Raw genomic sequence first — 72,089 nt, forward strand, 5'->3', positions numbered from 1 at the left:
TTCACTCAGTTTTAAGAACGGTTTCTGATGATTGACTTGATCAAAAGCCTTGGAGGCATCAATAAAACCAATTAACACAGAAGATTTCTGCCTTCTATACAGTTCAACAGTTTCTTTCAGGGCGTATATACACAGATCAGTACTAAGCTTAGCCTTGAAGCCAAACTGATTGTCTGTAGTAGAGATAAAAGGCTCAACCGATCAAGTAAAATTATTTCCAGTACTTTGGAAAGCACACTGGCTAGTGCAATGGGCCTATAGTTATCAAGGCTCCCAACCTCACCTGCTTTGTCCTTGATAACAGGCACAAGAGTAACAGACAACAGGGAATCTGGCAATCAGCCATGAGACCTAAGGCCCGTGAAACAAATGGCAAGCAGAGCTGCAACCTTAGGGCTAGCTAGTTTAAGGTGCTCCGCAGTGATTTGATCTACGCTACTGGCTTTGTTCTCAGCTAGCTGTGTAATAGCTTGGTAGACCTCCTTTGCTGTACAGGACACCGCATCACCATTAGCAATGTTGCCCACATTGTAAGAATCACATTTCACACAATTAAAGAGAGTAGAATAGTGTTGTTTCTATGTTCTCTGTACCAGAGACTCCCTCTATGGTGCATGGCAACAATGTATTGCCCCTGTTCATTGCCCGCACCTCCTCCCAGAAGCCATTGACATTGTTACCAAGCAATTTCTCAGCCAGAGTCAGCTCTCATCGCTTGTTCTTGTTTACATACAAAACGGACAGCATATTTAAATCTAGCATTAGTGAGCTTTTTGTGATCCAAAACAGGCCCCTGTCTAGGCCTACCGTCCAGGACCCAGGCCCTGTACGCCTCCTTAGCTTCTATATGGTGGGCAGCTACATACTTATTCCACCCTGGCTTGATGTTATGTGCCTTAGAGTGAGTGAGGTAAGGTCTACTGGCCTCATACACAGCTCCCACAATACAGTTATACACATCACATAGGTCATTATGATGAGAATTGTCATTACAGTTAACATCTTCACACATAATAGCCCCTATTGGTAAGTATACAGCACTCAAAAGAACATCGGTTTTCCCATAATAGGTCAAAGCATCATCCTGAGAAAGTTTAGCCCAATCAATTTTAGCCTACATGCACTATTCATTTCTTGAGCAATCTCAGGAAGGCTGTCAATATCCAGGGACATAATAAATGGGACATGATCACACATAGATGCCTCATACACAATTTCTAATGACTGCAAAGTGGCATGGGCATCAGCAGTGCAGATGCAGTGATCCAACCATGATGTAGTGTGCCAGGCTTCACTTATATATATATATATAGCTATCAGTAGGTAAGAGCAATTTACTCGATAATTTGAGGTTGTTATCCTCACATAACTGGATCATGTGTGTGGCAAACAGCGACCTGTTATCAGAGAGGTCAGCATTCATGTCACCAACAACATAGACACTAGTTGACAGGTTATCAGAAATAAAATAACTAATAAAAACAAGTCGATTCAAATACTCATCCTCATTCTGCTGACATTCAAAAGGTGTACATTGAGGATGGTGAATATCCTGTTGTTAATTTTTAGCTGCACAGCTAAAAATACACCAGTCTGTTTCATTTATCACTGAGTCAAACTTTTTGTGCCATAAAATAGCAACGCCTCCTGGTATCCTGCCTCTCACAATACCCGTAGTGAGAGCGGTCGTGGACTCCCCAGCCCCGTGAAAGTTAGCATTAAACAAGTTCAGCTTACGTGCGTTCATAGTAGCGCCTGACCACAGAGCCTTCAGGCCACAGATCAGGCTTGTACATCTCAGAGACATCATTGCACTCTGCACTTACTTTAAAGGAGCTGTATCGGTTGCCCACAGTCTCAATACGTTCACAGTTAGCAACGCGGCCAAGTTTGTCCCCAATATACTTAGCCAGCAGCTCTGCTTCAAGGTCAGGGGAGAACCTTGTGGCAAAGACCCGCCTCGTCTTGACCACTCCACTGTCTCCCTGATGCCTCTCCCGATAGCCCACAAGCAGAACCAGCTGAGCGAGGCGGCATGCAGCGTGTCGGTGGACCGGCTGGAGCTAAGCTCTCCCAGCCCCCACGCCTTTTAAACCTAACCTCCCAAAAGCTGGTGTCGGCGCACCATAACCGATGACAACTGTAACATTCGGTGACGGCGCACCTGTTGACAGCACACCAGTCCAGACACAGATTAAAACATAATCAACAGCAGCACATAGACAACGTTATGTGATCAGACGGTCGCTCGTCCTCCTCCACCTCTCCCGTCTGTGTCACTGGGTGGAGGTGCTGCTAGCCGCGGCCAACACTGGCTCTTGCTAACGTTAGCATGCATGCTAACTTGCTAGTTTAATTGGCTAGCAGTAGCTAACAGTCGGCGTTAACCAACTATCTTATCGTCATATCGGCCTATTTGCCTTCGTTAACGTTGTATTCACTCTAGCTAGCTGTAGTTAGCATTAACGCTAGTTAGCCTACTTCTTGTGTCACGTAGCCAAGGTTCGTCGGCCCTACATTTTGACATGTTTGCATTGTATAAACGTATCATTAAGCTTGATTTCCGTCGAGTTAACACAATGTACTGATAAATAGCTTACCTGCACTGCGTTTTCTCATGCTGCGACATCTCTCCTGCGTTTCTCGACTCTCTGTGGTGCTTCTTCTGCTTCTTCTCTCGACTCTGCTGCTGCACTCTCTCTCAGGGTCAACACTCAATGCGCTGCAGCACTCTGTCTCAGGCCAGGTCAACACTCAATGCAAATGAGCCGTTGCAGCATCATCCAATCACTGCGCTCCGTGGAATTGTTTGTTTTTGAAATATTGTTAGCATAAACCTCAGTACCGTAACTCCTAGACTGTTTGTGCTATCGGGGGAATCTCGACAGTTCTAGAAAGAGAAGAAGCTGCGCTTTCTCCCCATATACATGACATTACGGTAATCCATTGGGAACCAAGGTCAGCAGGGCGAAAAACAAACAGGGAAGTGAATCATAATCAGAAAGACTTTAATGATCCCCGGGGGGAAATTGGGACAAGTTGCAGTTGCTCGCACTCAGGCATGAAATATCCACATAACACAACATAGCATAACACAGTATCACACAGTATCTCCCTAAACGTAAAAAACAGTAAAAAAAATATAAAAAAAATAGGAGTCAGTCACAGTGAAGAAGACGCCACGCCATTGTACTACTGTGAAAAGTTACTTTTCAGTAGCCTAAATATACAGTGGATATTGACTTCACTCAAACAAAAACTTTCAACTTTACTCAAATAATACTTCTCAATATCATGAACTAGCAGGACTAATAACTATGTATATGTAGCCTATAATACAGAGGTGGATATAGGCTATCCAAGGTGTGCATTTACGCATGCACTTTCCCTCTGCAGCTCTGAATTTACTTGGGGTAACCCCCACTATATTCTTGTGTGCAACATTACCTTTCTTTTCAATATGATATGCAGTAATTATTTTCATTTCATCTAAAAGTTGTGAACGTTTTTTTATGACATCACTGATCAGTGGGACAAAAATAGCTGGTGTATTTGACTAGGGATGATTGATTTATGATGATGTCACAGTGGGATTTAGGACATCACAGATGAAGTCAGTGGGATTTATGACTTCACAGTGGGACAGAGAAACAGAGCCCCAGCTCCCATCACTGATCAGTGGGACAAAAATAGCTGGTGTGGGTAGGTGGATGTCATGCAGTCAATTACATTTATATTTTATCTTATGTCTATATTTTTAGGGTGCCTTGACTGCCTTCTGCTGACCAGGAGCCAGCCGATGAAGAACCAGGCCCTTCCTACTACTCTCAACATCATTCAGTTCACTGGCCTTCCATGCCTTTAGTCCTGTCTCAAAATTTGATGCATGTTTTTTCTTCTGACATTTTTGACATGTTGAATTTTAGTTGGTTATATTTGTTCACCATATAGAGAGGCAAAGTGACCGCCTACTTCCTGCTTCAGCACTGTACCAGAGATTTTCATCCGCCATTTATTTTACCATACACATTTCGTAAAATGCGTATAAAAATAGTTTTACTGGTTCAAACCAAACGGTACAGATATATTTAGAAACAGGAGATCAGATAACATTTCACTGGGACCAAAACGTTTAAAAAAAATGTGGGTTTAAAGAAAATATATTTTCTGTTTTTTTTTTTTTTAGTTTTGGTCCGAGTGAAATGTTCTATGGTCTCTCCCGATTACAGCCTTAGCTGAACCATTTGGTTTGACGAAGTAAAACTATTTTATAAGCATTTTACGAAATGTCTATGGGAAAATAAATGGCGGATGAAAATCTCTGGTACAGTGCTGAAGCAGGAAGTGACGTTCCACTTTGCCTCTCTATAGGCTACTGTCTTCTGACTGTACTGTATATGCTATTATACTGACTTCTGACTGTGAGCAAAGTACACAGTGAAGAAATATATAACCAATTAAAAAGCAAAATGTATCCTGTAATGCTAAGGATGGGTGTTTGAGCTCTTCTTTTATCATAGGTCATACCTCCACTGAACCATACTCTCTTCAGTCTCCACTGGGGGGGCGTAATCACAGGATGGAAGAGGGGAAGGGAGGAAGAAGAAAGATGGAAAAAACCTTAACATCAATTCAGAATGATCATTAGAGAGCAGGGGCGGACTGCATAATCGGGCACGTCGGGCAAATGCCCGGTGGCCTGGCCTGCAATTTTTTTTTTTTTTTTTGCAGGCCAGGCCAGGCCACTCACTGAACAGCAGGCCAGGCGCCGCCTACTGGTTTACTAGTGGTTTTATTACTTTATTCAGGGTTAAAGTGGGTGCATCTCATTGTAAAATTGGACTTGGCCCAAATTGGGCTTCAAACGGCCCAAATCAGGCTTCAAACGGCCCAAATCTGGCTTTAAACGACCCAAATTGGGCGTCAAACGGCCCAAATCTGGCTTCAAACGGCCCAAATTGGGCTTCAAATGGCCCAAATCAGGCTTGAAATGGCCCAAATCTGGCTTTAAACGACCCAAATTGGGCGTCAAACGGCCCAAATCTGGCTTCAAACGGCCCAAATTGGGCTTCAAACGGCCCAAATTGAGCTTCAAACGGCCCAAATTTTTCCCCGGCGCCCGTCGGCCCATATCAGCCTGGCCTGGTCCGCCCCTGTTAGAGAGTACTGCAGGAATGAGTCCGCAAGACCCAGATGCTAGCACTTGCACATGTACGTGTAAGTGAATGGAATTTTTGTATGGGGATTTTGGTTAAATGCATAAAATAAGGTCTGTGGTTAACAAACTTTGATGAAACAGTGAAGTTTGTTTTCAGCAAGATAATCTTCACAAATGAGGACAATTTCTATGACTGTTGAAACATTTTCTGAAAATTGCATAAAACAAATGCACACACACACACACACAAACAAACACACACACAATCTCCTCCAGGCTTGCCACCTGGCAGAGATAATAAAGATGTGTGTGGATGGACAGGTCACAAAGTGTGGGTGTCAGCGCCTCCTCGTCTTCGTCGTCTGCGTGGGAGAAACCAATGTAGCCTCCTTCCTTTTTACAGTACTGGATCAACCTGGAGAAGAGGAGGGAGAGCGGGTGATGCAGAAAAAGAGGTAAAGGGATAAATAACGACACAAAGTTGGGTAGGAAACATATTGTTCTCTTCAGAGCATGACCCATTTACCCCCCCCCCCCCAAAAAAAAGTGTTTTAACACCACAACACCTTTTTAAAAACATTATTTTGGTGAAAATAAAGTGACAGCATCAATGAGATGTGGCACCCACCGGGCCCAGACAGGATCTGCATTCAGCTCTACGGGGTTTCCCACCACAATCAGCAGGGCTTTGGATCGAGTCACGGCCATATTGAACCTCTGGGCAAGGAAAGAGTAGAGAGAGTAAAGTCACCATTACTGCATTCCATGAAGGTGTGTTCATTCTAACTGAACTATGTCTACAAAACAAAACAATGTATACCCCGGGTAATCTTTGCCTCAAAATGTTGTGCATGTTTCTTGGCTTTATTTAAAATAAATCGCCTACATTACTTATTCTAATCTCATGTATTTCCACACCTTGTAAAGACAAATGTTTTACCAATTTAAAAAAAAAACACATTTTGATATGTTAACATTGTGTTTATTAAAAACTTTTCCACAGAAATTGTTCAGTGTAGTCAATCAGCTGATATACCAAGTCGCATCTGTAGCCATTTTAGCAGTTAGCATTTGGATTCATTTGAATTCAGTTGGGAACACATAATGACCTGAGTGAAAGCCAGTCCGTGAATCTTTGCTAACGAGGCATCTCGCGCCCTCGATTCCTACGCTCGCCCGCACCCTGCAGCTCGCCGAGCTGGCCCTGCAGCTCGCATACGCAGCTCGGCCATAACAACAAGCTCGACCACTGTGCAAGGTCACTTGTTCCCTCACCCGCCCCTGCAGCTCGCCCGCTGTGTGGGCTCACTTGATCTTATGACATCACTGATGATGTCACAATGATGTGTGACATCACTGATCATGTCACTGATGACATCAGTGATGTCACAATGCCTATGTATGACATCACTGATGACATCATCAGTGATGTCAATATAACATCATCAGTTGCCTCCTATGACATTGCCCACATCACATGATGGTATGACATCATTGATGACATCTGTTATATCTTTATCTATTCACAAGTTTCCTGGTGAGACCCCCACCCTCCCTCCCTGTTTCCAGCTGCCGGTTGCCTGTTTCCGCCCAGGACCGTTCATAGCTAAAGAGACTGAATATAATCATAATAATTGTTGTGACTTTGTACCTACCTATGTCTTGTAATGGAGCCCCCCAGCACAATAATTTCACACCTGCATAATTGTACAACGGAGTGACAATATCTTGAATCTCGAAAGAGAGAGACCGCTAAAGCTCCGTTCAATGACCAAATAATAAGAATTCCGGTTTAGACTTCAAAACAAAAGCTGCCGCTATGCAACCACATACTATTTGTTAGCAATTTCGGCTAAAATAAGCCGATACACTACGAGTGAATTGACATTCACCTCGTTTTTGTAAAATATCGCCACTTTGCAACCACACAACGTTACTATTTTTAGCCATTACGGACAAAATAAGCCAAATGTTCCCACTCTTTGACATGTCCTTGCTAGTGAAAAAAAGGTAAACAGGAAGTCGACAACCGGCAACCGCTGAGAATCATGGGAAACGTAGGGCCAGGAATAAGGTGAATAATACAGATCTGTTATATCTCTATAATACAGATAGCCCGGTAACCACGGTAACTGGTAATCGTTTCATCCCTCCACAACAACACCTGACCTCAGCAGGACACAGGGGAGTGGGTGGGAGTGGTGGGACATTCAAAGAGACACTGTTCATGTTGAATGTCCTGTATTTGTTTTGATATGCCACCTGTAATGTAGTTCTAACGTAAGTTCAAGCCAGGAAGACTATAATATGCATTTTACACTTCCTTAATTCACTTTTTATATCTCCACTCTTCAATCTACTCACAAGCTCATAATAAGCTGGCAATTAACGGGTTTCAATTGAATAATCACCACCCACCTGAAACAACTCACCTCCCCTATGCTGGACACTCATCAATTTGCATACCGCCACAATAGATCAGTTGAAGATGCTGTCAACCTGGCCCTGCACAGCTCACTACAACACCTGGACTCACCCAACACATACATCCACAGCTCACTACAACACCTGGACTCACCCAACACATACATCCACAGTTCACTACAACACCTGGACTCACCCAACACATACATCCACAGTTCACTACAACACCTGGACTCACCCAACACATACATCCACAGCTCACTACAACACCTGGACTCACCCAACACATACATCCACAGTTCACTACAACACCTGGACTCACCCAACACATACATCCACAGTTCACTACAACACCTGGACTCACCCAACACATACATCCACAGTTCACTACAACACCTGGACTCACCCAACACATACATCCACAGCTCACTACAACACCTGGACTCACCCAACACATACATCCACAGCTCACTACAACACCTGGACTCACCCAACACATACATCCACAGCTCACTACAACACCTGGACTCACCCAACACATACATCCACAGCTCACTACAACACCTGGACTCACCCAACACATACATCCACAGTTCACTACAACACCTGGACTCACCCAACACATACATCCACAGTTCACTACAACACCTGGACTCACCCAACACATACATCCACAGTTCACTACAACACCTGGACTCACCCAACACATACATCCACAGCTCACTACAACACCTGGACTCACCCAACACATACATCCACAGCTCACTACAACACCTGGACTCACCCAACACATACATCCACAGCTCACTACAACACCTGGACTCACCCAACACATACATCCACAGCTCACTACAACACCTGGACTCACCCAACACATACATCCACAGTTCACTACAACACCTGGACTCACCCAACACATACATCCACAGTTCACTACAACACCTGGACTCACCCAACACATACATCCACAGTTCACTACAACACCTGGACTCACCCAACACATACATCCACAGCTCACTACAACACCTGGACTCACCCAACACATAATACATCCACAGCTCACTACAACACCTGGACTCACCCAACACATACATCCACAGCTCACTACAACACCTGGACTCACCCAACACATACATCCACAGCTCACTACAACACCTGGACTCACCCAACACATACATCCACAGCTCACTACAACACCTGGACTCACCCAACACATACATCCACAGCTCACTACAACACCTGGACTCACCCAACACATACATCCACAGTTCACTACAACACCTGGACTCACCCAACACATACATCCACAGCTCACTACAACACCTGGACTCACCCAACACATACATCCACAGCTCACTACAACACCTGGACTCACCCAACACATACATCCACAGTTCACTACAACACCTGGACTCACCCAACACATACATCCACAGCTCACTACAACACCTGGACTCACCCAACACATACATCCACAGTTCACTACAACACCTGGACTCACCCAACACATACATCCACAGCTCACTACAACACCTGGACTCACCCAACACATACATCCACAGCTCACTACAACACCTGGACTCACCCAACACATACATCCACAGTTCACTACAACACCTGGACTCACCCAACACATACATCCACAGCTCACTACAACACCTGGACTCACCCAACACATACATCCACAGCTCACTACAACACCTGGACTCACCCAACACATACATCCACAGCTCACTACAACACCTGGACTCACCCAACACATACATCCACAGTTCACTACAACACCTGGACTCACCCAACACATACATCCACAGCTCACTACAACACCTGGACTCACCCAACACATACTCTACATCGGCACCCTTTTCATAGATTTCAGCTCTCCCTTTAACACAATAGACCCGGTCAAACTCTTCCTTAAAATGACGGACATGAACATTCCTCTCTCTCTCTGTCATCTGATCAGAAGCTTTCTGTGGCGGAGGCGTCAGGTGGTCAGGATAGGCAGCCTCCTGTCCAGCGTCCTGACCGTCAGTACTGGTGCCCCCCAGGGCTGCGTCTTCTCCCCCCTGGCTCTTCTCCATCCACACCAACCTCCTAACATCCCACCGCAGTTCAGTTTCCTTTTTCAAATATGCAGACGACACCACATAACCGGACTCATCACCAACAATAACCAGGATCATTACCGTAATCAAGTGGCCCAAGCGGTCACTTGGTGCCAGGACAATAACCTACATCTCAACACCTCCAAAACCAAAGAAATCATCACAGACTTCCGACGGAACCCACCCCCCAAGACACCCCTCCACATCTCCGGACAACCCATAACTACCACAGACACATACAAATTCCTGGGCACCCACATCAGCAACACACTCAAATGGGACAATAACACCGGTCACATAATCAAAAAGGCCAATCAAAGACTATTCCACCTCCGGCAGCTCAAAAAATTCAAAGTCAAACGCAATCTGCTCCTCCAGTTCTACACAGCCATCCTCAAAAGCATCCTCACCTCTTCCATAACAGTCTGGTACGGCAGTCTGGACAGTCATTCACGAAACAAACTACAACGCATAATCAAACTAGAACGACCGCAACGCAGACTTCTGCCTCCGCCATCAGTTCATTCTTGAGTCCAAATCGCCATTTGAGGCAAATTGGAAGAAATTCCGTCAAGGCGCTCCTGAGATGTTGCGTTACAGAGCTTGGAAAATGGGTGTGTGAGGTCACAGTGACCTTGAACTTTGACCACCAAAATGTAATCAGTTCATCCTTGAGGCCAAGTGGACGCTTGAGGCAAATTCGAAGAAATTCCGTCAATACATTCCTGAGATATGGCGTTAACAAGCTTGAAAATGGCGTTCGTGAGGTCACAGTGACCTTGACCTTTGATCACCAAAATGTAATCCATTCATCCTTGCGCCCAAGTCGACGTTTGAGCCAAATTGTCAGAAATTCCATCAAGCCGTTCTTGAGATATCGCTTTAACGAACTTGGGAATGGCATTCGTGAGGTCACAGTGACCTTGACCTTTGACCACGAAAATGTCATCCGTCAAGGCATTTCGGAGATGTTGCGCTAACAAGCTTGAAAATGGCGTTTGAGAGGTCACAGTGACCTTGGCCTTTGACCTTTGACCACGAAAATCTCATCAGTTCATCTTTGAGTCCAAGTCGATGTTTGAGGCAAATTTGATGAAACTCCGTCAAGGCATTCGTGAGATATCGCGTTAACAAGCTGGAAAATGGCGTTTGAGAGGTCACAGTGACCTTGACCTTTGACCACCAAAATCTAATCAGTTCATCCTTGAGTCCAAGTCGATGTTTGAGACAAGTTTGATTAAATTCCGTCAAGGCATTCCTGAGATATCGCATTAACATGCTTGAAAATGGCGTTCGAGAGGTCACAGTGACCTTGACCTTTGACCACCAAAATCTAATCAGATCATCCTTGAGTTTAAGTCGATGTTTGAGGCAAATTTGATGAAATTCCGTCAAGGCATTCTTGAGATATCGCGTTAACAAGCTTGAAAATGGCGTTCGAGAGGTCACAGTGACCTTGACCTTTGACCACCGAAATCTAATCAGATCATCCTTGAGTCTAAGTCGATTCCGTCAAGGCGTTTCTCAGATATTCTCAGTGACATCACTGGTCCACACTAACTCAAATTAATAACTCATTAACTCAAATCAACTCTCAATAACTGTCAAACTAGATGAATGATGAATAGTTTGACAGTTATTGAGAGTTGATTTGAGTTAATGAGTTATTCATTTGAGTTAGTGTGGACCAGTGATCTCACTGGTCCACACTTTAACACTCAATAACTGTCAAATTAAATGACAGACTTCAAAATTTACTTCCTGGTAATATACAAAAACAGTTCAGTGATAGAGAAGGTGGTTATGAGCTGAGAGGGAGATTGAATTTCAAACAACCAATTGTTCATAGCACTCTGAAAAGCATGTGCGTATCTGTCTGTGGTGTGAAACTGTGGAATAAATTACCTGACGAGATCAAAGAAAGTAAAAATCTTGTGCAATTCAAAAAAAAGTATAGAAACATTATTCTGGAGAAGTATAGACGTGATGGTACATAATCAGGACTTATGGGTCACTTGTATTTCCTGTAGTATGTTTGGTATTAGCTATGTATGTGTAATTATATGTGGTAGGTAGCCTATGTGTGTATAGGCATCTATGAATAATTAGGAGCATGTGCTATTTGTGTGTGTAAATCAATGCATGTATGTATCCATGTGTATGCATATGTACTGCATATGTTTACATATAACGTAAAGGAATAAGGGTAAGGGCATTTAATAAGCTAGCTAGCTTCAGCCCTAAAACCCTTTCGGTCAGCCTTATGTATCTTTTGTTTTCTTCTGTTTTTTTTCCTATTCTGTGAATATTCTTTGCTTTCTGATCGAAATAAACTAACTAACTAACTAACTAACTAACAAAACAGTTTACAGTTTTCTGATATACTACTGATGTTCTAATGATACAAAGCTGGTGGAAAATGGGCGGAGTGCTCCTTTAAGGTCCTTACACATCAAGAGCGATGCGAATATACGGCACGAAATTGCGATGCGAGTTTTGACCCACCTGTCAATCACAGCGACAGATGTGTACACGTCAGAAGTGAATTTCTGAAAAATCGACCACAGTTCGAAAAAATAAACACCGCAATAATGCTCAGCGAAACTTTACCGTTGGTATGCACGATTGCATTGACTGATATAGGTTCGGAAAATATTATTGACGTGCGAATTAATCGCACGAAAAAAACGCTCCCGATGTGTAAGGACCTTCACTCACACCATGTGTGAACGGGGGCTAAAGCTTGTCCAGGGCAAACCAAGCTTGTTCACCAACTTTGAGGGTGATTTACTCTGAATGTTGCTTTTAGGAGTGTATGACACATCATGTGAAAGCTTTCATAATCTAACTTTTTACTTTTACTCCCTACATTTTAACAGAAATATATGTACTTTCTACTCCTTACATTTTTAAAACAGGCTAGTTTAATGCACAACAGACAAAAATGATGTCTGTCTGTCTCTCTCTTGTCGCACATCCAAAACAAGACACAAGTCTAAATAAGGCATGGCCGATGATGTCGCACATAAATCACGGATGATGTCACAGAGCCAATCGTGATGTCATCAGTGAGTGATGTCATCAGTCATCATTATTATAACATCATCATGTAATACTGTTATGATGTCATGTTATGATGTCATAATGTCCAACCCACATTCAGTCCCGTCATAACGCCCAGCATTGCCAGGTGTACCACTGATCAATAATGCAAAAATTCCCATAATGTACGATAATTTGATCATTTTGTGACACTTAGTTGCAATCAATATACTAATATGGATCCTATGTCTGTTTATACATGTCTTCTCACGTCTTTGCAGCCAATCATGCATTCATGTCCCCTAGGATTAAGTAATTTTTGCTCCGTGGTACATAGAGTACACGGAACACCCGGGAGAAATACTTTTTACTTTTATACTTGATTACATTTCAGAGCCTGCGGTACATAAATTTGCCTAAGTGCTATTTTGCGGGCTGTGTCTGTTTGTGACATCATTAGTGATGTCATGAATCAGGGATTGTGATGTCATCAGTGATGTCACTCGAGCAATTGTGATGTCATAAATCCTTCCTGGCTGAGGCTATATAAGTGGTGGAAGATGCACCAGAAAGCCATAAGAGGAAGAAGCCACCTGGCAACACTGATAATGCCTTCGGTTTGGGTGTGTGTGGTACAGTGACAGATGTGAAGAATGGCTCAAACAGCAGGATATGACCACATAGATGATGCCCACTGTGGAGGAGACAGGCGGCTCTATGATGCCATCTGTGCAGGAGACCTGTACAAACTGAGGAGCCTGCTGCAGGAAGACCGCTTCAGAAGTCGGATCAACGAGTCATGTTATTATGAGTCTTGGAGGACCCCTCTGAAATGTGCAGTCCTGTGGGGTCATGCTCCCTGTGTGGACTACTTGATCACCCAGGGAGCACAGGTAGACCTAGCTCATGTCGAGGATGACTGTACGGCTCTCTCCTATGCCGTATACCACGGTCACCTGGACTGTGTCCGGATCCTCCTGAAAGCCGGGGCCGACCCTAACAGAAGCATACGCAACTCATGGACCCCTCTCTACCTCAGTGTTGAAGACGACCGCCTGGACTGCTTCCGCCTGCTGCTCCAGGCCGCTGGCGTTCTGACCCGTGACGTGGCTTCTCTCCTGCTGGACGAGGTGCTGCTTAACAGGTGCCCCACGGCCTTTATCCAGCTGCTGCTGGACCACGGCGTAGACCCGGCCCTGGTGACCACAGAGCTGGAGGAATGGATGGATTCTGACTAGGCGCTCTCAGGGTTTTTCTGGAGGCCAAGAGATGTCCTCGCAGTCTGGCTCCATGTGTGTCGGATCCGGATCCGCCAAGTGCTGCTGGGCACACATCGCCTGATCCAAGTCCACTCCCTACCACTACCACAAGTCATTAAGGACTTGCCAATTATTGTTTTGATGTATTATGTTGTAAATAGGCCTACTGTACTTTACTTTTAATGCTTCTGTTTCAGGTCTATGGTCTTATAACATCTTGCCAAAGGGCTGCAGCTGCGAATTAGCCAGCTGGTTAAGACTGGCACATTTACAGTAATGTTGATTAATGTGTACTGTCCTTTTACAAATAAACTAAAGTGAACATTGTGCTCCACCAAAACTGATTTGAAACTTGAAGGGAGTCAGTTTATTTATTTTCATTTCCTAGATTTAGTTCTTCAGTGGACTGTGTTTCAAACAAATCCAGGACCAGAGATTATATACCATCAGCATACACCACCTGTAGCCAATCCTTTTACTATAATTGGAGAGCGATAATTGGAGTGTGTCCGTGTGTGCTCGGTTCAGCGTCTCCAGCGTGTCTCCAGAGTTCCCACCCCAGAAATTCTGTTGATCTTAATATGACGTGAGGTTCAGTTAGCTTTGCACAGAAACTGCCAGGAGAAATACTTTTTGCTTTTATACTTGATTGCATTTCAGAGCCTGTCATTTTTTGCTTTTACTTGATTAAACAAGTTGAATCAGTACTTCTACTTTTACCAGTCTTTCTTTAGACACATAACTGTACTTTACTTAACACCTTAAGTGCCATAGCCGAAATAATTCGTCTTACATAATCCAACGCTTAAGTGCCAGAGCCGAGTTTACTCGTCTTACATAAACATTTTTTTTTTTTTGACGGTGGAACATCAATCAACAACTTTTACATCTTCGAGATCACTATTGGAGCAAGATAATGTGTATAATCTATTTTACCGACCCACTAAGTGTTGACAGTGCTCCCCCAGACGACCGAAATCAAAGAAAAAACTGCCGCGGGACCAAGCCGTTCAAGGAAATGCCGTGGCGATTTTACAGTAATCCACTCAAGACTTGTCTTGCCTGAGAGCGGCCGCGCACCGGCAGCAGCACACAGAGAGCGGAGAGCGATTTGCAAAATAGATCATAGGTGAAACACACTTTGAAACACCTCAGAAAGGCCATAATCAACATCTGCCCATCGCCCACGCATTCCCCGGCCCATCTTGACTCGCACAAGGAGCGTCCGCACGCACGCAAGCAGGCAGGCAGGCACACAGGCAGGCAGCAGCAAAAGCGCTTCTGACACGCCCGCTGTACAGCCAGGAGGAGAAGACACACGGAGGGAGGAGTTTGAATGAGAGGGGTGTTTCCTGTTGTTATGGAGGAAATTACTGTTCAAAACTATTGTTTAGAATGTCTGACGGTCTTACTGATGCCAAAAATGAATGGTTAAAGTGACTGTTTCACAAAAAGCCATTTATCTCTGAATAAATTTCCAGACGCTGAAACCATGCTGTACTCAACGGCTAATATCTACATAACTACTAACTCTGCAAACTAACTCTTTTAGACAGAGAAAGCACACATTCTATTAGTTATTTTTAGATGATTGGTGTTCATGAATTCTTAACAGAAAAGAATCCTCAGCTGTTGCTAAAATGAGCCAGAATCGTCAAAAACACCCCTGGCACAACTTACCTACAGGAATGAAAACATGGCTGGCATTCAATGTGTTAAGTAAAGAATGTGTGTACTTTAACCATCGCCCTTAAATGTAGGAACATATCTCCACTTAGAGATGCTGTATGTTTGTGTGCTGTCTTGTTTTATATGTGAAAAAGATTAAGGAATGCGCACACTGTCAATGTCAAAACAAATTCCTATGTGTTTTACACAATGGCAAATAAAGATATCTGAATCTGAATCTGAATCTGAATCTGTATCTTCAACCCATTCTGTGCTGCACTGTTATTTCCATGATGCTTTTCTCATGCTCTAAAAGAGTGCTGTGTGTGAATGAATGAATGAATGAATGAATGAATGAATGAATGAATGAATGAAAATTTTATTTACGTGTCAGGACAATTTACATGACCCATCCCACATGGGATTATCAGACACATCAACATACAGTTATTTCCATATCTATTACGGTGCTTGAACAATACAAAACCGTACAAACACACACACAGCAGCACGCGGCATCAGCAGCAAAACACAGATTTAACTACAATGTGTATTAAGTAAAATATATGAATTATCTATCATATGTCATCTTTTTCCTCCTATCCCACGCATGAGAGATATATTCGGAAAAAGCAAAGATGTTATCAAAAAGAAATTCAAGTATGGCACCTTCTTCAAAGTCTAACAGGTTTAACTCAGGGGAGTGAACTTTTTTAAATAGTATATCTCGTAAGTCATGATACAAGGGGCAGTACAAAATAAAATGAAATTCATTCTCCACTTCCATCAACTCACAATATTCACAAATCCTATCCTCCTCCGCCGTCCCTCTGTATCTGCCTGTTTCAATATGTAAAGGCAGAATACCACATCGTAACTGAGCACATAAGGACCTCTTACTTTTAGGTAAATTAAACATCACATATTTTTCACATTTAAATTCATTTTTAAATAAACAGTAAGTTCTTAATTTTGGCTTCTGCCATAGTTCTTCAGTCCAAGATTGTAACCAGTTAGCGCGGATCTGAGATTTAAACGACTCTACATTTATACACATTCTTTGAGAGTAATATTCTCCAAAACCACACTCCTGAAACAAGTCATACATATCTGAGACCCACTCCCCTTCAACAGACAAGTCCCAGAGGAAAATCTGACTAGCAACCCTATTGGATGGTAGGTCCAGCAATCTGTTCCAGAGGTTCACCATACTGATTTTCCATCTGATCACACAAGGGTCCCACCCCATTTCTCCACTAACTGCTGGAAGAGGAGCATATTTATGAAGCATTTATGAGCATATTTATGAAGTGTGTGTGTGTGTCAACCAGGCCGGGGCTAGAGGGTCATTTCTCATTCAACACTGCCACTAGTGGACCAAGTGTGTAAATTCAGGTACATAGACACCTGCAGTAACAGGCCCACAGCACACGCTGCAGTGAAGAAATATTCATTACCTATATCTCCTGAATGCTGGCGGTGGCCATATTGAGCGTAATGCGCTAAATCAATTAGAAGTCCTCGTCCCCTGAGGGTTTTCACATTAACTTGAGTATAGGTTGTCACTTAGAGTGGATCAGTGATCTCTGCAGTGCTTTCCCCCTCCAGACATCTTTCACTAGAACATATTGGAGGCGGGGCCCATGCCAATGTGTTGCATTTAGAGTATATCAAAAATATCTCAGTCAACGTCAGTATTCCGTCATTGTCAAATAAAAACATCTAATTCCTTCTTCTTCCTCGAGCCGCCCTCGCTGCAGTCTTAGAGGAATCTATTCAAAAACATCACATAATCTCATCCATACAAATCTGCTCATTATCTCCAGCACAATATTCTACTCATTGTTTTGTCCGTTAAGTCTCTGTGCCTGCTGGCCCCGCCCCCCCCCCTCCCTGTCTGTGGTCTGCTTTAGTCAGGACACTCCTCCTGTTCGCTGCCAAGCAGACTTTGTCCACAGTTAACTTGCTCCATTTTCACTGCGGTGAAGCCAGCCTACTCTCGCTGTTGCCTCGTCAAGCCAGCCGCTCCTACATTTCAAGGGCGCCCTTATTGCAGACCTTACGGTAAATACACCGCGCGTTGACCAACTTCAGGGTTTCAAAATAAAATGTCAGGTTTTTGAAAGGCAATAACAGAGATGTGTCGAATTGTCGATGATTTTACCAGCCAGCCAGTGTATTCTACACTGATTTTGAGTCATTAGGTCACATGACCTGGAAGGTATTCAGCCGTAAATGCTTATTTTTCGATAAAGAAAATAATATGAAATATATGGAGTATTAAACTCCAATAAAAATAGGTGTGTCCTAACCAGGCTGTGCAGTAATGCCATTCTACATTGATTTCGAGTCATTAGGTCATATGACCTGGGAGTTATTGAGCCAAAAATGCTAATTTTTCCATAAAAAAATCCATATAAAATGTAGGAAGTATTAAACTCCAATAAAAATAGCTGTGTCCGAACCAGGCAGTGTAGTTATGTCATTCTACATTGACTTTGAGTCATTAGGTCATATGACCTGGGAGTTATTGAGCCGAAAAGCCACATTTTTCCATAAAAAAACGAATTATGAAATTTGGGGAGTATTAAACTCCAATAAGAAAAGGTGTGTCCTAACCAGGCAGTCTAGTAATATGATTCTACATTGATTTAGAGTCATTCGGTCACATGACCTGGGAGTTATTGAGCCGAAAAGGCGAATTCTTCAGAAAATGCATGTTTCCATAAAGAAATTAATCATGAAATATGGGGAGTATTAAACTCCAATAAAAAAAGGTGTGTCCTAACCAGGCAGTGTAGTAATGTCATTCTACATTGACTTTGAGTCATTAGGTCATATGACCTGGGAGTTATTGAGCCGAAAAGCCACATTTTTTCATAAAAAAATGAATTATGAAATTTGGGGAGTATTAAACTCCAATAAAAGAAGGTGTGTCCTAACCAGGCAGTGTAGTAATGTCATTCTACATTGACTTTGAGTCATTAGCTCATATGACCTGGGAGTTATTGAGCCGAAAAGGCAAATGTTTCCATAAAAAATGAATTATGAAATTTGGGGAGTATTAAACTCCAATAAAAGAAGGTGTGTCCTAACCAGGCAGTGTAGTAATGTCATTCTACATTGACTTTGAGTCATTAGGTCATATGACTTGGGAGTTATTGAGCCGAAAAGCCACATTTTCCCATAAAAAAATGAATTATGAAATTTGGGGAGTATTAAACTCCAATAAAAAAAGGTGTGTCCTAACCAGGCAGTGTAGTAATGTCATTCTACATTGACTTTGAGTCATTAGGTCATATGACCTGGGAGTTATTGAGCCGAAAAGCCACATTTTTCCATAAAAAAATGAATTATGAAATTTGGGGAGTATTAAACTCCAATAAAAGAAGGTGTGTCCTAACCAGGCAGTGTAGTAATGTCATTCTACATTGACTTTGAGTCATTAGGTCATATGACCTGGGAGTTATTGAGCCGAAAAGCCACATTTTTTCATAAAAAAATGAATTATGAAATTTGGGGAGTATTAAACTCCAATAAAAGAAGGTGTGTCCTAACCAGGCAGTGTAGTAATGTCATTCTACATTGACTTTGAGTCATTAGCTCATATGACCTGGGAGTTATTGAGCCGAAAAGGCAAATTTTTCCATAAAAAAATGAATTATGAAATTTGGGGAGTATTAAACTCCAATAAAAGAAGGTGTGTCCTAACCAGGCAGTGTAGTAATGTCATTCTACATTGACTTTGAGTCATTAGGTCATATGACTTGGGAGTTATTGAGCCGAAAAGCCACATTTTTCCATAAAAAAATGAATTATGAAATTTGGGGAGTATTAAACTCCAATAAAAAAAGGTGTGTCCTAACCAGGCAGTGTAGTAATGTCATTCTACATTGACTTTGAGTCATTAGGTCATATGACCTGGGAGTTATTGAGCCGAAAAGCCACATTTTTCCATAGAAAAATGAATTATGAAATTTGGGGAGTATTAAACTCCAATAAAAGAAGGTGTGTCCTAACCAGGCAGTGTAGTAATGTCATTCTACATTGACTTTGAGTCATTAGCTCATATGACCTGGGAGTTATTGAGCCGAAAAGCCACATATTTCCATAAAGAAATGAATTATGAAATTTGGGGAGTATTAACACATTGAGTGCCAAGGACGTCTGTGGACGTCCTAAAAAAAAGTAACGAGGAGTGCCAAGGACGTCTGTGGACGTCCTAAAATCATAATTCATATTATTCCATAATTCTGCTGTTTAAGGTCGTACCTAGCCAGTGAGCATGAATCCCTTCAAGGGATCACACGGCGCCACCTTAAACATCGTCACAGGAGCTGCTCCACCCACCTCAGATCCTTTACTTTGTACAGGAGACAGCGGAGAAAGCCGTGATGAAAGTGGAAACCGATGCATGCTTTCTGCCAGAGCCGTATATATTGCTCTGTCTACAGCGAGAGTGGGCTCGGCTGCATCCGCGCTCACAACTGAGCTCTTATGCTTCTATCTATCTCCACACGATTTCCTAGAAAGCCAGCATCCGAAGCCGAACGGGCCAAGCCTTTTCGTTCAGTCGCGTTTGCCAGCGCGCATCATTTCCTTGATGGGCGCTGGGATCTGTCCGGGGCAAAAACGGAGTCGAGAAAGCAAACTCTGTGCGTGTGGGAGGAGCCCGCAGCTCAGAGGTGGAGAGGGGGGGGGGGGGGGGGGGGGGAGAGGGGTGTGTGGCTGCACAGAAACCACACCACACGCCACCACATCAGAAAACACCAGCCAGAGTCAGTCAATGTGCTCGAAATTAGAGTGCAAAAGGTATTCATAAAAGGGACTATATCTTGGAAAGTAAAAAAAAACGACAGAAAACCCTTGAAAGTGCACTTTTTTGAGAGGCTGTAATTTCATAATGGAACTGTCTAGAAACAAAATTTCTTCTTTGGAAGAAGCAGGAGTGTTCAATGTTTCATTAAAGTCCAGCCCCGTTAATATAGCCATAATAGAAAAAATTCTATAGCTGTTTTCAACTGAATGGAAGTGAATCTGGCACAGGCTCCAGACAATTTTACTGAAGCGCTGTGGCACTCAATGTGTTAAACTCCAATAAAAAAAGGTGTGTCCTAACCAGGCAGTGTAGTAATGTCATTCTACATTGACTTTGAGTCATTAGGTCATATGACCTGGGAGTTATTGAGCCGAAAAGCCACATTTTTCCATAAAAAAATGAATTATGAAATTTGGGGAGTATTAAACTCCAATAAAAGAAGGTGTGTCCTAACCAGGCAGTGTAGTAATGTCATTCTACATTGACTTTGAGTCATTAGGTCATATGACCTGGGAGTTATTGAGCCGAAAAGCCACATTTTTCCATAAAAAAATGAATTATGAAATTTGGGGAGTATTAAACTCCAATAAAAGAAGGTGTGTCCTAACCAGGCAGTGTAGTAATGTCATTCTACATTGACTTTGAGTCATTAGCTCATATGACCTGGGAGTTATTGAGCCGAAAAGGCGAATTTTTCAGAAAATGCATGTTTCCATAAAGAAATTAATCATGAAATATGGGGAGTATTACACTCCAATAAAAAAAGGTGTGTCCTAACCAGGCAGTCTAGTAATATGATTCTACATTGATTTTGAGTCATTCGGTCACATGACCTGGGAGTTATTGAGCCGAAAAGGCGAATTTTTCAGAAAATGCATGTTTCCATAAAGAAATTAATCATGAAATATGGGGAGTATTAAACTCCAATAAAAAAAGGTGTGTCCTAACCAGGCAGTCTAGTAATATGATTCTACATTGATTTTGAGTCATTCGGTCATATGACCTGGGAGTTATTGAGCCGAAAAGCCACATTTTTCCATAAAAAAATGAATTATGAAATTTGGGGAGTATTAAACTCCAATAAAAGAAGGTGTGTCCTAACCAGGCATTGTAGTAATGTCATTCTACATTGACTTTGAGTCATTCGGTCATATGACCTGGGAGTTATTGAGCCGAAAAGCCACATTTTTCCATAAAAAAATGAATTATGAAATTTGGGGAGTATTAAACTCCAATAAAAGAAGGTGTGTCCTAACCAGGCAGTCTAGTAATGTCATTCTACATTGACTTTCAGTCATTAGGTCATATGACCTGGGAGTTATTGAGCCGAAAAGCCACATTTTTCCATAAAAAAATGAATTATGAAATTTGGGGAGTATTAAACTCCAATAAAAAAAGGTGTGTCCTAACCAGGCAGTGTAGTAATGTCATTCTACATTGACTTTGAGTCATTAGCTCATATGACCTGGGAGTTATTGAGCCGAAAAGGCGAATTTTTCAGAAAATGCATGTTTCCATAAAGAAATTAATCATGAAATATGGGGAGTATTACACTCCAATAAAAAAAGGTGTGTCCTAACCAGGCAGTCTAGTAATATGATTCTACATTGATTTTGAGTCATTCGGTCATATGACCTGGGAGTTATTGAGCCGAAAAGCCACATTTCTCCATAAAAAAATGAATTATGAAATTTGGGGAGTATTAAACTCCAATAAAAAAAGGTGTGTCCTAACCAGGCAGTGTAGTAATGTCATTCTACATTGACTTTGAGTCATTAGGTCATATGACCTGGGAGTTATTGAGCCGAAAAGCCACATTTTTCCATAAAAAAATGAATTATGAAATTTGGGGAGTATTAAACTCCAATAAAATAAGGTGTGTCCTAACCAGGCAGTGTAGTAATGTCATTCTACATTGACATTCATAATTCATTTTTTTATGGAAAAATGTGGCTTTTCGGCTCAATAACTACCAGGTCATATGACCTAATGACTCAAAGTCAATGTAGAATGACATTACTACACTGCCTGGTTAGGACACACCTTCTTTTATTAGAGTTTAATACTCCCCATATTTCATGATTAATTTCTTTATGGAAACATGCATTTTCTGAAGAATTCGCCTTTTCGGCTCAATAACTCCCAGGTCATGTGACCGAATGACTCAAAATCAATGTAGAATCATATTACTAGACTGCCTGGTTAGGACACACCTTTTTTTATTGGAGTGTAATACTCCCCATATTTCATGATTAATTTCTTTATGGAAACATGCATTTTCTGAAAAATTCGCCTTTTCGGCTCAATAACTCCCAGGTCATATGAGCTAATGACTCAAAGTCAATGTAGAATGACATTACTACACTGCCTGGTTAGGACACACCTTTTTTTATTGGAGTTTAATACTCCCCAAATTTCATAATTCATTTTTTTATGGAAAAATGTGGCTTTTCGGCTCAATAACTCCCAGGTCATATGACCTAATGACTCAAAGTCAATGTAGAATGACATTAATACACTGCCTGGTTAGGACACACCTTCTTTTATTGGAGTTTAATACTCCCCAAATTTCATAATTCATTTTTTTATGGAAAAATGTGGCTTTTCGGCTCAATAACTCCCAGGTCATATGACCGAATGACTCAAAATCAATGTAGAATCATATTACTAGACTGCCTGGTTAGGACACACCTTTTTTTATTGGAGTTTAATACTCCCCATATTTCATGATTAATTTCTTTATGGAAACATGCATTTTCTGAAAAATTCGCCTTTTCGGCTCAATAACTCCCAGGTCATGTGACCGAATGACTCAAAATCAATGTAGAATCATATTACTAGACTGCCTGGTTAGGACACACCTTTTTTTATTGGAGTGTAATACTCCCCATATTTCATGATTAATTTCTTTATGGAAACATGCATTTTCTGAAAAATTCGCCTTTTCGGCTCAATAACTCCCAGGTCATATGAGGAAATGACTCAAAGTCAATGTAGAATGACATTACTACACTGCCTGGTTAGGACACACCTTTTTTTATTGGAGTTTAATACTCCCCAAATTTCATAATTCATTTTTTTATGGAAAAATGTGGCTTTTCGGCTCAATAACTCCCAGGTCATATGACCTAATGACTCAAAGTCAATGTAGAATGACATTACTACACTGCCTGGTTAGGACACACCTTCTTTTATTGGAGTTTAATACTCCCCAAATTTCATAATTCATTTTTTTATGGAAAAATGTGGCTTTTCGGCTCAATAACTCCCAGGTCATATGAGCTAATGACTCAAAGTCAATGTAGAATGACATTACTACACTGCCTGGTTAGGACACACCTTCTTTTATTGGAGTTTAATACTCCCCAAATTTCATAATTCATTTTTTTATGGAAAAATGTGGCTTTTCGGCTCAATAACTCCCAGGTCATATGACCTAATGACTCAAAGTCAATGTAGAATGACATTACTACACTGCCTGGTTAGGACACACCTTTTTTTATTGGAGTTTAATACTCCCCAAATTTCATAATTCATTTTTTTATGGGAAAATGTGGCTTTTCGGCTCAATAACTCCCAAGTCATATGACCTAATGACTCAAAGTCAATGTAGAATGACATTACTACACTGCCTGGTTAGGACACACCTTCTTTTATTGGAGTTTAATACTCCCCAAATTTCATAATTCATTTTTTATGGAAAAATTTGCCTTTTCGGCTCAATAACTCCCAGGTCATATGAGCTAATGACTCAAAGTCAATGTAGAATGACATTACTACACTGCCTGGTTAGGACACACCTTCTTTTATTGGAGTTTAATACTCCCCAAATTTCATAATTCATTTTTTTATGAAAAAATGTGGCTTTTCGGCTCAATAACTCCCAGGTCATATGACCTAATGACTCAAAGTCAATGTAGAATGACATTACTACACTGCCTGGTTAGGACACACCTTTTTTTATTGGAGTTTAATACTCCCCATATTTCATGATTAATTTCTTTATGGAAACATGCATTTTCTGAAGAATTCGCCTTTTCGGCTCAATAACTCCCAGGTCATGTGACCGAATGACTCTAAATCAATGTAGAATCATATTACTAGACTGCCTGGTTAGGACACACCTTTTCTTATTGGAGTTTAATACTCCCCAAATTTCATAATTCATTTTTTTATGGAAAAATGTGGCTTTTCGGCTCAATAACTCCCAGGTCATATGACCTAATGACTCAAAGTCAATGTAGAATGACATAACTACACTGCCTGGTTCGGACACAGCTATTTTTATTGGAGTTTAATACTTCCTACATTTTATATGGATTTTTTTATGGAAAAATTAGCATTTTTGGCTCAATAACTCCCAGGTCATATGACCTAATGACTCGAAATCAATGTAGAATGGCATTACTGCACAGCCTGGTTAGGACACACCTATTTTTATTGGAGTTTAATACTCCATATATTTCATATTATTTTCTTTATCGAAAAATAAGCATTTACGGCTGAATACCTTCCAGGTCATGTGACCTAATGACTCAAAATCAGTGTAGAATACACTGGCTGGCTGGTAAAATCATCGACAATTCGACACATCTCTGTTATTGCCTTTCAAAAACCTGACATTTTATTTTGAAACCCTGAAGTTGGTCAACGCGCGGTGTATTTACCGTAAGGTCTGCAATAAGGGCGCCCTTGAAATGTAGGAGCGGCTGGCTTGACGAGGCAACAGCGAGAGTAGGCTGGCTTCACCGCAGTTCCATTTTCACAAGTGTTGCAAAAAGAACGGGCTCAAAATAAACAAGGCCTGGCAAAGACAAAAACAGGTGGGTGCGACCGCATCCATCATATTTCTGCAACCGTGGCGATGTCAAGCAACTGGTTACATCGGTAACTATAATGCATACAACCCCACGTCAAAACAAATATCCCTTTAACCCCGTGTGCAGACAGCACCAGGAAAGATGAACACAGCCGGTATTATCCTTTAAACATGTATCACTGTGGCAGGTTAATGTCAATGAGTGTTCAATATGTGCAGTTACCTCTTTATTTTCATTGAGTTCAATTCTGCAATGCTCCCTGGAGACTTGAGGAAGCTGAATGCAAATATCACAATCAGGTGTCCTATGAGATAGATCACAGAGAAGCAAGTTGTCAGTGTAACAAACAAACTTAGAAGACTTGTTCATCACATCTGATCGAAAGACAAGATCATTTTCTACAACCAGAGAAACAGCACTGTAATTCTACGTCATGTGATTTATGTTGCTACTGTGTGTATAACCTCGCATCACCAGGCTCTCAGAGCCTGGTACGCATTACTACAGGCAGGAAGACCCGCCCCTCGTTCCAGTAGATCTTCTGCTTTGTGTCCATCTGTGTTTTCGTTCCGCCGATTTTACAGTTTTGACCGGTGTGTGTTAGGCGGCGATACATTTGGTTTTAGTTTCCATAGCTGGAAAACTCTGAGCAAGGTTTTTCCATCATATTGTGTGTATCAAGAACAAAATGTGTTTCAGACAGTGTAGGAAATTAAAACAAATATTTTGAATTGTGGGGGCACTTAACACATTCAGTGCCAAGGACGTCTGTGGACGTCCTAAAAAAAAGTAACGTTCAGTGCCAAGGACGTCTGTGGACGTCCTAAAATCATAATTCATATTATTCCATAATTCTTCTGTTTAAGGTCGTACCCAGCCAGTGAGCATGAATCCCTTCAAGGGATCACACGGCGCCACCTTAAAAATCACATCGCAGCTGCGCAGTGCAGCCACGTTAAAACCTTGCGACGCTCAGAGGCTCTTTGTAGAGTAGGTTGGTCAGTAGCAGTAGCATTAGCAGTATCCGTAGCAGAAGAAGAGAATAGATTTATAGCATTTAGTAGCATTTAGTAGAATTTAGTAGCATAGCGATTTTAGATTAGTTTGTGAGATTGTGTAGTGAGTGGATTCGAGTGCTTGGTGTGAGGTGAGTGCGTGCGTGGGTGGGTTGTGTCGGGTGTGTCTGAGTGTGCTAGCGAGTGTGCCTGTGTTAGATTTAGCAGTTAGCATTTAGCGTTAGTTAGGTCAGGGTAGATAGCATCTGTGTAAAAAAAAACAAAAAAACAAAAAAAAATTGTCTGTGTGTCTCTGTCTGTCTGTCTGTCTTGTGTGTCTGTTTTGTTAGACTAGCGTTAGTGTTAGACTAGCGTTAGACTAGCGTTAGTCTTAGATTAGCGTTAGTGTACAGTTAGACTAGCGTTAGTTAGATTAGCTGTCATGCCCAAGGCCAGGCGTAAGCGTGGTGGGCCGCTCCCAGGGCCTGGGCAGCTCACACTGCAACAGGCTCTCAGCCGTGCTGTTCGGGAGAGAGATCTCCCTGAAACAGACACGGATGAGCCCGAGGAGACGGCTTCATCATCTCCTGATGACGCCAGAGATGAGGAATGGCAGCCCCCTGGCCCTGGACCTAAGAGGCGAACATTCTTGGACGAGGCGGCTTCCAGAGGTTAGAACCTACATATAGGCTATAGATAGCCTACTTTATTGATCCTTTACAGGAAACTATTACTACTAAAGCTGTAAATGCCAGACGATTGTATGCATAGATGACTTCTCGATTGTTGACAAAAATGTGATATTGTAAGTTCTGATATTGTAAGTCGATTTGAATAAAAGCGTCTGCCAAATGCCGTAATGTAATGTCTAATAATAAAAAGAAGCAGGAGAAAAATAGGAGGTAGAAATGTAAAAAATAAAATAAACACACCCACACACCTTTTATTATTCATCAATTTATTTTCGTCAACACAAAGCTTGGTAAGAATAACGATCCTGCAATTAGTTAGCATACTAATAATACCATGTAAAATATTCAATTTCAGAGTTGGAGCACAGCTCGGAGGAAGAAGACGACGACGTCACACGTCCCCCCAGCGTCACACGTCGTGCGCGCTTGAGCTCCAGTGATGGTGAGATGAAGGCCATTTTAGAATTACAATTATTCATCTGATATTGAAAACAAACTTTTTTTCCTTCAAGAAATGTCAATATATTTTTATAAACTCACTTTTACTATACAGAAGAGTCGGAGGAGGAGGAGGAGGAGGAGGAGGAGGAGGAGGAAGAAGAGCAGCATCTGCCGGCATCTTCAAGCAAAAGAGGTGAGAAGATTATTGGATTTTGTCAAAAAGACAGCTTGTTTACATATCACAATTGTCTGAAGAAAAACCTTTTATTTCATTGTTTTCAGCGGGCAAGTCTCGTCCCTCCCTGGATCCTCCGAGCTGGCGGGATATGGCTGACTGGAGCCCCAAAACGCTGCCATTCACCGCAGTGCCAGGTCCCAGTGCGGCAGCATCACTGCAGTCCGACAAGCCTGTCGACTTTGTGGAACTGTTCCTCTGTGACGAGCTCATGTTGCTGATTGTTGATCAGACCAACAAGTACGCGGAACAGTGTATTGCTGTCATAGAGGAGCTGCGTCTGCCATACTCCAGGGTAAACGCCTGGCAACCGCTGACCCTGGTGGAGCTGAAGCGGTTTCTGGGATTGCTTTTCCTTACTGGCATCGTCAAGAAGCCGAGTTGGGCCGAGTATTGGTCTGTTGATCTGGCGCTTGAAACACCATACTTCGGGAGCACAATGCCACGCAACAGGTTCCAGCTCATTTGGCGGTTTCTCCACTTCAGCGACAATCGGGAGGTCGATGGCAGCGACCGGCTCCACAAGGTTCGTCTTGTCCTTGATCTGCTCCTCTCCAAATTCAAGGAGCTGTACCAGCCGTCACAAAACATCTCGGTGGATGAAGGGATGCTGCACTTTCGAGGACGTTTACGTTTCCGTGTATACAATCCTGCCAAACCCACCAAGTACGGAATCAAGAGTTACATTCTGTGTGATTCAGCCAATGGTTACTGCTACGCCATGAAGCCATACTGTGGAACTCACAGTACCCTGCAGGACACCGTGCGCTTCCTGATTGCCGGCCTCGAGGGGTTTGGATATCGCTTGTGGATGGACAACTTCTACAACAGCGAGTCAATGTGTCGTCTTCTCCTCGGCCTCCAGATCCACTCAGCTGGCACACTCCGTGTCAACAGGGGAGAACCGCCGTCCATCCGCGAGGTAACCACGTCTGACCTGGCAGTAGGTGAACACCGCGCTCGTCACAATGACACAGTGATGGTCCTGGCATGGCGAGACAAACGCATCGTCCGGATGATTTCGACGTTCCACCAGGATGAGATGACAACTGTGGCGGTGAGACAAAAAGGAAACAGTGAGAGAGTCCCCCAGAGGAAGCCAGCATGCGTGGTGGAGTACAACCAGTACATGAGTGGTGTGGATCGCCTGGACCAGAAGATCTCCTATTACCCCTTCATCAGGAAGACTGCAAAATGGAGCTCTAAGTTCGTCATGTACCTGATGCAGATCGCAATGAGCAATGCTTTCATTGTGTACAAGGCACGCAACCCAACGACCAGCTGCAGAACCCTAAAAGACTTCATCCTGTCTGTGCTCAAGTCCTGGACCGCAGATCCCCCTCCTCCTCCAGCCCCTCCCCAACCTCCTCTTCCAGGAAGAGCACCAGCCCACCCACGCAAAAGGTCCGCTTCAGCGAGGCTGGATGTGGACTTCGCGGGGCACGTGCCACTGCCAGTGGCAGACCCAGCCACCAAAACAAAAACAATCTATCGAAAATGTGCGCACTGCGCAGCCAAGGGACTCAGAAAAGAGACCAAGTACGTTTGCCCTGGCTGTGACCACGTACCTCTCTGCCTCTACCCGTGCTACTTTGAGTATCACTCACAGTGATACTTTCCCCGACCCCCCACCCCCCCACCCCCGCTTCAGCCAGTGATGCAGTGTTTAGTTTAGTTTAGTTAGTGTCAACGAGTGTGTGGGCAGTCCATCAAGCTTTAGTATGTTTATTTGCTTTGACAGTTGAAAAGTAGAGACACTGGAGAGAAAGCTGTAGCGGGATTCAGTCCTTCAAGACTACAGTAACGTTACCTCCAAACACAAACTGCCTGCTGTCTGACTGTTGTCAAGCCGTCCAATAGCAGTGTCATTACTGTAACAAGAATAGTAGCAGTTGTAACACAGTAATAGCATCAGTCATGTGTATGCCTTTTTTTCATAAAATGTGTTGGTTCTTTTGAAAAAAAAAAAAAAAAAAAAGCTGGAATCAAATATTTGTAGAAAATAAATGGAAGATTCTTTTCACATACTTGTTGTTATTGACTTGAGTTGAGTTTCCAACCTTTCGTTTGAGGTATTGCATTTTGTTCAACTCTAAGCAGAATTTATTCTGTGGGCTATTATGAAAATACTATGCATAAAAATGTGTTTTAGTTGGAAACTACTTTGAAGGTTTTTTTGAAGAAAAGAATACACTGCATGAAATGTTGTGGTGGAATATTTGGGATTCAGTCCTTCAAGACTACAGTAACGTTACCTCCAAACACAAACTGCCTGCTGTCTGACTGTTGTCAAGCCGTCCAATAGCAGTGTCATTACTGTAACAAGAATAGTAGCAGTTGTAACACAGTAATAGCATCAGTCATGTGTATGCCTTTTTTTCATAAAATGTGTTGGTTCTTTTGAAAAAAAAAAAAAAAAAAAAAGCTGGAATCAAATATTTGTAGAAAATAAATGGAAGATTCTTTTCACATACTTGTTGTTATTGACTTGAGTTGAGTTTCCAACCTTTCGTTTGAGGTATTGCATTTTGTTCAACTCTAAGCAGAATTTATTCTGTGGGCTATTATGAAAATACTATGCATAAAAATGTGTTTTAGTTGGAAACTACTTTGAAGGTTTTTTTGAAGAAAAGAATACACTGCATGAAATGTTGTGGTGGAATATTTGGGATTCAGTCCTTCAAGACTACAGTAACGTTACCTCCAAACACAAACTGCCTGCTGTCTGACTGTTGTCAAGCCGTCCAATAGCAGTGTCATTACTGTAACAAGAATAGTAGCAGTTGTAACACAGTAATAGCATCAGTCATGTGTATGCCTTTTTTTCATAAAATGTGTTGGTTCTTTTGAAAAAAAAAAAAAAAAAAAAGCTGGAATCAAATATTTGTAGAAAATAAATGGAAGATTCTTTTCACATACTTGTTGTTATTGACTTGAGTTGAGTTTCCAACCTTTCGTTTGAGGTATTGCATTTTGTTCAACTCTAAGCAGAATTTATTCTGTGGGCTATTATGAAAATACTATGCATAAAAATGTGTTTTAGTTGGAAACTACTTTGAAGGTTTTTTTGAAGAAAAGAATACACTGCATGAAATGTTGTGGTGGAATATTTGATTGTTACACACCAAATGAAAGCTTATGAAGTGTACTTTCATCATCAAAAAAAAAAAAGTTGATATCATGTTTCTTTATGGAGAGATGGCCTGCAACATACACCTTGATGCCATAAAAAGCAGCGTCTTGAAGTTGGACTAAGCGGTGTTCAAATATTTGTAAAAAATAAATGAAACATTCTTTTTACATACTTTTTCCCCCAAGGTAAAGTAGACATTCCAACCTTTCATTTAGGAATAGCATTTTATCAAGCAGAATTCATTCTGTGGGCTATTATGAAAATACTATGCATAAAAATGTGTTTTATTTTGAAACTACTTTGAAGGTTTTTTTGAAGAAAAGAATACACTGCATGAAATGTTGTGGTGGAATATTTGATTGTTACACACCAAATGAAAGCTTAGGAAGTGTACTTTCATCATCACAAAAAAAAAAGTTGATATCATGTTTCTTTATGGAGAGATGGCCTGCAACATACACCTTGATGCCATAAAAAGCAGCGTCTTGAAGTTGGACTAAGCGGTGTTCAAATATTTGTAAAAAATCAATTAAACATTCTTTTTACATACTTTTTCCCCCAAGGTAAAGTAGACATTCCAACCTTTCATTTAGGTATAGCATTTTATCACACTTGAAGCAGAATTCATTCTGTGACCTTTGTTTACATAAAAGTGTGTTTATCTCGGAAAGTAAAAAAAAACAGCAGAAAACCCTTCAAAGTGCTCTTCCTGCAGAGGCTGTCATTTCATAATGGAACTGTCTAGAAACAAAATTTCTTCTTTGAGAGAAGCAGGAGTGTCCAATGTTTCATTTGAGTCCAGTCCTGTCAATATACCCCTAATAGAAAAAATTATATAGCTGTTTTCAACTGAATGGAAGTGAACCTGGCACAGGCTCCAGACAATTTTACTGAAGCCCTGTGGCACTCAATGTGTTAAAAAAAACATTGTGTATTTGCTAAAGCATAGTGTGAACAACAGCACTGTTTATGTGTGTTCTTCATCGTCTTCTTCTAGCAACCAGCTTGCAGGTGCTGAGTGTATGTTAGAGATGGAAATGGGAATTAACTTAATTGAATGAAAATAAAAATATAAAAATCTTGGGGGCAATTTTTCCCCCTGGATCATGGCTTTTAGGGGCATTCTTGAGATTTCTTGGGGCACTTTTGCCCTTGCCCCTGGCTAAATTCCTACACTGGTTTCAGATGTTTGTGTCAAGAGTAGTGACTTCTTCTTCATTGAGAGTGCATAAGCGACCTCCAAGCCCACCTGGAAACTTTAAAACCAGATGACTGTTTAAAACCAAGGTGGCTATAAACCAGGGATGCAAAGTCATGGTGGATAGTGAAAAAGGTGACAGATACCAGGGTAGACACAAAATTATTCACTTAGGTGCCCTATTGTGGGATGAAAAAAGGTGACTGTCACCTAAAGGTGAGTTAGACATCACAATGAATGGTGACATCCAGACTATAAATTCTCAAAGTGTATAGACACACTAATGAGGGTTTCCAAATTCCGATCATGAAAGTTTGAAACCCTCAGTGTTTTGCTTGCACCTGTGTTGTTTACCCTGCCTTCTCGACACAAAATTACCCCCGTGAGAAACTATTGCATTCATCATCTCACTCACCTTCCAAACAAGCACGTCGGTGCATTAAGGGGAAATGCATTTCCATCTCCTCCGCTCCTCCTGATCACGATTGTTTCCCCGTGTAACAGCATGTTGTACCTAACAGCAAATAATTTATGTTAGAACATCGCAGAGCAAGGAGCCATTTTCTGGCTGACTTAACTCATCTAACGTTTAACAGGCAGCCAACTGCGGGGAAAGTGTGTGTGTGTTTTATTGTGATTCACTACAAAGAAATAAGATACATTAAGCTGAAATAAGATATATTATGATTACTACGAGACCGTGGGCCCACCGTCTGTAGCCAGGCTAAGCTCCGCTCCCTACTCGGGGAAAAAGATCGCTCGTAGATTAGCTAGCTAGCTAGCGTTTTAACATGCCCTTACCTGCAAAACTGTTAAGTCAGGCCGATTTCCGGAATCCACAAACTTCGCTTCAAAAAAAGCTAATACGTTAACTGCCCTACGACGAGACTACCCTCCTCCTCCTCCTCCTCCTCCTCCTCCTCCCATCCACGTTATGACGTGCTGACGTCATCCACTTTCTCTCCACTTTGCTTGCTGTGATTGGCTGTCTACTGGACGCTGCCATTACCCATAATTCCACGGGCGCACTTTAGCACATGGAATCGCAGATTAATCCTCATTAAAACTGAATTTTAAAATGAAATATGGATATATGAGTCCGTAAAACAGGTTAGTTTTATGTCATTGTATTGTTATTTATTTGGTGAATGAATGAAATATGTCACGTAAGTGGCACCATGATCCAGATGTATATCCATATGTCTATGTATAAATATGTCACGTTGACGTTGGTATTTCAGTAGAGGGGGGTTGTGTAGTGCAGGGCAGGACCCGTTGCAATAAATGGGTCCGTCTGCTTGCATGCCTCGTCTGAAACGGAGATGACCAGAGATGACCAGAGCCGTGCCACTGCACACCCCCATCTGCTTTTTAATTATGTTTATTGCAAAATACATAGGCTACTAAGCTATGCCTACTTCATTTTCTTATAACAATTTCAATTCAATGATAAGCTCTGTTAATTAGCTGTAAACGTGAAGATGCATTGAAAAGCTTTTTTGTGTACTTCTACTTTTTGAGTACTTTTTTAAAATCTGTAATTTTACTTTTACTTAAGTAAATTTTGTTTCAAGTAACAGTACTTCGCTACATTTTAAAGAGATTCCGTTACAGAGTACAATAAATCAAAAGTTTCACGAAGTTTACATGCAGGAAACTATTTAGCGTTACTCTGGTCGCCCTGACAACAGCTGCAGCCAGCGTCTGCCCCAGCCCAGGTGCACGTCAATGACGTCATTCTTACCGCAATAAAGAGATCATGGAGACTGACAGTGACACAGAGACTTCTGCTGCAGAAATTAATTCAACTGAAACCGCATCGGATTCGGTTGAAGTTGCTGTTGAGGACGGCGAAGATGAAGAAAACGAGATGAATCCCTGGCCATATTTAATGGTCTTATTCGAGTTCAAGCACAAAGACGGGAACAGCGTTGTTATGCAGTGCAAGCTTTGTTCTCCCAGAGATACCCGCTTATCGGCTTTCAAAAACTCTGCATCAAACCTGCGCAAGCATGTACAGGTAAGATAACGTTGCGTTAAATCAATAACTCAGTAGCTAACGTTGCCATTAACATGTATGTTCGCAATGCTACCTTACAGGTAACTAACGTTAGTTTGATAGCATTGGTGGCTAATGGTTTGCCGCACACACACCTGGTTGTAATGCTAATAGCAGGCTAGTTTTGCTAACGTTAACACTAGCTAACTTGACAAACACACAGATAGGAAAGACAAGACAACTACTGCCTGTCAGTCCACATTATGCGTCCACTGGCACAATGTTTTCTTGTGGCCTACGCCACCTCCCTGGGGGAATGCTAGGGGGCCCAATTCAGTAACGTTCACGTTAAATAATCACTGCCAGCCGCTCACGTGAATGTCCGTTGTCTCAGCATCTCCAACTATTATTGTATTGTATGCTTTGATACAACTTATCTTATCTCTGTAAGCAATAAAATTTGTGTTATAAAGACATCTGAAAGACAAAAATATTCTGGATGTAAAACTCTCATATGCATCCATGAATGGAAAAAATCAAACTGTTTGAAATTGATTATGCACAAATACTGCAGAAACATTAAACAAAACATGTCAATTCAATTATGACATGTACATTATTAGTGTTTCAGTACAGACCATCCCATAAAACATTTTCCAGTAACAGAACCATTCTTCAGGTGTCTCTGTAAGCTGTGTGTGTTGATTCTAAACTTCTAACTCATGAACACATGACATTGATTATATAATGATGAAACATTTTTCTTCACAGAGGAAACATCCATCTAAGCTGAGAGTCTACACTGAGCTCGTGGCATCGTGGAAGCGGCCCCTGGAACCAGAAAAAACCCCAAGCAAGCAACCTAAAATATGTGACGTGATGGCAGTGGGTGTGCCGCAGCGTGTGCCGCAAGCGAAGGTTGACAAGGTTGTGATTAACTTTATTTGCAAGGGCCTTCATCCATTTGCTGTGGTTGAACAACCTGCTTTTAAAGAACTTGTAGCAACCCTGAATCCTCAATGCCCGGTCATGTCCAGACCCACTGTCCGGAAAAGAATACAGGCAGCTTCCACTCAGATGAAGAAGACTCTGATGTCACACCTCAGTGGAGTCAGCCATGTCGCCACGACCACTGATTGTTGGACAGCGCACCAGCGAACTTACATCGGGGTCACCTGTCATTGGATAGATGAGGAAACCTTCGAGAGAAGATCTGCTGCGCTTGCGTGCCAGAGGTTGAGAGGGTCCCACACCTTCGATGAGAGAGAGAGAGAGAGAGAGAGAGAGAGAGAGAGAGAGAGAGAGAGAGAGAGAGAGAGAGAGAGAGAGAGAGAGAGAGAGAGAGAGAGAGAGAGAGAGAGAGGTGTTGCTGTGCTCAGAGCATGGACACAGACACGTGCCTGCATTAATAGTGCACTGAGCCTGTGACTCAGCTGTGGAGAGAAAGGTCAGTCACAGTGTTTTGGACGCTCGCCCTGGGTTGTGCTATGCTTCTGCTGCTGCTGGCTGGCTCACTGCCAACACAACACACCACCACCCACCTCCTTAACCCGGCCAGGCTGGAGGCACCGGCACAGCTGAGTGACTGGGTGGATTGTGAGATGGATTGCCTCGCTTGTTAGCTGTGTGAACGATGTACGACTGCCGGGTTGGCTGAATCATAAAACAGTTACAGTTCTATCACAGTATCACAGTGCTGATCTCGCTCCATCCCTCCCCCCCTCCCCCTGCGAATAGGTGCCCCCGACCAACCAGAGGAGGCACTATAGTGCAGCGACCAGGACCAGGCTCATAACTGGGCTTCCCCACCCTCAGACACGATTAATGTGTCTGTAGGAACGTCTGACCCAGGGCCGGTTCCAGAACAAGATGACTAGGGATGCATCCTAGATAGGAAGGGGTGCACATGCACGGGCCGACCCGTGAAAGATTTGACATGTTATTTTACTAAAAATAATGCATTTTACCATCATTTCAGGTAGAATGATACCAGCCAAGCAAGAATATTTCAAGTGTTTCAAGTGCTTTACTGAAATATTTGGACCATATAATGATAATACAATTATCTCAACCTTAAAAGGTTACATATAGGTGCCAAAAAGCCATAAATTCACATCAAAGAACAAAGAAAAGCAACAATTATAATTCAAGTTTAAACAGTAAGTGTGCAGCTGCAGCATTTATATATATATATATATATATATATATATATATATATATATATATAATAATACATTTATCTTATATAGCGCTTTTCTAAATACTCAAAGTCACTTTACAGAAAACACAGAAATAAATACTTTAATTTGGAAACATTCATGAAAGGTGGGGACAGTAGGTAGAGTGGAGTGAGGTTAGGAGGAGAAGGTGAGGTTGAAGAGGTGGGTCTTGAGGGCCTGTTTGAAGGATGTTATGGACTGAGATTGACGGATGTGGCTGGGGAGTGTTCCAGAGGGTGGGTGCGGCTGCGGCAACTGAGAAGGCCCTGTCGCCCCAGGTCCGGAGCTTGGTCCTGGGGATCGTCAAGCAGTTGGTGTCTCCGGACCTGAGGCTGCGGGTAGGGACGTGGCGGGCGAGGAGATCAGAGAGGTAGGGGGGGGGCAGGTTGTTATATATATATATTTTTTTTTTACTTTTCAACTGAGCATGCAGACAAGGGTGCAATGCGTGCTTTTGCACCCCTGTAAAACCGGGCCTGGTCTGACCAAGCCAGAAGTACCACTGCCAGGAATCGAACCCGGGTCTCCCCCCGCTGTGGTAGGCGAATGCTTTGACCTCTAAAGTACCCAGATGCCCTTTGGCAGGTCATTGAAGGTGTTCTTCTCACTCTGATCTCATTGCATACCTTCATTATGTAGCTTCTCATGCTGGTTTGCACCACACTTCACATCATTCAGGTTGCTACTTGTGATTCTTTCCTTTGCATCCCAAGATGGGTGTGTGCTGAGTGTGCCATCCAGAGGTTGGATGGTGTAAATATTATAGGCCTGCATTTTCTGACAATAAAATAATACTTTATTTTATAACCAGTAGGAGTCACTACATGTACTGTATATATACCCCTTCAAAACCAGCAGCAATTAAAAAGAAAGACAAAAAATGCTGTTTGAATTAGACTCCAATTTAAAGACCATGTAGAATCTGCACACAAACATATAATCATCATAAAATCATTATACAAATCTAGAGGACATATGTAGTTTTTCTGTGACAGTAATTGATTAGGAATCTGTTTTACAATACATTGTAATAATATAATTAAAATGCTCAAATCTGAATAAAGAGAATGCACTGTAATAATAGGACCAGGATATATATTTTTAATGTTTCTGAATGAATCAAACATTGAGTACAATAGAAGCTTACGACTTAAAAGGCAAATACAATCTTTGACATAATCTTTACAATCTTTCGTGCCATAAACACAGCTTTCCAGTAACAAGTCACTAAAATCATCTTATTTACAGTACCATCTTCATTTATTAGAGAACTGAATATTTTGCATCTGTCTTAGACCATCACCACAGATCTACAATCACAAATCTAGGATTGATCAGTGTCTGTCTCTAGGTTCACATATCAATATCTTTACAACACATCACATTTCAATATCTTTACAACTAAAACAATCCAACAAAACAACATGTTGTTTAAGCTAGAGAAACCACAAATAAAGACCAGGATTATTATTTATTTTGGTGTATTTGTCAAATATGTGTTCAAAATGCAATACCACATCATGAGACGATGAAAGATGACAAAGGTGACAACTGTGCTTCACAATATTCAAAATTAACTCCGCATGTCAGTGCCTGGAAATTGGCATCATGGCAAAGTGCACACGCCTCCCATTTTGTATTCACAATCATACCATTAAAGTATCCACAACCTTTTAAAATAAATAGGCCTAAATGTCAATTTTGCTACTCTCCAATCACCAATTAATACCAGTGAACAGGTAACCATTTCAAAAATGATTTGAATAATAGCAAAACATGTCTATTTAGCTTAGTTTAGTAAGTTTAGTGTTAGCTTAGGTTAAAAGTAGCATACAGTAGGTCTATTGCTAACCTTACTGTAAGCAGCTGCTAGTCTTTTGTCAATATAACATTATCATCAGTTGAGCATTTGCTTATAATACGACTATCGATTCTAGATAACGTATCTATCTAATCCATTATCACATTGTTAAAAAAACAAACATGTATGAAATATTTGTATGTAGATATTACTGTTTTACTGCTGTCAGCCCAGTGATGTCAAAGTACTGTTGATGCTGCTGCCAAGTGATTTACTTGGGAATGTAGTGGGGGGGGGGGGGGGGGGGGAGGGGTGAGATGTAATCACCGCTTATCACCAAAGCTGTCGCCAAAATATAGACTAGTAACTAGAATACAATCTGATTCCTTAATTGTTTTAAGGCTGTTTACGTTTTTTTGCTATTTGAATTGGGGAGTTTCTGAACTGCTGGTGGGGTGTTTCAAGCTAGTAGGACCAGCTTCTGATTGTTGATATATATGCATGTGTCTATAATACCAGACCAGTGGTTCTCAAATGTTCTCATATCAAGGACCCCTAAACTGACACAATTTAGACCACGTACCACCCATTTGATAACATTTTGTCCCAGGGTCCCCCCATCTGATCAGATGTTTACTTTTAGATGTTTCATTACAGAACTTGTATGAAAGCCATGACCATAATAGTCATACATTCTGTTATTGCGTTACTTATGAATGGAATTAATAGTGAAAATAAAGTAATTCACTTTTTGTTGGGGACCCCCCTGGCCTGGATCCCCCTCAAGGACCCCTGGGGGTCCCCCGGACCCCACTTTGAGAACCACTGGTCCAGAGCAATCTAGTAGAGAGTGGCGTCAGCGGAGGCCCAAAATGCGTGACTCAGTAGCCAATGAATAGCCAGGAAGGGGGTTCGCGCTAAGTTTGAACGCTAAAATAAAGCTGATCATATACAATTTGATTCTTTAAACGTCGGACCCTTTCAAAGTACATCACAAACTGTCCGTGTTTGCTGCAACTCGACAGCGCTGCTTAATCCAGAACCTTACTTCCGGGAACTCTTGAGAGTAAGAAAACCTGGTCCATTGGAGTGAACGGAGATGTTGCGACTCTTCTCTTCTATATACACGGCTCTGCACTGGTCTATACAACATGTTCAGCAGAACATGTTGTGTCAAGCTGGAAGGTCAGCCAACATATTGTTCACGTGTGTGATGGGACAGGAGGTGCTCTGCCCACTTGATAACACCAATTGCTTTGTCTGTTATTGGTTATTGCTTCCAACTGTTTTATCCCCATGGCTAGATCTACCTTTAACTTGTTTGATCTGCTTTCAAATCGATTTGACTTCCAATGAATTACTGCTTTGTCTGTCTGTTGTCACTCTTTTATGTCTCTTGATTGTGAAGCACGTTGTAACTTTTGTTTCAAAAAGTGTGAAAGACTGAGGAGGACCTCCTTAAGGTAATTCATGCTTTTTATTTGGTCTTACTCTGCTGTGCTTTGGCATTGGAGTTTGTGTTTTATTTTATTTTATTTTTATTTTCACAAAGGATAATATTCTGGAGAAGGAGCAGGAGATGGCCGGGATCCTAGATTTTGATGGGCCTGAAGACCCACTTCCCCCCGTAGCAGAGGACCAGGACCTCCTTATGGTAAATTAATCCATATGCTGTTTATTTGGTCAGTTTTAAATCAAAAATAGGAAATGGAGACAGTTACAAAACAAATATAAATGAAGAAACAGATTGGTGCACTTGCGGAGAGACAGTTGTAGCTTCTCTTTTTTCCTCATTGTGAACGTTCTTTTTAGAATTATTTTCAGCTATATCAGATTAGTTTTGAAATGTAATAATTAAAATGTACGGTAATTCTACAGCATTTTGCCTCTGAATCATCAGAGACAGTCTGCCTGTGCCTACTGTCTGACTCGAGGCAAACAGCAAAGAGCCTGCCCACTCTCCTTGTTGGGTATTTCCTCCTTGTAGATCAGAGGAAAAGCATGTGATTGACTTACTCTTCACAGGTGATGGTGGAAACCTACCGCCGGGACGCCACCTCCAAAGACCAGCTGATCAGTGAGCTCAAGTCCAGCAACGAGCGGCTGGCGGCGGAGGTGAAGGAGCTGAAGCAGGAGGTGTTGGGCGTGCAGGGGGAGAAGCAACAGACGGAGCTGGAGCAGGTCCAGCTACAGAAGGAGGTGCTGAGCTTCCAGGAGCAGATAAGCAGCCTGGAGACTCACCTACAGGCTGTTCAGAAAGAAAGGGATCAGCTGGAGACCCACATACAGGTAAGAATAATCATCAGAATCAACTGAACAAACTTTACAAAGTAGTTTCATGATTTAATCAGTTTTTGAAGGCCAATGCCAATATTCTTTGGAGTGAAGCAGTTGATAGCCACTAGTTTGTACCAATATTCAATATCTTTAAAATTCGCTATTTTCTTGCCAGGAAAATGTGAAGGATTCAGTATACTCCACCAAAAGAATGTTATTTTTAGTAGGGTGGAAAAGCCTCTGAAACGACATGTTGTCCATGACACACACAAAAATTTAACTGAAACCCAAATAAAAGTATTTTAGGTGGGTGATCATTGATGTGTACTTAATGTGCCTGTTGCATATTGCATATTTAAATGACTGCTAGATACTATATGCTGCATATTGCATATTTAAATGACTGCTAGATACTATATGCAGCCAGAGATGACTTCTTTCTGTAAAACCTTCAATCAGGATCTTCAACAAGAACAAGGCTTTGGTCAGGGAGGAACCACCACTAGGTTGAAGTCCAGGGTTTGGCTGGCTTTGGTCAGGGAGGAAGCACCACGAGCTTTAAGTCCAGGGTTTGCTGTCTGTCAGCCGTTTTGTGTGAAGCCTGTTGTAAGTTGGTCTGCCTCCCTCGTCCTCCCCAGACTCTCCAGTTGGACCAGAGCCAGCTAGCAGCCGTGACGGAGGAGAACGAGGGCCTGAGGAAGCAGGTGGAGCAGCTAGCAGCCGTGACGGAGGAGAACCAGGGACTGAGGAAGCAGGTGGAGCAAATGCAGGGCGACGCCAAAAAGTGAGTCATGTCCTCCACAGTGATGGTTTGGACCAAACCACATGCATGATACATATCTCTTGTTGTCAAGTCTAGTTTATACAACTACACAACATTGCTTAGCTTGCGAAAAAATGTGAGAACCACTAATATAGACTATCTTTGGTAAGCAAATCATGTCAGCATGTTCTGTACATAGGTATCTACATCTGTAAATTGAATATATATATTTTCTAAGCTCAGTAGTTTTTTTTGCAGCACACGTCTGCACACCTGCCTTCTATAGACCGTTTTAACTCAACAACATTTCAACATTCTAAATGACCCCCAGCTTACCTCATGTTGCAGTGTTTGCTAGTACAATAGCTGACAGGATAATAAGCTAGGTTCCAAACTGTTCTTCGGCAACACAATTCTGTAAAAACCGTCTATAGAACTGGTAATGTGAATAATACAGACAGACAGACAATTCATTATTTTTGCTGCTGCAACAACCCATTTTCCCCCACGGGAATCCTTAAGTTTCATCCCATCTTCCAATTCTGACGTGCTTTGAACAGGGCCGTCTCGGAGCAGAAGCAACTGGGGAGGGATTTGACCACTGTGCAGAAGGAGATGAAGGCCAAACACAAGGCGTACGTGAACGCGGTGGGCATCCTGAGTAGGAGGCTCCAGGAGGTGCTGACCAACAAAGACATGACTGAAGCAGAGCTGCTCAAACTCAAGGCCCAGGTGGCAGATGGAGGCAACAGCCATGATGCCCTACAGGTAAGGCAGCACTTTTCCCAACATAGACCTTTTCTTTTTGCAACAAGTATTAAAATAACATGAGATAAAAAGTAAGACCTGGGCGTCTGGGTAGTGTAGAGGTAAAAGCACTCGCCTACCACCAGGGGGCGTCTGGGTAGTGTAGAGGTAAAAGCACGGTGGAGACCTGGGTTCAATGACCTGTAGCGGTACTTCTGGCTTGGTCAGACGTTCCTACAGACACAACTGGAGTCTGCGGATAGGAAGCTGGTGTTTTCTTTGTTTTTTTTATATATATATTTTATTTTACAATTTTCAGAACAAAAACAGGCTCAGACAAAACAGAACTAAACAAAACAAAAACAAAAATATACATATATCAACATTCCAATGTTACAGCGTTGTGCTGTCAGCCACATCAAGTGCTTATTGTGCTTGTAAGAGATATGCGTGGGAGGATCCCATGCAAGGGGTCCATGAAAAGTCAGCTGGGCAAGTTACTTGTCACTATCAACCTCGTCTAAGTAGGCCAGAAATGGGTCCCAGATAGCAGAGAATTTCACAAGACAATTGGTCCTCAGGAACCGGAGTCTCTCCATACGTATAACCGAAACCATGTCCATCAGCCACAGCTTAAAAGAAGGTGGAGAGGAAGACTTCCACTCCTTCAGAATGAGTCTCTTGGCGACGGAAGCTGGTGGGTTTTGAGTCCAGGTCGCTCCATTAGCGCCTCCTCTGGTCGGTAGGGGCGCCTGTTCGGGGGGGAGGGGAACTGGGGGGAATAGCGTGATCCTCCCACACGCTACATCCTACCGGTGAAACTCCTCGCTGTCAGGTGGAAAGAAGTGGCTGGTGACTGCACATGTGTCGGAGGAAGCATGTGCTAGTCTATGTTTCTCCCCAGATCGGCAGAGGGGGTGGAGCAATGACTGGGACAGTAGGGGGAATTGGCCAAGTACAACTGGGAAAAAACGTGGTCAACAAACAACATAACATAAGACTAACGGTCACTTTTTCAATGTCAGGTGTTGATGCAGAGCTTCAGGTCATTGGCATAAGGAAAATAACTATTATTATGATCATCACAACTCACCATCAATCATTTGACATGATCAGCAAACTATCATGGCTTTTCTCCTCCCTCTACGAGCGTTTAGGAGGCCTAAGGCAGTGGGGAGGATTTGGTCATAATAATAATTGACACTTTGTCCCAGGCTCATATTTCTTCATAAGTGTTCATTGCAGACACAGGCATATTTCTTTGATCTATTTTTAGGGTGCTGTGCTTTTAAATCTTGCACTTATTAGTGTTGATTGCTTATAATGTTGACAATCTTGGAATGAAAAGTTATTCTACTGTCTACTCATTGTAATGCATTCAGGAGAAGAGCACCTGCCGAGTGACTAAAGTGTGGTGGCATATAATTTATATATAATCTGTATACCAAGAATCTACCAATCTGTATATATAATCTGTGTTTATCTGTGGTCCAGGAGAAGATTGAGGCTCTGCAGACCGAGCTGCAGGCTGTGAGCCACAGCAAGAGCATGCTGGAGAAAGAGATCACCATCACCTCCACAGGGCTGGAGGACTACCAGGAGAAGGTCATGGAGCTCGAGGATGAGGTATGCTATATAATAGTGAGTGAGTGAGTGAGTGAGTGAGTGAGTGAGTGAGTGAGTGAGTGAGTGAGTGAATGAGTGAGTGAGTACACATAACTGCTATTCCTTTCTAAAGGGAAATCACAGTTTTCTTGTTTTTATCCATTTTTGTGTTCCTGATCACAACCCTGTCTTAGCAGTACATTTACACTTGTTGTCATGTTTATTTTAGATTAATTATATGAATCAAAATCTAATTCACAGCTTCAAGAGGCGCGATGCTTCAAGAGGCAGATTCAGAAGTTAGAGGGTGCCAACAAGAAGCTAGCACTAGAGCTGGATCATGAAAAGGGGACATTGGCCAGTCTAGGACAGTCCCACAATGCACTCCGGGAGCATTTCTACATTTTGGAGACTGCCTTGGCCAACAGAGAGACAGATCTTGTCCAACTCAACTTACAGGTGAAAATGATTTGACATCTCACAATGTTCTTCCATTTTTGCTGTGGTAAAAAAAAAGTATGGAAAATTAATTTGATCATTTTCAGGGTCTTGAAAAATTATTGAAATGTTTACTAAGTGTGCAAGAGAATGGAATTGTTCATCCTCATACTAGTATCTGGCTACACACATTATCTGATTGTCGAAAACCAATTATTTCACCATTGTAAACCTTTAATTAGATCAAAACAATTGAGATATAAAATCTCTTTTACAATTGTGATCTGGCCAAGAATGCAGCAAAGTTACACGTTGGCTTAAACATGTTGGCATGTAAGAAACTGCCATGTCACAATAGTCACAAGAAAACAACAACATACATGGGAAAGAAAGAACATGAGAAAATAGTTGTGCATTGTGGTAAGAGCAGCTTGTGGGAAGGATTTCAGATATTAGAATAAACCTAAGCTACAGATACCAGTATTTGGCATGCATAAATATTGATCATCTACCAACACCATCAAATCCAGTCAAGAGCTAATAGTGATCCTTTTGCTGTCTCACTTCTTCTCTTGTTCAGGTTCAAGCTGTCTTGAAACACAAAGAGGAGGAGGACCAGCAGATGAAGAAGGTGGTGCACACTCTACAGCTCGCCTTGGAGAAGGAGAAGACCAGAGTCAAGCACCTCAAAGAACAGTCCAGGTTGCAAGAGGAGCTGGCCGAGGCCCACTCCCAGCTCCACATCCTCCAGAAACAACTGGACAAGAGATCACACCCGCGGGTGCCTGGACGCAGACTTGTGTGGGCAGACGATAACCGTCTCCATCCTGGGTGCTGGTTTCACCAGCAGCTTCCAGTGCTGCCAGTCCAACCTCTGTAACAGAGCAGGCACTGTGCAGCTCTCCCTGTCTGCTGGCCTCAGCACTGCCCTACTGACTTCTCTGTGGGGATTCTGGGACTTGTAGTTTGGGTTATCTGGACGAGGAACTGGACAATTGTAGTTTTATCTACATGGACACTTTTTTGCCTCCCTAGCCCGTTATTATTTCCTTTCTCTTTTCTCTTTTCTTAACAATTCTACTACTTTACATATATAGCTTTATTCTTTACTCTTTATTTTTAGGGTTATGTTTTTGTTATACTCTTGATTGTCATATTTATTTATTTACAATTCAAGAATTACAACGCCCTCATCTGAGTTTGGCAGTTTTTTTTTTTTTTTTTTTTTAATGTATATAGTTGTCATGGTTCAGACTCGTGTTTTAATGTATATAGTTTTATAGCCCTAGTTTTTGTATTTGAGTGTTGTGGTTCCCTGTCTAATTGTTGTAGTTCTGTGTGCCATGTTCTATTTAGCCCAGCTGTGTGTCATTTGTAATCACCTCCTTGTGTAGCCTATATATGTGTCTTGTCTTCCAGTTAGTCCTTCGTTCATTGTCTTGTCAAATACACTTTTTACTTTGTTAAGTTCCTGTGTCGGCTGTCCTGCTTTTGGGTCCACACCACACCATTACCCTGACAACGGTTGATCTATATTGTACGGTTATGTTGTGTGCAAATCCATACTGATTTGTTTATTGTAAATGATGTGGGTCGCACCAACTGACATTGCACACTAGATGATCAAAACTTGCATAACTGACTGCGAGGGGAAATTGACGAAGCAAAAATGTTATGTGGGGGGGGGGGCAGAGCCCACAGCCAGTATTTCAATAGCAGAATGATGCCTCCACACTGGCACTGTTGTAAAGTTTAAATCATGTGAACTGTGATCAAGCAGTTTCATCTACCTCCAAGGTGGTGAAAATGCAATCAGAGTTGCTCTAATCAAACATTGTCTTTCGGGCTGGGGCACACAGAACACACAACGGTGTTGTGAAAAGGCACAGGAGCCACTAGTTAGGGGACACTACACAAGCACAGGCAACCAACTGCCCACATGGGGGCAGTGCCCATCTAAACTCTGAACACCTGGTTGGCTAGGAGCCAGCTAGCCTTGAGACATGATTGGCCAAATGATATCGACCGCCGCGTGATTTCTAACCCCACATAGGATAAGCAATAACCACGCCCTGTGGCGCCGGGATTGGCCAGGAGCAACACTGGAGGGCACGCAGCCCAGCTATTTCATAAACAAACTGAATAGCTCTTGAGAACAGACAGCGATATTGAGAGCGGACATTGAAATGAATTATGGTCACCTACCTTCCTTAGCATAGTAATAATAATAATAAGCATAATAATTGTAATCTACACAATGTACACAATCTACAAAAACTAGCTAACTAACTAGAAAAATAGCTCATATAATATAATGTATCATATCGTTAATTTCAAGCTTAATTCTTACCCAGAGAAAAGGTACAGCACTGAAAATGTAACAAGCAATAGTTTTTTAAACATCTTTATTTTAAAAGATGAAAAACCCCAGGTGCTTTAGTCCCAAGCTTCAATGCTCCTGGCCAATCCCGGCGCCACAGGGCGTGGTTATTGCTTATCCTATGTGGGGTTAGAAATCACGCGTGACCGCCTACTTCCTGCTTCAGCACTGTACCAGGGATTTTAAAATGCTTATAAAAAATAGTTTTACTTGGTCAAACCAAACCTGTTCAGCTATATGTAGAATCAGGAGAGACCATAGAACATTTCACTCGGACCAAAACTTTAAAAAACTACATTGAAAAAACTAATAGTTGAATCAATACACTAGCTGTACCGAATCCTGAAAATATACTCTACATGTAGTATGTGGAATGAAACCAAATCAAGGTAAATGCATTGTCGGGCCGGGCGTTATGAGGAGGAAGACAAATAAGAAATATGATGCGGGTTCATCAGCAGAAGTGCCTGGCCTGTCATTAGCACAACATATCTTTGAACCCATGTGTCTCTAACCCACACAGCACAATGCCTGAGTCGGCATAAGCATGTGTTCACTCTGCATCACCTGGGACTCAAACTCACAACCTTTGCCACCAATGGCAAAGGATCAAGTTAAGCTACCTGAGAAGTGGGAAAATGAGAGGAGGCTTCACACTATAACTTTCCAGGGTGTCCAATAACAGCTGTCCCTGCATGTAAAGGCAGATTTCAAACTAGTGTAGAAAAGGCAAATAAAAGTATGTGAATGTGCTTACTTCATGTAGACAACATAGAGATATCTGTGATTTCTTTTTGCAAAGATTGATTGCTCCATAAGTGGAAAAACTCATGTTTAAAGATGCTCTATCAATAAATATCGCTATCAGCCTTCCAAAAAAATAGACATGGGGTTTAGAGCAGCTCCTCCAGTTGTGATTCTTAGGTGAAGTGTGAACGCCCCTCCTCCACACTGTTAGTTATGTAAATACATGAATATATATTTCTTCACTGACTATTTAGAGACAGAGCCTTTGTTACCTGTCCTCCCCCCTCTTGTTTCTCTTCCTTGGACCTGTCTGTCATTAGTTAACACTGGGAAGGTTTGGGAGCAACACTACAGAACTGGTTACTGCAGCTGTTATAGTGGAAATACTGCCGGGCATAGCCTGGATAAGGTAAGTCTTGAGATCAATTAGTTCATAAAGAATCTGAATTATTAGTTGTGATGTTCACTATGTATGTGTGAAGGTATGTAAAAATATGAGTTGGAGTATTTTTGAGGGAGTGTAAAATAACAGCATAGCGAGAAAATGTATGTGGTATAAAATCATTGAAAAATAGATAAATGCACTATAATGGGTGTTTCAAGAGTAGGTATGCCTTTTTCCTTCTTTTTTTGGTGACAAAAAACAAAGCTCTAGAAATTGAGGAAATTTTCTCAATTGTCAGATTTCCAGGCATCATGTCCTGAAAGTGTACCCAGAAACGAAAAATATTGAATAACAGAGTAAGTATTAATGCTATATAGAAAAATGTATACATACTTTTTTAAACAGGCTGTGTATAAATAACAAGGAAATTAGAATTAAAAAAATCCAGAATTCCGTGTTCTCAACAGGGGCAAATATTCTACGGTACTTGCTTGCTGTAACCTGCTTTGAGGAAAGAACTGTAGATATTTAACAGTAAAAATAATAATCTATCTGAAGAGGAGTGTGGGTATTAAGAATGATGAAGCTGAGATGTATTGGATAGGTCAGGGCCTGCGCCCTGCGGTGTGACATGTGTCTTTGTTGTCGCACCAAACAAACACTGCTGTCCTGTCAACAGTCAACACACACTGCCTCCACTTCACCACGGCTTTCAGAGGATCTCCAATCAGATCGCCACTTGATCTAACATCTGTAACTATCTGTGCGTGTGGCGTTTTGTTGTGGAAAGTATCTAATTACATTGACTCAAGTACTGTACTTAAGTACAATTTTGAGGTACTACTTTACTTGGGTATTTTCCATTTTATGCTAGTTTGTACATTTTAGATTGAAATCCGGTGGTGTTTTTTACTCCATTACATTTATTTCACAGCTATAGTGACTAGTTACTTTTCAGATCAATGTTTTTATAATACTAGAAATCTTGCGCGCTACGTGCGTTCGATTCCTAGTGTGGAGACTCTGGAGATGATGCGCCATATCTGCAGTTATGGAAATCGCCCGCTCCGCGGGCTCGCAGACACAACTGTGCATTTAGTTGCTTGAGTAATGACATCACAATTGCCCGAGTGACATCACAGTTCAGCAACTGTGCGCCATCGGCCCTTCAATCACAGTTGCTCAAGTGACATCCCTGATGATGACATAACTGCTCGGGTGACATCACAGTTGGGCAGCTGTGTGCTATGAGCAACAGTGCGAGCTCTCCAAATGACATCACAGTTGGGCAACTGTGCGCCATTGTGCAACTGTGTGCCATCGGCTCTCCAATTAGTATTCGAGTTGCTTGAGTGACATCACTCATGACACCACAACTAAGTGATGGACTGCCGTGAAGCTAGCTGCTTCTATGATCGGCCAGAGAGAGAGGTGATGTAGAACCCTTGCTATATATATGAGAATTAACTGACGTCATGTCATATCTGACGTCATTGCAGACGTCATACTTGGACTTTGACTGACCACGTCATACTAGAACTTGACTGACGTCAGGGGGTGATCGGGTTATGCATGTGTGGCCTTCTGCTTGAAATTTGGTCTGGAGACCTCACTTCAATCATGAGAGGCCAGTTGGTAGGATTTAACAAACTTTATTTAGCAATCGGCATGCATGGCAAATACTTTGGCGCATGACTCCATTGGCCAGTGGCCGCTGCTCTTGAGGCAAGAGGAGGGCATCTGCATAGGCTAGGAGATCCCCCCTTGAGCAAATCATAGGTGAGCAACTGTGTCCCCGTGCAACTGTGTGCCATCGGCTCATACTACATCACAGTTGCTCGAGTGACATCACTGATGACGTCACAGTTAAGAAATTGTGCGCCGTGCCAACTTTTGCACAGATGATGTCACTTTCGTGACACAAAACGTGACTTACACCGCTACCCACCTCACTGATGATGTCACTTTCATGACTAACAGACAGACACAGGACACCGCCCGCCCACCCACCCACCCACTTAGCCCATTTTTACTAAGAAATACTAATACACATAATAATATAAATATTCAAATTAATATTTTAACATTTGATCATCTAACTATAAAATAACATTGTCATAGATAGACTACCCAAAAGTATAGCAAAATTGTTAAGACTAGCTTCATGTTGACAACTTTAAAATGCTGCTTACATGTATATGTCTGTCTGTCTGTCTGTCTGTCTGTCTGTCTGTCTGTCTGTCTGTCTGTCTGCCTGTCTGTCTGTCTGTCTGTCTGTCAATAAGTCAGTATTACCATTCTGGTAGCACTTTACATTACAACTCAGTAACAACATAGTAATAGGGGGGTAATAGTGTGATAATAAAGAAGTAATAATTAATACCATATAATACCATGGAATACATACAAAAAAATTCAACCGCCTTGAAGTCAGTGTAAACAATCCAAAATTCTAAATGTTATTATTTTCCTTTGTTATTTATTGTCATCTATAGTGGTTATTTGCATAAAAACACACAGTTTGATTAGGAAATGATTGTATCTTTTTTAAATATTTGCTTTGATCTAATAAAATGTAACTCAATTTGTAACTTGAGTTACTTGACAAAGTAACTGGTATAATATTACTGAAATCCTATAAGTAATCAGTTATATTACTGAGTTACTGCTAAAAGTAATATATTACATGTAATATGTTACTTTTGTAATGAGTTTCCCCCAACACTGGTGGAGGGCCACATATTGAATATTTTGAGAGACAAGCCAAGGGCCACTTAAAATCGGTCAATTGGCCCCCAGGCCAGACTTTGGACATGCCTGACCTAGTTGATTACATTGACCTGTGTCCACAGCACCGAAGTGGGAAGATTTTGGCTGAACTTTGCTCTTAAATTCCTTCAAAATTTCACAACATATATTTTATGAGTCTGCATGGATGTAAACTGCAACTTGACTTGTTGACAGAGGCATACAACCATGAGGCGGTTATTTATTTATTTTATTTAGGAGGTGGGTGTATCAGCCATCAGAAACCCATATCTGTTGTGTTGACCGTGCCGTGTGTGTTGTAGCTGTGTGGTGCGTTCTTGGTGGCGTAGGAGAGTTCCAGATGATGCACTCCAAGTACGCCTCCCTCATCCACGAGCAGAGCATCCTCCTTGCATATTTAAATGAAAATGAGGAGCAGCAACAGCACATAAGGTAACAGACTCTCTTACACATCCTCAGCCTAGTGGGGGTAGATTTTCTTCTCCCATTTCAAGTTGGAGCTCCCACTTTGAGCGCCGTTCCAGCGCACTTTTCCTAATAGGAGGCCAAAAAATCCCAGTTGTCTGGAAGGCAGCATGAGGCTATTTATCTTTCTTCCCCCGAACTCTTTTTTTTTTTTTTTTTTTTTTTTTTTTTTTTTTTTTTTTTTTTTATTAACAATATAGATGTACAAAATATGTCAGACAGACAATCACACATCAACATACTTAAGAGCTATAAACAAACAAATGAGTAAGACATAGAACAATACAATACAATAATGTTTACAAAGACAACTTGAAATGTTAGAATAAAATAAAATAAGGACAGACAAAATGACATTAGCAAAAATCAATTTACAGGGGTTACATCAAATATGTTTCGGTAATATTCTAAGAACCTGTTGCTTTTTTTATTGTTTACAAGAGCAAGCGAATTAAGCAATGAGTTGAATTCAATCAAAAAGATGGGGAAAGCCGGACGAGTACCTAAAAACTTCTGTTTATGAATAAAGAATTTTCCAAATAAAATAAAAAAATTTACAACATAGCTTAGAGATTTGTTACTTGTATTGTCATAATAACAAATAACATCTTTAAGAGTAAAGCAGTGGGTGACATTAGTGAGATTCAAAACATGAGAATTTAAATCGGACCAGAATCGCATTGTAATGTTACATTGGAAAAAAAGATGGATCCAAGTTTCATCAGCTTGTCCACAAAAGGAGCAAGAGCTATCAACATCCACATATCTGCAGATTATAGAATTTACTGGATAGATTTTATGTAAAATTTTGAAATGAACTTCTTTGACTTTGTTAGAAATACAAAACTTGTGAGGTAGAAGCCATGCTTTTTCCCAGTGTATATCTTCGATGTGTGAGTTCCAAAAAAACTTTCCTCTTGGTGTTATTTTGTTTTTACTTTGGAAAATGTTACGAATATGTTTATTATCACATTTCTTATCCCTTATGTTGATGCCATTCAAAAGCAAAATAGATGGTACCGCTGGGGTGTTATCTCCACCAACAGATAAGTGACTTTTGATAAGATGGATTAAACCAGAGGGAATGGCTTTGATTACAGAATTGTATTCTTTAAAAGGAATTGGAAAGTCATGCCTAGTCATAAAAGGCTCATAGGGCAGTATAAGACCCTGTTCATCAAAAATTGACAAAATGTTTACAATATTTCTTTGGAACCACTTGGGATGAAAAAGAGATTTATTCCTAATAGTTATATATTCATTATTCCATAAGAGTGTTTTATGAGGAGAAAAGTTGTGGACGAAGCATAACCTCCAAGCAAGAAGAGATTGCTGATGAAACTTAGACAAAGAAACAGGAAGTTTGTTAGGTGAGTAATTACATGTTAAAACAAAGGGAAGACCACCAATTTTCTCAAATATATGGTTGGGGATGAAGAACCACAAAGAATCTGGGTTTTCTAGGCATCTTTTAAGCCAATTAACTTTAAAAGTGTTTAAAGTGTCATGAAAATTTAAGACCTCTAGACCTCCATCTGCCCTGCTGTTAGAAAGTACTGCCTTTTTAAGCTTGTGAGTTTTGTTTTTCCAGATGAAATTAAGAAATAACTTATTGATTTCCGTAGCTGTGGGCTCGTTAACAAAAAGAGAAAGAGAAGGGTAAACAAAGCGAGAAAGGCCCTCGGCCTTAGATAAAAGAACCCTGCCATATAATGTTAAGTCTCTTTGAAGCCAGAGGTTAAAGACATTCTTGGTTTTCTTAATCCTTCCATTAAAGTTCAGTTGCTGTCTCGCTACAAGGTTTTTAGTCATATAGATGCCCAAGTACTTAACTGTGTTCTTTACAGGAATATTTTCTATCAATGTATCTTCACAATCATGTAAGGGCAACAACTCACATTTAGATACATTAAGCCTCAGACCTGAAGCTAATGAAAACTGCTCAACCAGATGAATAGCTTTCCGCAACTGATCTTTATCTTGTAAGAAAATAGTTGTGTCATCAGCAAGTTGTGAAATTTTTATTTCCTTGTTAAATATAGTGATGCCTTTAAACTCTGGATCATGTGCAATATTTGTAGATAATAATTCAACAACTAAAATAAATAAAAAAGGAGAAAAAGGACAGCCTTGTCTAACGCCGCGTTTTATATCAAATCTTTGGGAAGTATTCAAGTTAAGTACTACTGAGCTATTGATTCCTTTATAAAACATCTCGATGGTATCTATAAAGGTTTTTCCAAAATCAAACAACTTAAGACATTCCATAAGAAACTTGTGTTCAATGGTGTCGAATGCCTTGTAAAAATCTAAAAAAAGAATAAAGGCTTTTGAATGTACTGAGTCTGCATAGTCCAATAAATCTAATATAAGTCTGATATTATTGCTAATATGCCGGCCTTGAAGAAAACCTGACTGTGTTTCAGCAACAATATTATTAAGTCCTGTCTTTAGTCTGTTCGCATAAGCCAAGGCCACAATTTTATAGTCAATAGTTAGAAGAGTAATAGGTCGCCAATTGTCTATTAACAAAATGTCTTTATCTGGTTTTGGGATAATGGAAATAATGCCTTGTTTCATGGTTGTAGTCATCTCTCTCTGATTGATACATTCCTTATACATACAAAATAAAGGGTTTTGAATAAGCTCCCAGAAATGAATATAAAATTCCACTGAAAGACCGTCAACACCTGGCGCCTTTCCTTTTTTCATTGAGAAGAGAGCCTTTTTAATCTCATTTAGAGTCATATCAGAATCGCATATCATTTTCAGGTCCCCATCAATAGTAGCAATATGTTGTTTTACCTTATTGATATAATTTTCACATGAATGGTCATTGAATCTAGAGGTATACAAATCACCATAAAAGGAAGAGACAAAGTTGGAAATTAACTTAGGATCTGTACAATGAGTTCCATTGATATTAAGAGCCGCTACTGACTTTCTTTTTCCATTTCTCTTTTCAAGAGCAAAAAAGTAGCTAGAATTTGTTTCTCCATCCTCTAGCCATTTGGCTCTAGATCTTATAAATGCTCCCTTTGCCAACTCCAGATAGATTTGATCAATTTTTTGTTGTATTTCCCTCAATTCCAGTTCCTCTTCAGTAGAAATGCTAGTCTTAGATATAATGATATTTATCCTGTTCAATAGATTAGACTCTGTTTTACTTTTAAGGGCTTTTAACTCCTTACTTCTCTTTATTGCAAGCCATCTAATCCTATATTTAAAGTACTCCCATTTTTGTTTATATTCCCCTTCACAATCTGTATTATCACTAAATATGTCATTGATTGCTTTTTTAACATTGTCATTAAAGTAACTGTCTTTAAGGAGGGTATTGTTGAATTTCCAATAGCCCCTTAATTTAGGAGAATCCTGTGACCCACCTATCTTCAAAGTTATTTTCTTATGATCTGACAAGGGTGCAAAAGAATGAGAAACATCTTTAACAAGATGAAGAGCAGATGAAGAAATCAGAAAAAGGTCGATTCTGGATCTAGAAGATAAACTCTTATTAGACCAAGTAAAATCTTGTATATCAGGATTTAAAAAACGCCATGTATCAGTCAGAGAGAGATCAGAACATAGTTTTAAGATAAGATTATTTCTTTGCAAACCTTGACAATTCCTTGGAGGAAACCTGTCTATTGCGTCATCAGCACATTCATTAAAGTCCCCACATAAAACTAAATAAGAGTTTGAATATTTAAGTAAGAGCTCATTTAGTTTTGAGGTTATCTGGCAAAAAAACACCTTGTTGGAGGAAGGAGAGTTGTGGCCATAAATATTGCACACAATAAAAAATGAATTATCTTGCTTAAGTATGATTGCAATCCATCTGCCATCGTCTGAAGGAACCACCTCTAGAATATCTCCTTTAAATCTATGCAACAGGACTGAGACTCCAGCAGAGTGGTTGGTCCCATGGCTACAGTGAATTCCATTCCCCCATTGCCCCTTCCAAAATTTCACATCTGACTCACATGAGTGTGTTTCCTGAAGCAGTATTAGGTCGGCCTCACTTCGCTTACAAAATAAAAAGGTGGCTTTTCTCTTAATTGCATTGCGTATACCCCTGACATTAAGTGACATAACTGTTAAAGAATTTAACATAGAATCCATAAAAAGACAAAAAATACACAGAAGAAAAATCACAGGCTCTCAAGTAAACAGATAACAAGAACTTGAAGGTGTGTTTTAGACTCCTTTGAAGAGGGAGTGATAAACAACCAACAGGATATGGTGAACAAATAAAGTGACTTTAGAGGAATAGATCCTGGTACCATATAATTATTTAAGTTGGTATAGTTTCTCAACTTAGTTTTATGAAACAGTTAAGTATGCTTCAGAACAAGCCCTTAATATAACTGTTAGCATGTAACATATGCCTTTTTCAATTTAGTAGAAAAATAAAAGTTATACACTTGTGAACTCAAATTATTCATCAAATAGACTTTTTTGTGTGTATGTGCAAATAATACAAGCTATAAGACCCACAGTAATAGAAACATTTGGTTTTTAGGCCACCATATTATAAGGCAGTAGAAAAAACAAAAAACAAACCTGCTGTATCAAACTATAGCATCATATAAAGATGATGCTACATACCTCAGATTTTATTACTGGGTGTTTCTTGGTTTAGAATAGCTGCCCAAGAGTTGAAAAGAGTTCAGGGATCGCAGTACTGCTTTATAAAAAGAAAAAGAGCGGATAGAGAGAAAAAACAATGATGGGGGGAACATGCCCGAGGCGCCCCCCATAACTTACGCCCTTGGCCAACCAGCCTCTGAATACAGTTGACAGTTCAATCAAAACGGGAAAAAAAAACGTAGATGCACTTGAATTAATTCTCCCGTCGAGAAAATGGTGGGAATGGCTCCGCTGTCATTGAAATGTGAGCATCTCAATCCATCAAATGTGCGAGCCTAGACTTAATTAATGTCCAAGTGGTCAATTTTCTTTCCATCAATCAGAGCAAAAGGGCCAAGGAAAGAAGCCTTCTTCCCTTCCTCCCTTGCCTTCTTCACAAGCGGCCAGAGCTTCTCTCTGGCGACCCTATCCTCAGGGCACAGTGCCTCGGTGAGCCGCAGTTTGTTATCCCGCAGAAACTTGCAGCCTTTGGCGCTCTTCCACACACCATCGCGGAGCCGTCGGAGAGCAAACAAGATGATAATGGATCGGTGGGAACCATCCTTTCTTCTTGGGCCAAGACGATGGGCGATGTCAACACCATCCTCCAGATATTCATCAAGCCCAGGCGCAACTTTTCCTAAAACATCCCTCACCACTTTTCTCACGTCTTCGTTGTCCTCCTCTTTCACGCCATGTAATTTCAGAGCCCATCTCCAGCTGTAGCGTTTGCAGTCAGCAACTCCTGCCCTCAAGATTCGGTTTTCTTTTTTCAGATTCTCAATCTCAGACTCCGTGTGTTTCAGAATTTCTTTGTGTCGGTTAACATCCACGACCAGTCTCTCCACTGTAGAGGACAGTTTCTCAATTTGCTTAGACGTTGTATCGGTTGTCAACTCAATCACTGAAACCTTGTGGTACGTCTCGTCATGTTTATTGGAAAGTGCCTGGATTGCTGCCAAGATGTCAGAGTAGCCGCTAATGTTACTCACGTTGCCACCGCCATTCTCTCTCTCTTTCTCGAGCTCAAGCTTCTTCTTCTTAGATAAATGGCCGGCGGGGTCAGATACACCCAGCTCCATGCCCGTTTCAGTGTTTTCAGTGCTCCTCGCTTTAGCATTAGCCTCCATAGCTGCTAGCTTCTTGTCTGTAGGCATGCTAGCTGCGTTAGCTTGACTGATACTTTTACCTTAATATCGTTTTTTCACTATTATTTCCACTGCGAAACTGAGCCCGGTACCAATTATAAATACACTTCGTCACTTACATGCTCACTTTTATCGACTAAAAATACAAATATTCAGGTTGTCATATCACAAAGCCCCAAGTTTGACTGACGGAGAAGTTGCACCCGCCTCCTTAGACCACGGCCATCTTGGCAAGTCTCTTCCCCCGAACTCAAACAGCAGAGAGATGCTCCAGTGACGAGGGACGTCCAAGCGCTGGACCGACCAATCAGAAGCCACGCTGCAAGACGCGCTCGAGAACGCTGATTGGGAGATGTCCTCGGCTGACGTCAGTGAGTTTACGGAAGTAGTGGGAACAGTCCTAACGGCGTGTAGCAACGATCCAGGCCAGGGTATTCCCTCCGCGCGTGGGGGAAGTGGATATGTTGCTTGAATTCCGAAGCCCCGGGAGAGGTTCGCCTGATTAAAATCCCCGAGGACGATGCAAGCAGCTCCCGGATGGCGATGTTGATGTCTGTTTACGACCTCCTGCAACTCTGCTAAGGCAGTATCCTTGTTGGCTTGAGGGGGATTAGCCTGGTAAACCAGCCCGTCACGTGACCTCACAGAGCCAAATGAAATATGAGGTCACGTGACGGGCTGGTTTACCATGCTATATACACTGCTGAAAACTCGCGGGGCAAGTAGTGTGGGCGACTCATGATGGACAGATGTTCTAGCTGGGGAGAACAGGCCCGGGAGAGAACTGTGACGTTCTTCGGGTCACACCACTTGTTGTTTACCATCAAACAAACACCACCACATTTGGATTTACCGGATTCCTCCGTTCTGTCCATGCGAACGGTGGAGAAGTGTTCGGCCGGTGTGACAGAGTGATCCGGGACAGAGGGTCTCAGTGAAACACAGGATATTACAGTCTCTGATGTCCCTCTGAAAAGCTATTCTTGCTCTGATGTCATCCAGCTTGTTCTTTAATAGGGACGTTAGCAAGCAGAATGCGAGGCAAAGGTGGTCGCTTTGCCTTGTTGCTCCTCAGTCTGTTTCGGATCCCACCTCGTTTCCCACGCTGTTTCTTGGCCCGTTCCCCTCTGGTTGTCCCGCCTGCTTGGTTGTTGTTGCTCCGGAGGATCTCAGCTGGAAACGCCTGTTTGGTCTCAATCGATGCGAAAACATCAGGTAGGCCTGACTGATCTCTAATCTCTAAAAGCGTTTTGAAATCATAAGTGATCACACTGGAGGTTTGGTCAACAAGAAAGACTAGAGACAGTAGAAAGACATAAAGACCATTTTAATTGATGATGCCCTTTCTTTTGAACTTCATATTGATTTGCTGGCAAGGAAGTTAAAGTTGAAATTGGATTTTTGGATTATGGTGATGTTTTGTACATGAATGCGTCTGCTAAATGTCTCCATCTGCTGGATGCTGTTTATCATTGGTGCGCTGAGATTTATTACCGGCTGTAAACCCCTTACACATCACTGCTTGCTGTATTCTTTAGTCAACTGGTCATCCCTCTCCATGTGCAGAACCGTGCACTGGTATACCTTTATTTATAAATCCATCCTTGGTCTGCTTCCCACATATTGTACTTATCTGTCTATCTACTCCACAAACACTCCAACTACAGCTTACGCATTCAAAACTTCATCACCTATTCCATCCCCTCAGTTCATACTGAGCGTGGAAAAAAGGCATTCTCTTACTCTGCCCCCTCCACCTGGAACACACTACAGCAGTCTGAAGCTGTCCAGTCTGATCCCCCTCCACCTGGAACATGCTACAGCAGTCTGAAGCTGTCCAGTCTGATCCCCCTCCACCTGGAACACGCTACAGCAGAGTCTGAAGCTGTCCAGTCTGATCCCCCTCCACCTGGAACACACTACAGCAGAGTCTGAAGCTGTCCAGTCTGATCCCCCTCCACCTGGAACACGCTACAGCAGAGTCTGAAGCTGTCCAGTCTGATCCCCCTCCACCTGGAACATGCTACAGCAGAGTCTGAAGCTGTCCAGTCTGATCCCCTCCACCTGGAACATGCTACAGCAGAGTCTGAAGCTGTCCAGTCTGATCCCCCTCCACCTGGAACACACTACAGCAGAGTCTGAAGCTGTCCAGTCTGATCCCCCTGGCAAGTTTTAAATTATTTTTGAGTAATTTGGAGAGATCTTCCTTGATCTGCTCCGGCTCTCAAGGTTACATTTTTTCTCTACCCCCCCCCCCCCCTTCCCTTCAGCACTTTATGTTTTATGTTGTTTTTAACTTATTATGGTTTGATGGTTGGTTGTACTGTTGCTGTCTTTACATGTGTAACTGTTGTATGAGCTGCTGTATGAACAGGTCTCACTTGTAAATGACACTTCTGTCTCAATACCCTTTTCCCACATGCGCTTTGTACCGCAAAATGACCGGAACGTGGTCTAATGCCTGCATGTGAGAAAGGTGCCTTGCCGGTATAAGCGCGACCCCGTTGTCGCGGCCATTTCACCAGTTTTCAGCCAGTCAGAAGAACGGTATGCCGCGATAGGCAGACAGGTGAGAAAGGGGTCCAGTCATTTTCCGCGACACCGGTCCTTCTCTCTTCATGGGCGAGTACACACTTGCTTAAGTTCACTTCCAGCTTGCGTCATCTAATCATTCGCGCACATCAAAGCAAACTACCGGTACTTCCATTTCGTTGCTGTGCAATGAAAGCCACTTATCTCCAAATCGCCAACTTTTCATGCAGGAAATGAAAAAAAACCCATGCTCTTAAAATACTGAACACCACGTTGTCATATTTGACACATGTCTTCATTGTAGACAGTTTATCGCTGAATGTGTCATTACATTATTAATATCTTACCTGAATAAGCTCAAATGCTGTTACAGGATTATCACACAGTGTCTGGGGCACTTTCTGCTGGCCAGACAGCAGCGTGTGGGAGCCTGCGCCTGCCTTTTAGAGCGCGAGCACGAGCTGCTGTGCTCCAGGCAGCGGGGACGCGCGGGCGGAGCTCTCACTCTGCCAAGCCGGGGAGAGTGGCTGCTCTGTCATGGGTTGAGCAGTCCCGGAGTAACGTGACATTATTCTTGTCAGAAACAACTTCGATTTGCATACTTTAAATGAGTTTGCAGCCCAAGGACAACCCGAAAACACCTTATTGATCTAAACCCGACCCCCCAAATAACCTCCCCCCGCCCCCCAACATACAGCAAATTTCGCTCCTAGATTCTCACATGCCAGCGCTGAGGTGTGAAGGGAAATTCCGGGAAATGTCCGATATTGACTTACAGGTAATTTTCAGGTACGCGTGTGGGAAAACGGCTGATATATATATATATATATATATATATATATATATATATATATATATACATATATATATATACGTGCACTTGGCACTTAGACTGGATGAATTAAAAGGACAAGGAGGATGTGAATAGACAGAGCCAGTCTGGCTCTTGACAGCCGACTGCAGGAGTCAGTTCAACAAAGTTAAACAGTTGAGAACAAACAGTCCAGCAGGTCTTCAACTGAATCCCAGTTGAACACACACACACACGGAGACACACACACACACACACACACACACACACACACACACACACACACACACACACACACACACACACACACACACACACACAGACAGGGACATGGACAAGGAGGATTTAGTCAATAGCACACTCAAGGAAATTCTTCCACGCATTTCTCATGGAGGTTAGCGTAGTGTGAGAGAACAATGAGCAAATATGGGGAGAATCAAATTGGTGCAGGTGGAATATTATTTTTAGACAATTCAACATTTAAAAATGACGAACGTGTCTAGTAAGTCAGTCTTCTCTACAGTCTTCTCTGTCCTATTCCATAGTGACTCTAGCTCAGACCTGGGCAACTGGCAGCATGCGGCCCGCGAGCCTGTGCCGCCCGTGCTGGAATTGCACTTTTTTTTTTTTTTTTACAGTGCACCTGAACGCAACATGCAAGATACCGGCTGAATAAGTGTCCAAATGTTCATGTCATCTGGCCAATACTCCATTTCTGTTATAACATTTCTGTCTGGAATATGGAATATCTTTCAATACTCTTTATGGCTAAAAGGCTAAAAGTAATCTCATGTGTAAGAAATGACTGTTCTACATTTAAGTAAAAACTAAAATAATTAAGCTAACTCATTGGTTTTGGATTTATTTAGCTTCAAGAGTGCATTTCTGTTCGTGTGACCCTCAACACAGGCTTTGATCATCCCGGGCCACTTACTGATACTTACTGTATGCTTAAATTAACCCACTCATAACCACTCACAACCATTCTGGTTTATTTCAAGAAAAACATTTTGACTAGTGGAAATTCTAATTGGCTGGTCATTTTAAAATCTAGCAGCCATATTGGCAGGTGGTCAAAAAAGTTAATTTCAAGCCCTGCAGGGAGAGCAGGTGGTGACATAGGAGTGAGTGAGAAAAGGATCTCACCCCCCGCTCTCCCTCCCTCCTCCACTCTCCTGCTTTCTCCTCTTCCTGGTGTTTCTTCCTCTTCCCCCCTTCCCCCACTACTCTAAAGCATAGTACACATTTTACTCCAAAGCATGGCACCCACTCTATCCCCTCCAATATTCCGCCACTATTTAAAGCATGGCATAGCATGGCAATATTCCGCCACTATTTAAAGCATGGCACCCATGCTCTTAGTATTTCGCCACTATTCAAAGCATGGCACCCACTCTTCCCTAAAGCAAGGCACCCATAAGCTCTATATGTGAACATGTGCTTATTTGGCAAAAGGACTCACTACTAAAGGCTTGCAGCCAATTAAATTGGGCATAGTTTGGTTGCTTAGAAATTGACATATGTCCGTTTGCAAGATGTGCGTCTATATTTCTCATTCTCTCCCCACCTCCTCCCTCCCCCTGCTCTCTTCTCCCCCACACCCCCCCCTTCCCCTCTCCTGCTCTCTCCTCTTGCTCCTTCCCCACCTCCTATACCCTCCAACATCTCCCATTCCCTCCCCACCCCATCACTCTCTCACATTCCCCCTGCTCTTCCCCCTTCTCCTGCTCTCTCCTCTGCTCTCTCTTCATTTCTATATTTTCTATATTATCAATTGTTCAAATGTTATCTTTATTCTGTATATTCTTGTTACTGTTGTGTCAGCTAGAATCAGCTAGACTTACTTTCTGTGAAGCCCTCTGAGACATGCTTGTGAATTAGGGCTATATAAATAAACTTGACTTGACTTGACTTGATCAAATATTGGTGGTTAAGACTGAATAATGACATCACAACTGTTCATTTAAAATGAGTTATTCCTCTAAACCTGCCTTCAAATGCCCCAATTGTTTTTGTGCTGGCGCCGTTCGGCCCTCAGCAAAATCTGGCCCTCTGGGAGCGAGGAATTTTTTTTGTGGCCCTCTCTATCATCAAAGTTGCCCATCCCTGGGTTACGGCATGACAATATTTGTTCGGCCCCCGGCAACAATCTGGGTTTCTCATGTGGCCCCCCATGAAAAATAATTGCCCACCCCTGATCTAGCTGGTACATTTGGGGATTCACCAACCATTGTGGACTGTAGTGAAAAAGTGAGTGTCCTGTTCTGTGTCCAACTCTTCTTTAAACCATTGAAGGAAACCCAGAGGCTGTTTCCCTCCTTCTATTCCAATATGAACGGTGGGAAACGTGGACAGACAGCTTGTCTCTTGGTGGGACACGTGGACAGACAGCTTGTCTCTTGGTGGGACACGTGGACAGACAGCTTGTCTCTTGGTGGGACACGTGGACAGACAGCTTGTCTCTTTCTACATCAACATTGTTCCTTCTATTTCTGGCTGAAGTGAAAGGCAGCAGGCCTTCATCAATCAGACATCTGCATCTCATTCTCTCTCTCTCTCTCTCTCTCTCACTCTCACACAGACACACACACACACACACACACGCCGGAGGTTTGTTAGTACTCTGTGTTTTGCAGAGGCAGCAGAGATGGTTGCATGTAGCGCTAAAGCTACTCAACATCTTTTCCACAGGTTTCCATTCCCTCTCAGGCTCATTATGTCCTGATGTTCTTTATAGTTATTGTATCAGTTAATACAGTTGTGCTGCTTTCTGTACCGGGTTGTCTTATGATGACAGCAGCAGAACTACTTAGTTTAGATCGGGTTACTCAAAGATTCACTGTCATCTTTATATCGGACCGAAAATGTCAGAACATTGTGGCAGGTTATTTTTGCGGTTGTTTGTTTTGTTGGCATCGTTGTGTTTGCATAACATCTGGATGCAAACCATGTTGTTTTTGCTGTTAGCTGAAAGCAGAAGAGGATACTGTCATGTACTCAGGAAGCACATACAGTATTGTCAGTGGTGTGAAATAACCGCCAGTGCATTCAGGTGCAGCATCCTCTGTGACTTTAGACTAGAGATGTAACGATGTGAAAATTTCACATCACGATTATCGTGACCAAAATTATCACGGTTATCGTATTATCACGGTATTCGTAAAAAATTGCTGAAAATTTTCAAAAAGTACTGAGAGACTCACTGAAATCATTTTACGATGTTTTATATTGAAAACATTTCTCCAAGGCTGCACGTTTGCATCTGGGAGACAGTTGCCAAGTTTGGTTGATGATGGACAGTATTTACCATGTTTTTCAAAGCACTGTCATCACGGTACCACGGTTTTAACGATAATGAAAATTTGAAAAAGTACGGTTATCGTAAGGAATTTGATCACGGTTACCATTAAAACCGGTTATCGTTACATCCCTACTTTAGACACAGACTTAAACAATTCTCTGCTCCATCTGTTGAACTTTTTAAGTGCCTACCTGCCTAGTGAACTAGTCCCTGCCTTATGTATTTATTTGTTTTACCGCGTCCCTGACAACAAATGTATATCACGTGATGTAGCCCTACTACGCTGCAGACTTCAACTTGAACTCACCTTCCTCCTGTCTCTCCTCCGGTCTCTCTCTCTCTTCTCTCTCCATCTCTCTGTTTCTCTCTCTCTCCCCATCCCTCTCTCTCCTGCAGTCCACCGGATCGTCGGCGCAGAGATTTATTCGGCATCGCCAACGCCACCTTGTCCCGCGGGGCCGGCCGGCCGTACGCCAACAGCAGCGCCACACCGCCTCTCCCGGCCAGCAGGAGCGCCAACAGGAGCACGGCGGCGCCCGAGGCTCAGGAGGAGGAGTTTGAGTTTGTGGAGCGAGCGGTGAGCGAGCGCGAGCTGCAGATCTCCGGCCTGCAGCCGTTCACCGTCTACCGCATCGACGTCCACGCCTGCAACCGGCAGGTCCGACACTGCAGCGCCGCAGAGTTCGTCTTCTCCAGAACGCAACCCGCAGGTTAGCTTTCGTTTGCAAATAGATGTTAACAGATCGTTCTTTTTCTTGACTGTATCGACTGCTTTATGAGCAGCTGCTGGCCTGATACTCGGTTATCACCTTCAGCTTTGGTGCTCTTCACATTTGACCAGTACCCAACGGTACGTACAGTTGCAACATGTCATTTCAGTTGTGCAAAATAAGTCCAAACATCTCTCAATTTCAACATTATTTATTTAGAACATTTTACACACCAGAGAAAATTAACCCCCTCCCTCTCCCCCCCCCCAACCTATCCCTACAACTTGTCACAGTCTGTCACCAACAGAGCATAGCATGAGAAGCTGTTGTGTGTGTCAGGGGAAACACGTGATTTTAACTTAGCAAAAACCTCCAAATATCGCAAAATTTTTCACGCTTGAGGGAGGTGGAAAAGTCGGGTGTATCGATAAAAGGAAAATGCAAAACGTGCGGGGGAAACAGATGAAGCAATATTCCGTTGTCTCTCCATTCAAAAACAACACAGTTTGCCTTGATCACGGCAGAACATGACATGCCGTGTACTAACCGACACACAATAGGGCTACACACGGTAAATAATGGTAAATACGCAGCACAATACCCGCCGTGGTAAACAGAAGAAGACTGGGATATTAACTTTAAGGCGACTCACTTCTATATAGAATTGAATTAAATTGTATTCACTTAGCCTATCGCTGCTCCGTGGATTATAATGTTATGCTTGCCGAGTCGCACCTGGTAATCCAGAAATGGCATTATGGTACCTTTGTCTACTTGTAGATCATCAAGAAACTTTAAATGAGTAACGTTAGATGTGTTGAACAGAGCTGTATATCGGGTCTAGCAGCTGATCAGCAGCTCAGACAGCCTCAAACACCAGGTGATTGACAGCTCTAGAATTTGCATAATAGCAGCGGATGGAAATGCGCATTAATTTTTTCGCATTTTCTTTTGCCGACTTTCTGAAAATTTGATTAAAATTTGCGATACCTTTGGATGGAAACCCAACTACTGACTCCCTGGTGGGGTAACGACATCTTGTGCTCCCAGCTGAAGGCTGTAACCTCTGTGGCTCTTTACTGACAAGGGTGGATTGAGAAGGGACAGGGTGACCTCTGACCTGTCAATGAAAGCAACAGCGTAAACAACACCACTCAGAAGCTGATGATAATGATAATAATACTAGTGGACCCGTGGGAGTTCGACCCCCCTGCCTCCTGGTCTGGAACACAGTGGTCTCCAAAAGCCTCAAATTCATCATAAATCACCGATATCACTTATTAGATTGGTGATGCCACCAGTGATGTCACAGTGATCTCAAGCACTCAATGATGATGTCATCAATGATGCCATCGGTGAGTAATGTCATCACCAGATGGTGGTGTCATCATTGCTCGAGTGACATCACAAAGTGACCTGCAAATAGTACAACACGTCGCTGTCGGGGCGGAAACTCGAATCTCCAAAACGGCAACTTTTCAGGAAGCTATAAAACCGTGTGCTCTTAAAATACTGAAGACCACGTCGTCAAAGTTGTTCCCGCTGGATGTGTCATTACATTATTAATATCTTACCTGAATAAGCTCAAATTATGTTGTTATCAGTCTGATTTGGAAGCACTCGCACACATTCTCATCAGAAACCACTTCGATTTGCATAGTTTAAACAAGTTTGCAGCCTATAGGGATAACTCGAAAACATTTTATTGAACTATTTACGTCAGAAGAAGCCAGGATTAAACAAAATGATATCAGAAATACCTGTGTCTTTTCCGGGTATAGTCTCCTGCCTGGGGGGGTACAGACGGAGGTAGGGGAGGAATTTTGAGGTTTGAGTGACAGATTGAGGGCGAATGGTGTTACGAGAATTAGTCACAAGATGGTAAAACTCACACAGAGATGTGGCAGTGGCATTGATTTATGACAAAAAATAAAAATGTGGGGAAAAATGGACATTCGAGGTCCCGACGAAAGGAGGAGGAGCTCTTCTTGGAACTGAGGTAGAACACAGCACAAAAACCATGGTAACCCAGTCTGCCTGTGGTTCTCCAGAGAACGCCGACGACATCCCCGGCCCGGTGACCTGGGAGGGGCAGGAGGACTGGGTGTACCTGCGCTGGCCGGAGCCATCTCGTCCAAACGGACTCATCCTCATGTACGAGATCAAGTTCAGACTGGCTGCTGAGGTAAGACCACCTCTGCTGAGGTAAGACCACCTCTGCTGAGGTAAGACCACCTCTGTGTCTTCTGAGGTTGTGAAGCTTGGAAAATAAATTCTGTCATTTCCAGCTCTGAACATGCATCAATTCTGAAATAGGGACGCACGATATATCGGCAGTCATATCGGTATTGGCCGATCCTAGTCATTTTTTTATATATCTGTATCGGTCCGATGAGCAAAAAAACAACAACTATGTACAAAATTTTGTTGGGACCCCTTTGAAAATGGCCATGCCCATTTTTTCCCTGGACAAAATGTAGCTTAACTTTGGAGCGTTATTTAGCCCCCTTGCTGACATGCTAGGTTGACAGACTTGGTACCAATCGATTCCTGAGGTATTCTAATTTCATACAGTATGGTATAAGTAGCATCACACTGCCTTTAAAGATGAGCCCGCCACAGCCTCCCAAAGACAGTAATATTAGCCAAGATGTTTTTGTCAAATCACATGGTGGACCAAAACAAACGGTCAGCCATGATCTGGATCATAGATATATATACTGTATATTAGATGATGGATATCTAGATTGTTGACTGTGGATGAATGTGATCAGAATGATCCTAAAATCAAGTCCATATAATAATATATACAATTTTTTTAACATTTCATTAAGTGTGTGTGTGTGTGTGTGTGTGTGTGTATTTTGTGTGCGTTTGTGTGTGTGTTTCAGGCTGAGAAGCATGAGTGTGTGTCTGGTCACTTGTACCAGACCCAACGTGGCACTCGGCTGTCCAACCTCAGTCCAGGAAACTATTCAGTCAGAGTCAGAGCAACTTCACTGGCTGGCAACGGGTCGTGGACACACATTCTGGATCTCTATGTAGCCGAACGTAAGAGCGTTTTGTCCTCTTTCCCAGCCTTTCTATTTGACTGAATATGGTTTTGTTGACAGGATGGTCTACTGAGCACTGCAGACGTGTGTTGAGATGCCTGCAGTGCCCTGATGCACATACCATGTACTGTTGTACTGTTGTCGTGAGTTTGAAGTTTGAATAATCAAATGAGCTCCTTGATCCGACAGGATATGAGAACGTCCTCTACGCTATGATCTTCATCCCCATCGGCATTCTCCTTTGCCTCTGCTTCCTGGTCGCAATGCTGGTCATCTTCAACAGGAAAAGGTTTGTCTGTTTCTGTGCAGCTCAACGGGTAGAGAGAGACACCGCAAGGGTTCGAGTTTCAATGCCCCGTGTGTAGCCCAATAACACACTATCACTGTACAATTTCACATTCCGCACTGCTAAAATGAACATCTAGATGATCTTGCCTGGTATTGTGATCATCACAAAACAAAAATATTCCACTGCACCTTTTAATCTTATCAACATCTTGACCAGTTCTAACCATAGTTGATTTTCTAAATGAAAAGTGTGTGCGTGTGTGTGTGTGTGTGTGTGTGTGTGTGTGTGTGTGTGTGTGTGTGTGTGTGTGTGTGTGTGTGTGTGTGTGTGTGTGTGTGTGTGTGTGTGCGCGTGCGTGTGCGTGTCTAAACCCTGTGTGTGTTTGTGTGTGTGTCCAGGAACAGTGACCGGCTGGGGAACGGAGTCCTCTACGCCTCGGTCAACCCAGAATACTTCAGTGCTGCTGAGAGTAAGTGAACATTTTGAAGCATCTTTGCTTTTATTTGATTTATAAATCACTTTGTGACCGGTTTTAATAACTACTGTACTTATAAAGTTAATTTGAGTGCTATTCTTAATTTCTTCTGATCTAGCTTAAAGGAGAATTTCAGTTTTTTTGAACCTGCAGCCCTCTCCTCACATTAATTATGATCTGACGACTCACCCAGTGCTCTCCGCAGCGTTTTTGTCCGTCCTAGGCGTTGTTTTGAGATCAATACTGTCCAAGCCAGTCCTAGAATGGAGCTCCGTGGGGGCCAAGTGGCAGCGTGCTTTTCCTCCATCTAAATAGACATTTCTATTCCAGTTTTCGACGCATATCGTCATAAACTGATCCCTAAGGAACGATCACACTGCAATTCTCCCCCGGGCTCTTTTCACCGGTAGTTACAGGCATCCCATTTTCGCCTGTCGGGTCAGTGAGACACAACTCTCGTCAGGAAAGTCTCACTGACCCGACAGGCGGAAATGGGATGCCTGGGATTCCTGGCAAGCCTGTAACAACTAGCGCTCGGCGCTCTTTACCGCTCTAAAGAGCCCGGGGGACAATAGCAGTCTGCTGGTTCTTTAGGGATCCGAAAACGGGAATAAAACTGTCTATTTAGATGGAGGAAAACCACGCCGCTGCCACTTGGCCCCCACGGAGCTCCATTCTAGGACTGGCTTGGACAGTATTGATCTCAAAACAACGCCTAGGACGGACAAAAACGCTGCGGAGATGACTGGGTGAGTCGTCAGATCATAATTAATGTGAGGAGAGGGCTGCAGGTTAAAAAAAACGAAATTCTCCTTTAAAGCTGAAGTAGTTGCTGTTCTTGTCATTGTTCTGGTTCTTCTCCTCCTCATCGTGTCATGGTTGTGTGTGCAGTGTACGTACCAGATGAGTGGGAGGTGTTGAGGGAGAAGATTGCTCTGAGTCGGGAGCTGGGTCAGGGCTCGTTCGGCATGGTGTACGAGGGCCTGGCTAAGGGCGTGGTCAAAGACGAGCCGGAGACGCGCATCGCCGTCAAGACAGTGAACGAGACGGCGAGCATGAGAGAGCGCATCGAGTTCCTCAACGAGGCGTCTGTCATGAAGGAGTTCAACTGTCACCACGTGGTACGCACAAAAACACACCTTACACATTCAGACCAAAAGCCTTTTTGGAGCTGCCAGCGTCTTTCTGCAGTTCATTCTCTATGTAAGGACGCGCTAGACGTGCTCCTCTTTTAATGAACGCACCTGGCGTTTCAGCGCTGGTGGCGTCTGTTGTTTTTGGAGGAGCGCTGTGGGTGTTTTAAAGCTGGAAAAAGTTGAACGTTAGAGGAAAAGCGCCCTGCTCGTCTTTTTCACTCCTCCTACCATTTCTCCTCCCGAGGTATCCTCGACCTCCGCTGCTGCCAGAATTGACAATAATCTAGCTTTCATGTTGACAGTGAACAACATCAAACGGACAAAACCAGCTGGCTACCGTCCGTGTGGTTGTTGTGTGCTAGTGCGCGCGACTGCAGGGGAAAATAAAATGAAGCCAAAAAAACGCTCCGTGCGCTGTGTTTTGTGCACAATGGAAGCGCCCTCTACATGATTTTTATAGCGTTCTGACTGAAAAAAATGCTTTTGGTGTGAATGTCCCCTTACACAGCAGTGGACAGGTTCCATTCTATTCTAGATTGTGTTCTGTTTATTCTTACAGCCCCCTCATTGATTACAAAATGCCTCAAAGTTGAATCAAAATCAATATCGCGTCCAGAGTTGGGGGTAACGCGTTACAAAGTAACGCGTTACTGTAATCACATTACTTTTGTCGGTAACGAGTAGTCTAAGGCACTACTGTACCTAAGTGCAGTAATCACATTACAGTTACTAATCAAACGCTTACCTCGTTACATGCGTGAGAAAAGATCTCAGTTTTAATAGCAGATCCTGTGTCCCATCAGACAGGTCATTTAACTGCACAGCAGATTCAATCATGGTGCCAATATTTCAACTTTGTATTAGCATGCAGAACAGCACTATTAGTCGACACATAGCTTATCAGATAACTAACATCATGCATATAGAACAATAAATCATTTTAACCTCCAAAACACATTGACAAAGAAACAATTGACACAAAAACACAGTACCCCCAGGGCATGCTGGGAACTCCGCCCACTTTCCTCTTCCACGGGTTCAATTTCCCAGAAGGCTTTGCATAACTTTTTACACTCTGTTTTACAATTAAATCAGGCTAAAGAGTGTTAGATATAAATAATATGTATTTTAACACGTTCATTGCCAACGACGTGTAAACACGTTTTCAGAATCCAGCTGTTGACTGCCAGCGACGTGTTAACACGTCGTTGGCATCGATTTTTTTTTTTTGACGGTGGGTTGTGCATCTAACCCTTTTACATCTCTTATATAATTATTGGAGCCACCGAACGTTTACAACCCATTCCACCGACCCACTAAGTGGCAACAGTGCTCTCCTGACTAGAGGAAGGCAAGCATTTTTTTAACTTGTCACGCCATTCTCACCCCAGCCATTCTCATGAAAATGGATGGGGGAAAACGCTTTCGTTTTCGCGCTGATTGCTGGCGATGCGGGATTGCAAATTTACATAATAGATTACAGGTGGAACACACTTTGAAACACGCAGCATAAATATGACCAGAATCGCAAAAGCTTCTCTCAAACAAAACTCCAAGAAGCGAGCGAGTCCATCCCGACTTCCTCAAACAGCGGCCGTGCAGACAGGCACAGGACAGCAGCAAAGCACTGAGTGACAAGCTTGTGACGGCCGCTGCAGCCAAGAAGAACGCCCACGGAGGGAGGAGTTGAAGCAACTCTCCCTCTCGCTCTCTCCCTCTCTCTCTCTCTCTCGCTCTCTCTCTCTCCCTCCCTCCCTCTCTCTCTCTCTCTCTCTCCCTCTCCCCCTCTCACTAGGATTAAACCTAGTGCGTCTCCCTCCCGAGAGGGAGGGAGAGAGAGAGAGAGGGAGGGAGAGCGAGAGGGAGGGAGAGAGAGAGAGAGAGAGAGAGAGAGAGGGAGGGAGAGCGAGAGGGAGGGAGAGAGAGAGAGAGAGCGAGAGGGGGAGGGAGAGAGAGAGAGAGAGAGCCAAAAATGAATGCTTAAAGTGACTGTTCTATCGAATTTCACAAAAAGCCGTTTATCTCTGAATATTTTTTCTGACGCTAAAACCATGCTGTATTCAACTGCTAATGCTTACATAACTACTAACTCTACAAACTAACTCTTTTAGACAGAGAAAGCACACATTCTATTACCGTAAATTCCGGACTATAAGCCGCGGCTTTTTTCCCGTTTTTTGGCCCCTGCGGCTTATATAACGGTGCGTCTTATCTATGGATTTTTTCAGAAAAAAAAAAAAAAATACAAATAAAATCTCTCTTTTTTAGCACTCTTTCTAACTATAAATCCACTTCTGTTTTAATTTCCTCTCTTGCCCTCTTTTCACCACACCGCGGACACTGTGTGCACTGTAAAAATAAACAACGGTGGTGTTGTGTTATGTTGTTTTGTTGAAATGTTACGGTAATACGGTAAATGGGAGCTTCCTCAAACAGCCATCTCTTTCCCGACAATCCCCTCTGTGCGTGACCACTTACATATGGTAATTACGGTAAGCAAACGGCCACTCGGCCATCAACTCCCTCCCCCGACTACCAGGAGAAAATCACAAACTTCGGCGAATTCACACAAAGGAAGATCAAGGAATATTCCATCGAACCGGAGCAGATCATAAATATGGATGAAGTGCCTTTGACGTTCGACCTGCCACTCACTCGGACTGTTAACAAGAAGCGCCCTGGAGGATTCTTTCACCAAAAAAAAGCTTTGCTCGTTCTCGACAGCATGAGAACGAGCAGTAGAAGCAACACTCTCACTTACCATGGGGAAGGTACGCAGAAATTCACACGAAGCAGCTTTCAAGTTGAAAGCAGTCAATCTCGCATTAAAAGAGGGAAACAGCAGCCGCGCGTAACCTGGGCATCGATGAGTCAATGGTGAGGCGTTGGACGGTGCAGCAGGAGGAACTGTCTCAGCACGGAATATTATAGGAGTGTGAAAACATCCACAATCACCAACGGGTTCCAAAACGCTGGACTGCTGCGGGATGAAGAGGATGCCGCCGCCACAGCTGGCGCTGAGGGCCGTCAGAGGCTTCAGAGGCTGTTCGATGCCGACAGTGATGAAGAGGAGTTCGTTGGTTTTGAGTGACAATGAAGGAGAGAGGAGAGTGGTTGACGAAGCCACCCTGAACCTGTTCGTTTCCGACACTGAAGATGAGGACTTTGGTGGTTTCAGTACGCAGGAAGAAGAGGAAGACGAGGATTAGTGACTTGACTTCTCTGGTTACAGGTTTGCTGCACATATAGCCTATTGTTGTGTGATTTTGTCTGGGGATTAGTGACCTGACTTTTGTTTTGTTTTGTTGAAATGTTAATAAATGGGAGCTTCCCCAAACAGCCATCGCTTTCCCGACATTCCTCTCTGTGCACGAACCCTTTCATATGGTAATTAAACATCAAAACACCCGCGGCTTAT

General features: G+C 42.4%; 2 protein-coding genes across 2 annotated transcripts in view; both read left to right on the plus strand.

Annotated features, from left to right (window-relative positions):
- Positions 1–13,385: 13,385 nt before the first annotated feature.
- LOC310800812 (uncharacterized protein) lies at positions 13,386–50,558 on the plus strand (the record flags this gene model as incomplete). The annotated part of the gene is made up of 9 exons (XM_083664728.1): positions 13,386–13,625; positions 39,564–39,665; positions 40,037–40,300; positions 40,927–41,072; positions 41,612–41,819; positions 43,293–43,424; positions 43,665–43,862; positions 44,422–44,659; positions 50,425–50,558. The coding sequence occupies 9 exons, from the start codon at positions 13,386–13,388 to the stop codon at positions 50,556–50,558; spliced, it is 1,662 nt and encodes a 553-aa protein (XP_083520854.1).
- A 9,059-nt stretch (positions 50,559–59,617) lies between these two features.
- Positions 59,618–72,089, plus strand: part of LOC310800813 (insulin-like growth factor 1 receptor) — a gene marked incomplete at both ends in the record, with an annotated part of 20,865 nt that continues 8,393 nt past the window's right edge. The window contains 7 exon segments of the mRNA XM_083664729.1: positions 59,618–59,631; positions 63,405–63,718; positions 65,770–65,903; positions 66,610–66,769; positions 66,961–67,060; positions 67,459–67,529; positions 68,427–68,656. Of these exon segments, the coding sequence (XP_083520855.1) occupies positions 59,618–59,631; positions 63,405–63,718; positions 65,770–65,903; positions 66,610–66,769; positions 66,961–67,060; positions 67,459–67,529; positions 68,427–68,656 (1,023 nt within the window).

The sequence above is a fragment of the Poromitra crassiceps genome, assembly GCF_964638095.1.
Source record: "Poromitra crassiceps genome assembly, contig: HAP1_SCAFFOLD_89, whole genome shotgun sequence".
Classification (NCBI taxonomy): Eukaryota; Metazoa; Chordata; class Actinopteri; order Beryciformes; family Melamphaidae; genus Poromitra; species Poromitra crassiceps.